Raw genomic sequence first — 72,089 nt, forward strand, 5'->3', positions numbered from 1 at the left:
CTTCTAGCAACCCACTAATCTACTTTCTGTCTCAGCAGATTTGCTGTTCTAGATATTTCACATAAATGAAATCACACAGTATGGATTTTTATGACTAGCTTCTTTGACTTAACATGTTTTCAGGGTTCATTCCTGTTGTAGCATACATCAACACTCCATTTCTTTTCATGGCTGAATAATATTTTATTGTATGGATATGTCATTTCATTTATCTGTCTGTCTGTTGATAGATGTTTGGGTTGCTTCTGCCTTTTGGCTATTATGAATAATGCTGCTGTAGACATTTGTATACAAGTTTCTGTGAGGACATATGTTCTCATTTGTGATTAGTATAAACCTTGACGTGGAATGGCTGGGTCATATGGTAACATTTAACCTTATGAAGAACCACTGAACTGTTTCCCAAAGCAGTTGCACCACTTTACATTCCCATCAGCAATGGATGGGGGTTCCAGTTTCTTCAAGTCCTCACCAACACTTATTATTTTAGCCATCCTAGTGGTTGTGAAGTGGTATCTTATTGTGGTTTTTATTTTCATGTTCCCAATAACTAAAGATGTTAAGTATCTTTTCATACGCTTATTTTGCATTTTTATAACTTCTTTGGAGAAGTGCCTCTTCAAATCCCTTGCCCATCTTTAAATTGGGCTATCTTGTTATTGAATTGTAAGAGTTCTTTATATATTCTGGATACTGGGCCTTTCTCAGATCTATGATTGCAAATATTTCCCCCCAAGAATGGGAATTCTTAAAACCACTTTGGAAAAACTTTGGCTTTATCTGCTAAGGTTGAAAACATATATAACCTGTGGACCCAATAATCCACTCCTGCATAAACACCCAACAGAAATGAAAACACATTTTCCATCAGACATATTCAACAGTGTTTACAACAGCATCATTCATAATAACAATTGAAAGACTGAAAATCACCCAGACATCCTGTGGTTAGGCTGAGTAACAGTGCCCCCAAAAATGTCCACATTCAAATCCCTGGAACCTGCAAATTTTACCTGACTTGGCAAAGAGACTTTGCAGATATGACTGAGGATCTTGAGGGGGGTAAATAAGATTTCCAGTTCAGCATGTAAGGAGTTTTGAGGTCATCACTTTGTCCTAAGTAGAGCTGTCAGGGTGCGGTGGCTCACACCTGTAATCCCAGCACTTTGGGAGGCCGAGGCGGGTGGATCACCTGAGGTCAGGAATTCAAGATCAGCCTGGTCAACATGGTGAAACCCCATCTCTACTAAATATACAAATATTAGCTGGGCATGTTGGCCGGTACCTGTAGTCCCAGCTGCTCGGGAGGCTGAGGCAGGAGAATCGCTTGAACCCGGGAGGCGGAGGTTGCAGTGAGCTAAGATCATGCCATTGCGCTCCAGCCTGGGCAACAAGAGCAAAATTTCGTCTGAAAAAAAAAAAAAAAGAAAAAGAAGTAGAGCTGTGGGAGAAATGGTCACAGGGCAAACGACTGCCTCCCAAATTGGAGACAGACAGGTGACACAGAATCACAACTTACCGGAGCAGAAATCACTGGGCATACGCCTCCATGGGAACCAGTACTGGGACAGAGGAATCTGAATTGTAATTGATGAATTGCCCAGAGGTTCAGTTTGGGTAAGTGTGTGAGTTAATAATTCTACAAAGACCCAGTCATTAGAGGGTCCCCACACTTTGTGAGTTTTACCTCTAGGAGCTCTCCCAGGTTTTCACTGTGAAGATTAGAGTGAAGATTTCACCATGAAGATCTCTCGTGCTTCTGGCAAGGGAGGGGGAAAGTAACCATTTTGAAATATGCCAGAGCATTCTGTTCTTAACAAGGCCTGTCCTCAAGAAAAATGATTCTGCCACAGCCTTACCTGTTGAGGTTTTATCAGAGCCAAATCAACCTGGTGGAAGGGAAACACCTAACTCCAGCCCCTTCTAGACATCCTGTCCCACTTAAAGGGGGTGGGGGTACTGAAAAGCACTTGTGAAGTTTACATCCCAGGGGCACAGGCTTGCTAAAACTGAGACCTTATCATACAAATATAGAAAGCTTCCTCTCCCCCCTATACCGCTAAAGGACTACTTACCAGAGTTCCTTTTACTGTACATCATATCCAGCTGTTAATAAAAAAGTGTGAAGCATACAAAAAACAGTTTGAAGACAGAGCAAGCATCAGAACCAGACTGGGATATAGCAGCGATGCTGGAATTATCAGACCATGAATTTAAAACAACTATGACTAATACGCTAAGGACTCTAGTGGAAAAAGTAGACAACATGCAAGAACAGATGGGTAATGTTAAGCAGAGAGGTGAAGTCTAAGAGCGTATCAAAAAGAAATGCTAGAGATTAAGAAAAAGCTAACAAAGAATGCCTTTGATGGGCTCACTAGCAGACTGGATTGAAGGAGAGAATCGCTAAGCTGAGGAAAGAATTGCTGAGCTGGAGGACACGTCAATAGCAACTTCCAAAACTGAAAAGCAAAGAGAAAACAGACACACACGCACACAAAGGAACAAAATGTGCAAGAACTGTGGGGCAACTCCAAACGATGTAACATGTAGATAATAGGCATACCAAGAGAAGAAAGGAACAAAATAAATATTTGAAGCAATGACTGAGAATTTCCCCAGATTAATGTTACACCAAACTACAGATCCATGAAGTTCAGGAAGCATTAAGAAAGATAAATGGGCTGGGTGCGGTGGCTCACACCTGTAATCCCAACACTTTGGGAGGTCGAGGCAAGAGGATTGCTTGAGCCCAGGAGTCTGAGACCAGCCTGAACAACACGGTGAAACCCTGTCTCCACGAACAATATAAAAATTAGCTGGGTGTGGTGGCGCATGCCTGTAGCCCCAGCTACTACGGAGGCTGAGCTGGGAGGATTGCTTGAGCCTGGGAGGCAGAGGTTGTAGTGAGCCCTGATTGAGTCACTGCACTCCAGCCTGAGCAACAGAGTGAGACCTTGTCTCAAAAAATAAAATAAAATTAATAAAATAATAAAATAAAATGAAAAATAAATGAAAAAAAAAACCCTACACCTAGGCATATCATATACAAATTACAGAAAATTAAAGAAAAAGTCTTGAAAGAAGCCAGAGGAAAAAAGATCCTCTAGAGGAGCAAACATAAGAAATTCATCTGATACCTTTTCAGAAACAATGCAAGCAAGAGAGTGCAGTGAAATATTTAAAGTGTGGAGGGAGAGTATACGGAATTATTCAGGGGGGGCCAATTTAATCACTTCAGTCCTTACAAGAGGGAGGCAGGGAGGTCAGAATGAAAGTGATGTGATGGATGCAGAGTTGAAGATACTAGGCTGCTGGCTTTGGAGAAGGGGCCAAGAGCCAAAGAATGCAGGCAGCTTCTAGATGCCAGAAAGACAACAGATACTTGGCCGGGCGCGGTGGCTCACGCCTGTAATCCCAGCACTTTTGGAGGCGGAGGAGGGCGGATCATGAGGTCAGGAGATCAAGACCATCCTGGCTAACATGGTGAAACCCTGTATCTACTAAAAATACAAAAAATTAGCCGGGCGTGCTGGCGGGCGCCTGTAGTCCCAGCTACTCGGGAGGCTGAGGCAGGAGAATGGCGTGAGCCTGGGAGGCGGAGCTTGCAGTAAGCCGAGATCGCGCCACTGCACTCGAGACTGGGCGACAGGACAAGACTCCGTCTCAAAAACAAAAAAAAAGACAACAGATACTCTTCTAGAGCCTCAAAAAAAAAGCCAGCTCTGCTGACACTTCACTTTAACCAGGTGAGGCTTATTTTGGAATTTTAACCTCCAGCATGGTAAAATAATAAATTTGTAAGGTTTTAAGCAACCAAATTTGTGGTAATTTCCTGCAGTAACAGGAAATTAATACATACCCATCTATAGCATAATAGATACTATATTTGCACAACGGAATAATATACTGCAGTAACTATTGATAAATGCAACAAAATGGATGAACCACAAACCTGATATTGAAAGATACCTGGCACTAAAATAACTCTGTAAGATTCAATTTTTATAAAGCTTAAAAATAAGCCAAACTTATCTGCATATTTGTAAGTTACGCAGTGGTTACTTGGTGGGTGGGGATACTGATTGAGGGGGCACACTCGAAGCTTCTGTAAGTGCTGGGTAATGTTCTGTTGCTTATTTTGGTGCTGGTTATATGTGGTCACTTTGTGATACTTCAAACCATACACTTGTACATTTTTTCTGTATTGTATACTTCAATAAAGTTTGCTTAAAAACAAAGTTTTAAAACAAATTTCCTTGCAAAAAATTGTACAAAAATAGGTTTCAGGTTTTGTTTTTTTTTTTTGAGATAGAGTCTCACTGTCACTGGGGCTGAAGTGCAGTGGTGGGATCTCGGCTCACTGCAACCTCGGCCTCCCAGCTTCAAGCGATTCTCCTGCCTCAGCCTCCCAAGCAGCTGGTATTACAGGCGCCCACCACTACACCCAGCTAATTTTTTGTATTTTTAGTAGAGACGGGGTTTCACCATGTTGGCCAGGCTGGTCTTGAACTGACCTCGTGATTCACCTGCCTCGGTCTCCCAAAGTGCTGGGATTACAGGCGTGAAGCTTTCAGATTTAAACATGATCTATGCAAGGTCTTAAGATTAAACTAAATCCCAGAGTGAACAATTACAGTAAACTGAAGTAACAACTCAATTAATTTCAAGGATTTTCTAGTACATATTCAATGTCTCACACACACAGAATGAGTTGGTTTATGCATGCAAACAAGGTAGCAGATATATCCAAGTACACCAAATACTGTCAGCAGTTTTCCTTTTTTCATCAGTTCCACTTACTTCATCGAGTACTGATTTAGAGAGAATCTACACCACCCTTTTTGCAGAACCCTTTCTGGACTAAAGATTTTATCACTGGCATTGTTTATCTCAAACATTTTATCAGATAAAATGTTTTCATAAATTTTTGTATGCCCATGAACACCATTTTATCCTCATATACATACACGTGTGTATTCATTTATCTCTTAGGTCAGAAAGCTTAATAATTATATTATTAATTAGGTCGAACATTTTAAATTAGTCAGCCCTCTGTATCCGTGGGTTCCATATCCATGGATTGAACCAATCACAGAAGGAAAATATTTGAAAAAAAAATTGCATCTAAACAGGCACTTTTTTTGTTATTTTCCTCTGAACAATACAGTATAAGTATATACATAGCATTTACAGTGAATTAGGTATTATCATCTAGAGATGATTTAAAGTAAACAGGAGGATGTGAATGTTATATGCAAATACTACACCATTTTATATCTGGGACTTGGGCATCTGTAGATTTTGGTACCTGAGGCAGGTCCTGGAACCAATCCCTCATGGATACCAAGGGATGACTGTACTAATGAATCTCATTTATTAGCTGACACATGTAAATTTAAACATAAGAGAATGCAACAAGTTATTTGAACCTGAATGCAGAGAATAAATACTTTATTAACTGATTACAGTTGAAAGTCACAAACAAAAAAGGGGGTATATTAAGGCAAAGCCATATATATATATATATATGTATAGACAAATCCAAAGAATGTTACTTCTTTACATTTTAATAACCTCTGCATTTTTCTTTTACACATTTAGGCAGTGTGCTTTCTTTTCTCCTCAGTTAAAGAAACACCTTGGCCAATATTTCTAAATCATATTTTGATGACAACTTACAGGATCAGTGATTGAGACAATGACTAGTGTATCAAACGCTATCTGATAGTTTTCTTAGCATATTCCGTGTGTGGTGGTACATTTATTGTGGTGTGCAAAATCTGACAACTGACGATTTTTCTCTGTCAGCAAAACAAATCTTTAAAAATGATTTTAATAGTTATAACTAAAATAAGCTTAGACTTCCAAGTCAGTCAAATGCCCAAACTGCATGTTTTCTGCCCTTCCCCAAATCCTTTTACATGTTTTAAATAGCCTTTAGAATATGATCGATCACATGGTTGTATTTCAGATCTAAAAGTTTTGAGATTTTCAAAATCAAAAATTACTTTCTTATGCAAAATGGCAATGCAAACAGCAATCCTACATAATGTAGAATAATTTTTCTTCTGTACGGCTCCTTCTAAAAAATGGGTAACCACACACACACACACACACACACATGACATAAATTTAGTCCATCTGAAGAAGCACTCCAGCTTTCTAATTCCACTTTTGAAGGAAAAGGCAGAGGCATGTTTACATTATCCCAGAAAACAGAATAAATGGCTTTATTTGGTATCTTCAAGAAGCTTCTCCTTCCGTAGGAGATGTAGGTGTTGTGGGAGAAACTGTAACTGGTTTTCGTGTAATTCTGTCTAGTTCCGCATGAACATCTAAGACAGGCTTCTGGCCTACATTGAAGAAAAAGAAAAAAAACAAGATTTAGATATAAGTGAAAGTATCATTTTCACCAATATCTCTTCATTTAAAAAGTCCTAACACTTTCATTAACTTTATTTAGCACACTAAGTTATATAAACAACGCTTAATTTAAAAATTTCAAGCTGGGTGTGGTGGCTCACGCCTGTAATCTCAGCACTTTGGGAGGCCAAGGTGGGAGGATCACTTCAAGTCAGGAGTTCGAGACCAGCCCGGCCAACATGGTGAAACCCTGCTGTAATCCCAGCTACTTGGGAGGCTGAGGCAGGAGAACTGCTTGAACCCGGCAGGTGGAGGTTGCAGTGAGCTGAGATCACACCACTGCACTCCAACCTAGACAACAGAGTGAGACTCTGTCTAAAAAATAAAAATAATATAAATTTCAAGAAAAAACAAATTCCCTCATTTTAAATTGTGGATCTGTTACCAAATGGAGGTATAACTGGCACCTATCATTTAATCTCATAAAGGTTTTTTTTTTTAAGGCATAGGACAATAAGAGCGGTAAAACAGAAAATAGCAACAAAAATTTAGCATCTAGAGAAGATGAATGAGTGGTAACAACAGATGACAATAAAAATGTGGCAAGGATATGGAGAAACGAACTTTCCTAACCTGCTGATGACAATTTAAAATGATACAGCATTTTGGAAAACATTTTGGCAGTTCTTCAAAACCTTTGTTTAAACCGAGTTACTACACAACCCAATAATTCCACTTAGGTATTTACCCAAGAGAATTACAAACAAATATCCACACAAAAATGGATGTTCAAAGCAGCATCATATTAATAATAGTCAAAAAGTAGATGAAACTCAGATGTCCATCACCCAGTAAACAGATAAATGAAATGTGGTATAGCCATATAATGAAATATTATTCAGCAATTAAAAAGGAATGAAGGCCAGGCATGGTGGCTCATGCCTGTAATCCCAGCACTTTGGGAGGCTGAGGTGGGCGGATCACTTGAGGCCAGGAATTCGAGACCAGCCTGGCCAACACAGTGAAACGCCGTCTCTACTAAAAATACAAAAATTAGCCAGGCACGGTGGCAGGTGCCTGTGATCCCAGCTACTCAGGAGGCTGGGGCAGGAGACTCACTTGAACCCTGGAGGCGGAGGCTGCAGTATCGTGCCACTGCACTCCAGCCTGGGCAACAGAACAAGACTCCGTCTCAAAAAAAAAAAAAAAAAAAAAAAAGACATGAAATATTGATACATATTACAACATGTATGACCTTCAAAAACATTTGTTAAAGCCATACATTGTATGACTCCATTTACATGAAATGTCCAGATAGACAAATCCACAGAGGAAAGAGAAAAGGTTCAAGGTTTCTTTTGGGGAGATAAAAATGTTCTAAAATCAGATTATGGTGATGGCCTGCCCAACTTAGCAAAGATACCAAAACCACAGAATTAGACACTTTACATGAGTGAACTTCATTATATCTCAACAAAGCTGTTATTTTAAACAAGTGACTTGCTCCCCATAAGCATACCTGACTTTTTGGTGGATGGTGGTAAACCACTGCTTCCACCTCCAGCCCCACCTGCAGGGCTACCACCACTCACACCAGGGCCTCCTGGAGAGCCAGTCTTTTTACTCAACAAACTGTTGAAGAAATTTGCCAGAACACCTTCACTTGTAGCTCCAGCTATAAAAAAATAAAAAAACAAAAAGCTTTAGCCAAAACATAAGATTCTTCCTTAAATTATTATTATAGTAATCACACATAGAAAATGAATAAACTTAAATTTTAAGAGTTTTATATTCCAAATTCAAGTCTAGTTTGATCTTCTGATGCTGAGTAATTTCTCTAATGAGTAAACTTTAAGTGTAAAATAATTATTTTAAAATTAGAATGTTATTTTTAAAAGGCCAAAGGTATTTTAAACAAAAAGATGTTATATACTAATATATATCTCCCTTTTGAAAAGGATTCTTTAAAAATAGAACTGTTGAGAAACTGCCTCAAGTATTAGGAAAAGTTACAGAATCCTATATGAAAACTGGTAGAAGTTCCCAGAGATAAATGGGCAAATGATAGCAATAAACAATTCACAGAAGAGAAACACAAATAGAAGGAAAACACTAGGGGAAAAACTCTTATTAGGTAGTATTTAAAGCATGTTAATTAGGTTGTGGTAAAATTGCAACACTCAATGTTGATGATAAGCAAAGTTGAATAATCATTTGAAAAAATATTATCCAAAGGCATAAAAACATAAACTCTTTGACCTACTAATCCCACTTATGGCAATTATTCCTACAGAAATAACTATTATGCATATAGTTTTTTTTTATGTTAATTGCAGATTACTTATTATAGTGTAAATGTGAATTTCTTCAATGATCTACCAGGAAATTGATTAAATATAACAAAACTTTTATCATGGAAATGATGATACATCACAAATACACTGTAAAATGGTTTACAATCTGGTTAACTATGAGATTATATATCCATAGAGACAAAGCCTAAAAGGTATTACACAAGAATGAAAATAGTTATGGCAAAAGGTGGAATTTTAGATAGATTTATTTCTCTTGTAAAATGTATTATCTTGTTATCTTCTAGAAAGAGATGTACCTTTCATGTTTGGATCAATTTTTTTTGACCCAGCAGGAATGGGTGACACGCTGGCAACATTAGATGATACAGATCTATTTGGTGTTCGTGGGGAGCCTCCTGGGACTCTTGGTGAGGCATCCTATGTAAAAATAGGAAAATACAATTATAAAAACCTGAAACTTTCATTTTCACAAAAGTTATTATTGTAAAAAGAAATTACTTTGCAACTATCCCCTGTTCTACTGGTACTTTTACACTGCAAGCCATTGACAAAATTGTTAGCAATCCTGTCCTCATTATTAGAGAATGCCAGACAGAGGCCCATCACATTTTAACATACAAATTTTTCCTCTCATAGAAAATAAAGAACATATTGAGTGATGATGTATGGTTAGAAGCTTGGGAGTCAGACTTGGTTTCCAATCTGGACTTGTATTCTACTAGCTTTATAATCTCAGGCAAGCCACAACGTCCTCCCTAAGGTTCCCATTTCCTCATCTGCAAAATGGGGCTAATAACAGTCCTGCCTCATAAGGCGGTTGTGAGAATTTGTAAAATGACATATAAATGGCTGAGTATTAACACACAACAAACGTTACAAATAGATCTTTACACTTTTAAAATCTCACAAATTACAGAATTCTGAATTCAAGTTTATATCAAAGCACACCCATATGAAATATGTACATAATTAATAAAAAAGAACTAAAATAATATGTACTGCATTTTAATCATTTTGTCAAAATTTGTAATACTGACCACAGGCCTTCCAGCTGCAGTTGGTGGTTGCTTTGCTAAAAGGGACTGAAAAAAAAAAAAAAAACCAAAAAAATCCTAGTTTAGACATTCATAGCATATACTGGTGTATTTTTAAAGAAAATACACACAAGAACAGTTTACTCATTAACCATACTAAGTCTGCTTCTGATATAATTTCATACCTGTAGCTTCATAAGAAACACCTGATCATCTTCTGCCATAATTTCCTTCTCATGTACAAACTGAAATGAGCAATGCACAAATGAGCAAATTTAATATATTACGCTAACACAATTAATAATTTATTCTCTAGATTGGACTAATTAAAAAACAGTTCAAGAATTTGAACATTACCTATACTATATTTATATTCACATGCGTGAACTGCCCTACCCAAGGCCTTCAGCAGAGGTGTCTAGTAACTAGCTACAGTTTTGGAAATATTCTATATCTGTGCTGTTCAATATGGCAGTCACTAGCCACCAGTGGCTATTGAGCACTTGAAATGTGGCTAGTGTGACTAAGGAACTGATTTTTAATTTTATCTAATTTTACATTTAAAAGGCATACGAGGCAAGTGGCTACCGTATTGAACAGCACAACCCTAGAGTCACAAGCATATTAATCATGCTTATAAAATTTGCTAAACAGCAGTTAGGGTGTTTTAAAAGGGCCAGTAATATCCTAGTTAAGTGAAATGCAACTTCTCCCTTGTTTCTCTGAAATAAAAATATAATGGCTCTTCTATGAGCTGAATAATTAGGAAAAGGAATTGCAAAAGTCTCCTGCTTCTATTCTTGCTGTATAACACATACCCAATCTATTTTCTTCCCAGGAGCCAGTGATTCTTCTAAAAGGTTAAGTCAGATTACATCACTCCTCTGCTCAACCTCTCAATCTCTTTCCATCTAACTCAGAATGAAACCTAAAGTCCTTACTGTAGCCTAATGATAAAGACCCACAGTAACTTAATTCTGCCTCTCATCAACTAGCTTAACCTTCCCCACAGCTCTTTCCTGCCTCTGTCTTCCTCATATATTTCTGCCTCAGGGCATGTACACTTTTAGTTCCCCCTGCCTTCAGCATTCTCCCCGCTTTATCAAAGACCTTCCCCCATCATTCATATACAGCATCCCTCACAGCCCAGTCCCCTTGCTCACTCTCCCTACATCCTGCTTTATTTCTGTAGCACTTATCACTACTTGACAGATGTCTATGTATTGGTGTACTATAGGTATCACTCTCCTTCCCATTTAGCACTTAGAACCTAAACAGGGCCTGAGGTGATGCTCAATAAAAGAATGTGAAATATTTTTGCTATTTTATTTTTATGCGTGCATTTCTTTTAATAGACATCCAAACCAAATACCACACCAACTGATTTTTCATTTGACCTTTTCTTATTACTAATAATAACCCACAAACAGAAGATGGATGCTTTATATTATGAGTGTTTGGATTCTGAAGACTCTTATATGCTAAATAAAAATTATTTTTTCTTGATATATATGTCAAGATTAAAGTCAGTCAGTGAGAACTACTACAAGTTGAGTATCCTTCATCCGAAATGCTTGCGACCAGAAGTGGAAGTGTTTCAGATTGCTGAATATTTGCATTAATACTTATCAGTTCAGCATCCGTAATCTGAAAATCCAAAATGTTTCAATAAGCATTTCCTTTTGAGAGTCATGTTGGAGCTCAAAGTGTTTCAGATTTTTGAGCATTTTGGATTTTCAGATTAGGGATAGTCAATTTATTTATGCAAATACTCATTTTTATAGAGCTTTCAGAAACATCTCTATCTATAGAACATTATACACTGCATGAAGTCAAGATATAGGAAAGCAGTGTATCTTCTGGGATCTGATTGGATAGATTGATATGTTAGAGTCGAGACTAAAACTGGGCCGGGTGCAGTGGCTCACACCTGTAATCCCAGCACTTTGGGAGGCCGAGGTGAGCGGATCATTTGAGGTCAGGAGTTCAAGACCAGCCTGGCCAACATGGTGAAACCCATCTCTACAAAAATACAAAAAAATTAGCTGGGCACGATGGTGGGTGCCTGTAATCCCAGCTACTCGGGAGGCTGAGGTGACAGAATCGCTTGAACCTGGGAGGCAGAGGTTGCAGTGAGCTGAGATCATGCCATTTTACTCCAGGCTGGGTAACACAGTGAGACTCCATCTCAAAAAAAAAAAAAAAAAAAAAAAAAAATATATATATATATATATATATATATATATATATATATATATATATTTATTTGAAAGTTCTTGGATAGCTGTGAGCTAATGTGGGTAACTAACTGGAGAGAAGATCCAAGACCTGCCTCAATAGATAGAACCAACAGAATTATTCTAGCAATGTTTTCTTGGCTCTTGGCCAAGCTCTAGGTTGGAAAGTTCACAGCTTCTACCTATTCAAACTCTGTAAGATCCACATATTCACTCATGCCAATCTGATTTCCAAAGCACTATATTAGAATGTGGATTCTGCACTAACAATTGCTAATATAAATATGCCAAGGGCGAAGATTTAATTAGCTGAATAGCTGATTTCTATTTTGCTAAAACAAATCCTTATGTAAACTGTACATTAGAAACACACCAAAATTATACTTAGAAACCCTCCAGATGGAAAAGAACATTTTTGCCTTTCTACATTCAATTTTAAAGTATGGACTTCCCCTCAGGTTAGTCTAAAGTCTAAATATTGAGATTATTTACTAAAATGGTTACCTTTCGAACAGGTGGTTTAGTTATGATGTCTTCAAAATTATCTTCTGCTTTTAATGTTTGAAAATTTTCATGTAATATTCCTATTTTCTTATCATTATCCCACCCTGCTGGACTGGAAAGAAATACATATGATAAATTCTCAAGCATTTATATAGTCATTCTTTCATTCAGTCCAAGATCATGTAAAAGGAATACTTTCATGAAGTCAATTTGAACAATTATGGAAAACGAATTAGCTTTTCATTATGATGTCCACGTTTTACTAATTTCTACTTAAAATGAAAGCCTGGGCAACATGCCAAAACACCATCTCTACAAAAAATAAAAAAGGAAAAAAATTAGCTGGGCATGCATGGTGGCATGCACCTGTAGTCCCAGCTACTTAGGAGGTTGAGACAGGAGAATCGCTTGAGCCTGGGAGGCAGGAGCTGAAGTGAGCCGAGATCGCACCATTGCATTCCAGGATGGGCAACAGGAGTGAGACCCTGTCTCAAAGAAGATTACCAATATTAAAAATGTCATTAGTGTTAACTTGGGGGAAGGGGGCAGTAATTATTACCTCCCAATTTTATACGGTTACCTTTTTTTTTTTTTTTTGAGACAGAGTCTTGCTTTGTTGCCCAGGTTGGAGTACAGTGGCTCAACCATGGCTCACTGCAGCCTCCGTCTCCCAGGCTCAAGTGATCCTCCCACCTCAGCCTCCCAAGTAGCTGAACCACAGGTGTGTACCACATCTGGCTGATTTTTAAATTACTGGTAGAGATGGGGTCTCACGATGTTGCTCAGGCTAGTCTTGGGCTCTTGGGCTCAAATAATCCTTCCACCTCAGTCTCCCAAAGTGCTGGGATTTTAGGCATGAGCCACTGCACCTGGACTATTCAGGTAACTTTCTTTTCTTTTTTTTTTTGAAATGGAGTCTCGATCTGTCACCTAAGCTGGAGTGAAGTGGTGCGATTTCGGTTCACTGCAACTTCTGCCTCCCAGGTTCAAGTAATTCTCGTGCCTCAGCCTCCCAAGTAGCTGGGACTACAGGTGTGCACCACCACACCCGGGCTAATTTTTGTATTTTTCATTAGAGAGGGGGTTTCGCCATGTTGGCCAGGCTTGTCTCGAACTCCTGACATCAGGTGATCTGCTCTTGGCCTCCCAAAGTGCTGGGATTAGAAGCGTGAGCCACCGTGCTCAGCCAGGTAACTTTTAAAAGCATGTCTAGATCTCATATTTGGTCATTTATGTATCATAATCAATTAAAGAATAAGCAGATACAATACACTAATATAGGCACCCAGTAGACAGTTTAGCTCAAAAACCTTTGAAAAAGGGCTCAGGCCAGCAGTAAATCTAAAAGGCAATAATAGATAAATCAAGACAGGTTATAAACAAAAAACAATCTAGGAACAGATAGAGTCTCACTTTCTCATCATGGAAGGTCTATTGGTCCCATCTCAAAACTGAAATAATGATTCACCATCAAATAGTAGCAATAATACATGATAAAATTATATATTTAAGAGTACACTTACATAAATACTGCATCCTTTTCCACAACAACAGCAGGAATCTTATAGGGAAATCCATATAGTTTCTGAACGATGTATTTATATACTAAGTCTATATTTTTGTTTTCTTTTACTGAAGTGTAAATAAGTGCTGCACCATCTGAATAATATGGTTAAAGAAAAATTCTGGACAAATGTCATGAGCAAATACCATAAAATTCTGTATTTTCAGCTTAACTTTTATTTCTATGCATTTTAGTTTCAGAAATAACTCCAAAGGTATATTATATGGTAATCAAGAACTTCAAAAGTAAAAAATACTACCTTCATATGGGCTACAATTAATAAAAGAATTTTTACATAATCAATTTAACTTAGGAAGGCAGAAGTCTCATTAAGACAAGAAGTAAAGGTAAATCTAGAAATACTGACACCATGACTACTTCTATATTTAAAGCACATGAAAGGACAATTTTTATGTTTTAACTTTCCTAAACTTCATAGAGGGGATATTATTTATCAACAGCTGTTTTGTTTGCCTTTTCAACAAAAATGGTGTGTTAACAGTGTCTCTTTGTAGTTTTTACAAAACCCAGGAATTAAAGACTTCAGGGATAAGGCTCAGGAGACTCACTGGAGAGAGCAAAAGAAACCCAATGTTGAAGGGTGAGCCAGCAGGTACCAATTAGGAAGCTTTCAGGAATAACCCAAGGCAAAAGCACATTTCATGACAAAACTTGAAATAACACAACCTCACATCAAGATGTATTAAAGCAGAGCCTAACTTTGACCTTTTATCCAAAAGACACAGTGGATGTAAATATTAAGACATCCATGGACAATGTGACCACTGACAGATGATGGATTCAGAGTGGCTATCAGAAATTCTATGACCACCCACATTCTAGCACTGGCCCTTGTTTCTCCAAGGGAGATGGTAACCTAGGCCAAGGGGGAAATGCTGGGAGTACAGTCTAACTTCTTAACTGGGATACTCATATTTTCTGGGACATGACCTGAGGCTTATAAACCTAAAAGCAGTATTGCTAAATACAACTTACTAAACTTACTTTGATACGAAACTTTAACATGGTAGAGACAAACATAATCTTAGGCAAAAGTTTAACTGTATTAACTTTGCATTAATGCTCTTCCCCAAAATGAAAACCAAATTATGATAATTTGGAAGATTTCTGTAACTGAAAAACTTACATTGCAATTAAAAATTTAATAAAATAAAGGTGATTTTGAACTGTCACTGTCACTGATAAATACATACCTCATTATCTTGAGATGACTTCTCACATTTTGTATTCTTTTAAAATCAACTGGCTCTAATTGTCTCTATTTTGGTAGAAAGCTTCCTTTCTGATTACATTTCTGTATTTACATTTTTAAGTATAGCATTAAATAAATGATTAAAGAGACTGTTTACTCTCAAATTTTCTAATCCCCAAAGATAACATAAAAAAGAGGCTACAGATACCTACACTACAATTACCCTCACTTTTTATTTTATTTTTGAAGACATTATGGTAGACTAGTACCCTTTAACTCAACCAACTCAGCCATTTGGTGACATGAGAAGAGAAAGGCCCATAAAGAGAAAGAACTGAAGAGAAAAGGGGAAAGGGAAACTATCAGTGTCAAGTGATCTTATTCAGCCTTTCTTTAAGTGGTCCTTAAATTAAATGCCCACTAATGAAAATGATTTATAATTTGTAGACACCATAAACGTGTGTATTACTCATTACTATCTATTCCTAATAATCATTTCATTATGTTTCAGACTCAAAAACTTTGGCTGGGGAATGCAACTGCAAAATATCTGATCCAAGAGGGTTGGTGAGTTTACTCTTCAGTGCATTCAAGGTGTAACTAAGTTTTCAACAGTAAAGTCTCTAAAAAGTACTCACTTTTAACCTTCATTTTCTCCCTATTTTAGCTGTAATTATTACTCACTGGCTCACCTAATCCTTGCAATCTAGATTAACAAGACTTTCTATGATAGATTTTCCAGGAAGGTTTCTAAAGTTTAGATGATTCTCCAGCCTCACTTTGGAATACTCCAATCCAATATGTCTAGATAGGCAGAGCCAGATTTTGAAACCACTGTTAGGCTATATGTGGAGAAGATGACAACACACTAAACAAATTAAAAATGAAAACACAAAAAACACAATACTGACCTTGTCCTACCACCCACCAATAAATACAGTTTTTTAATCAGATATGTTCATAACTACATACAGCTTACTAGACTTTTCCACATACAATTGGTAATTATTTTTCTTAAGCATACTTTAAACACAGCAAATCAAAGTAACATACTTCAATATTTGCTTTTCTATCTCAAAATATCCAAATATAAATACTTTGGGAACTAAAATGAAATTTCCAACCAGAGACAGAAGGAGAAATGTTTACAGAATTTCTCAAGTCCATCAATTTAATTCTTTTAACTTCAAAAAACAAAAACAGGTAAAGTGGTACACTGAATCAATAAATGTATTTAAAAGGATACACTGTAAACAAAACTTCCGAATATGTGACTGAATAAAATCAAAATGTTCATCTCTGTAGTCATGTTCTTTCTCCAATACACTAATGGCATCACACTGTTAAGTTAAAATAATTAAAAATAATACATTTAAAATAATCAAAACTAAATATAGTAATTTAAACAGTTGAATTCTAGATAGGGGAACATCATAAAAGTACCACTCTGATATGGTGAATGAACAGCAGGACACAGAATATCAAGTACCCTATGAACTTTTAGTTGGAGGGACTAATGGATAATTTTATCTTTTTAAAAAGCATTAACTTCAACGTTAATGTTAAATCTGGTCAGAACACCAAAGACAAAGTTTTAGTACCTAAGGGAAGGAAGAATAACAAGCCTAGCTTGTTCTAAGAAATCATCCTTGCTAACTCAACTACTTATAACCTGGAACAAAGTTTTAAAAAATCTAACATCTATTTTAGTTTTATAAAACACTTCTGCATATCCAGGGAGTCTCTACTTCTCACCATTTCTTCTTTGTTCCTGTGTTTATCTGATAATTCTCAAGTGACCTTAATTTCTTTTCTGGTGCTTTTATTCACTCTTATTACAATCTCACTAATAACAAAATAAGGAAACTACAACTGATTTTTGAAATGCCACCTGTACAATCAATGAGACAATTCTGAATTCTGCTTGCTACAGAAAAATGCTAAGAAAAATACAAAGAAGGCATGTTCAAACATCACGACATCCAAATAATTTCACCAAAACCCTTCTGAATTGCAGGTGTAAAATATAAAAATAAACATTTAATAATGGTCATTACACCTAATATTAGTTTGGGGTTAAATCTGCTATGTAATTTTTTTGTTACATATATATATAATTTATATATATAAAAAATTTATATATATATATAATTTATATATATATATAATTTATATATATATAATTTATATATATATATAAAATAGCAAAAAAAAAAAAAAAAACCTAACAGGGTGCAGTGGTATGTGCCTGTACTACTTTGGAAGGTGAGGCGGGAGGATTGAGCCTAGGAGTTCAAGACTACCTGGGCAACATAGCAAAACTCTCCACAAAAACGAAAATAAAAACATATATACGGCACAGAACAGAGTCTCATTATATAATTATGAGGAGCATTTCATTGCCCATTTTATCAAATACTGACAGTGATTTCAAATGATTAAAAATAATTATTATACTTTGACTTATTGACACTTTTGGAAAGGCATGGTGGTTTAGTATTAAATAAAAATATTTTAAGGCCAGGCGCAGTGGCTCACGCCTGTAATCCCAGCACTTTGGGAGGTCGAGGTGGGCAGATCACGAGGTCAGGAGATCGAGACCATCCTGGCTAACACGGTGAAACCCCGTCTCTACTAAAAATACAAAAAAATTAGCCGGCCATGGTGGCGGGCGCCTGTGGTCCCAGCTACTCGGGAGGCTGAGGCAGAAGAATGGCGTGCACCTAGGAGGCGGAGCTCGCTGTGAGCCAAGATTGCGCCACCGCACTCTAGCCTGGGTGACAGAGCAAGGCTCCATATCAAAAAAAAAAAAAAATTTTTTTTAACTGAAATCAGAGGATCTGGACTTAAGACAAGAAACTTAGAGAGACTAAGTTTCTAAGACTAAGAGAAATCTCCATTTCCGGAGTCTTTAAACTGATGGCGTTGAACCACCATACTTCTCTCCCTTTGGAAACACACATTTCTCCATACCCCTATACATTTTAAAAGTTCATAAACTGAAATACATCTGATAGTGTCTTAGATTTTATGAAATACAGTAGATGATCTATTCTGGTTTGAAAATGTTATGACTCTATGACTCATTTGATACTGATTCCGGACCCTTTAAGCTTAACATTTTTCTTTTGGAAAATAAGACTGCTTTTCATAAGGCAAGTAGTGCTGACGGAACCAATGGAACCAACTTCCAATAAACCAACAGCTCTTCACCAACCAAAACAAAATAAAAAACAAAGCACACAGAAGGATTTCAGTGTGAGATTTTAAGATAGTGTTTTACAGAAAAGGTGTATGTAACAACTAACTATACCAAAACCACCATTTGAAAGCAGATGGCAGACTTTAACTTAATTATTTTAAGTGCCGTCACTCCATTCCTTTGTTATGGATAATTTTTGTAGCAAAGTAAAACCTAAGCTAGGTTTTAGATTTTTTAATCAATTTTACTCCAACAATGAATAAATTCTATACCCTCCTTTAATTTTACATGTGCAAATTTTACATAATAAAAGGCATTAATTTCAGGTCTCAAAAGGACTTATGTTCTGTCATTTTCTTAACTATTCCATGACTTACGAACAGTAAAAACACACACTTAGGACCAAGTGGGGAGAACATGAAATTGATCTATTATTATTATTATTATTATTATTTTGAGATGGAGTCTCTGTCGCCCAGGCTGGAGTGCAGTGGCGCAATCTCAGCTCACTGCAAGCTCTGCCTCCCGGGTTCACGCCATTCTCCTGCCTCAGCCTCCCGAGTAGCTGGGACTACAGGCGCCCGCCACCATGCCTGGCTAATTTTTTGTATTTTTAGTAGAGATGGGGTTTCACCATGTTAGCCAGGATGGTCTCGATCTCCTGATCTCATGATCCGCCCACCTCGACCTCCCAAAATGCTGGGATTACAGGCGTGAGCCACCACGCCCAGCTGATCTATTAATTATTTTTATTTATGTATTTATTTATTTATTTAATTTTGAGACAGAGTCTCACTCTGTAGCCCAGGTTGGGGTGCAGTGGCGCGATCTCGGCTCACTGCAAGCTCCACCTCCCGAGTACATGCCATTCTCCCGCTTCAGCCTCCTGAGTAGCTGGGACTAAAGGCACCCGCCACCACGCCTGGCTAATTTTTTTGTATTTTTTTTTTGGTAGAGGAGGGGTTTCACCGTTTTAGCCAGGATGGTCTCGATCTCCTGACCTTGTGATCCACCTGCCTCAGCCTCCCAAAGTGCTGGGATTACAGGTGTGAGCCACCACGCCTAGCCTTCTATTAATTATTTTTAAAGGAAACTTAATTTTATTACAAAATATATACAGTGAAATAACCAATAATATAATTTTGATAATAGTGGTCCTATCAGAACCTCTTTAAAAAACAGAAACCCTTGATGACTGCATGTCAACTTTATATAATGAGTGCTGCTACATGTTTAAAAGTCTACTTTAAGTATATAATCCTCTGATATTAGAGAATATATAAAAATTTAATGTTGAGGCTGGGTGCAGTGGCTCACACCTGCAATCCCAGCACTTTGGGCGGCCAAGGCGGGTGGGTCACCTGAGGTCAAGAGTTTGAGACCAGGCTGGCCAACATGGTGAAAGCCCGTCTCTACTAAAAATACAAAAAATTAGGTGGGAGTGGTGGTAGGTGCCTGTAATCCCAGCTACTAGGGAGGCTGAGGCAGGAGAATTGCTTTAACCCGGGAAGCGGAGGTTGCAGTGAGCCGAGATTGTTCCATTGTACTCCAGCCTGGGCAACAAGAGCAAAACTCCGTCTCAAAAAAAAAAAAAAAAAATTAATGTTGAAAAATAATTTTATAAAAACCAATAAACTATCATTTTACCTGTAATTATTTCTACTAAACTGATTGATCATACAACGAAGTTCAATTGGAATTATGAAAATGAAATTCAATCACAAGTATTTGAAATAACATTTTCTTTCAAAGAAACTATAATTAAGACCACAAAAGCAACATGTTAATATCATTAAATACTTTAAACTATTATTTGTTTGTTAACAAAAAATCATCTAGGAGAACTAATGTGTTAACTCCAAAAAACCTGGAAAACAAAACAGTTGTTCATCCTCAGTGAATATCAGTTGCAGAATCCCTAGGAAGCAAACTAACCTTTGTGCAAACTACTAGTACTGGAATGCCCAAGTTATGTGTAAGTGTATCCGCACCCAGAGGTAAAACTACACTGTCATCTTTGTCTTCTTGTGACGCAGTATTTCTTCTCTGGGGAGAAGCCGGGAAGTCTTCTCCTGGCTCTACATATTCTTGGAAGTCTCTAATCACTGAAAATCAAAGTAAACACAATTTAGAAATTGCTTTATTTCAGCAGGTAACTTTTCTTGCCATAATCTAAAGATAAAATTTACTCGAATTTATACTTAGTCTTGTGTAAGAGAAGAAACAAAAAGGGTTTGAGAAACCTATTTCAAAGAGAATATACAAACACTGGACCCACATTAATAATTAGGAGACAGAATACTACTACTGCATGGGATGGCTCTACAAAGTAGGGTTCTATCTAGACCTGGCTCAATTTATGCAAAATATTTTGGTCAAGTCACAATTAGTTTTGTCTCTCTACCTTCTCTAATTCACAAAGAGCACTGTATGGATAAAAGAAAAATAAATGTGGGAGAAAAAAATCCCATAACTTAAAAGATAGTCTAGATGATTTTCTAATACTAACTTCTTTCACTAAACCCTTCACTCAGGTCTCTCCTTTTTTACCTAGGCTCAATCTTGGGCCATGCTCATTCTGTAACTCTGGTACAACTTAATGAAATACTACCAGTGCTGATCAGTTTTTAGGAGTTATTTGCAAGGTTGTCAAAACTGTCACTAAAAAATATAAAGTAAATGTGAATGTATCAAGAGACTTGAAAATGTATGTTTAGACTCCGTAATTACTCCCCTAGGAATTCTCAAGGGCACAATCAGTGATGCACATACATGGGGATTTCCACGTAACTCTTTTCTTCATGTATAAAAGCAAAACAAATTTGGAAACAAACTGTCTATAGCATAGGATTAAAATAGTATATGAGAAAAAATTATACACAACCATAAGATGTCAAGTTTTCAAAGAATATTTAACGTTGTAGGAAATAGTAACATTAAAAGATACATAAATAAAAGAAGGCCAACGTATGATTCCAGCTTAGAAATAAAAATACTGGGAAAAATACACAAAAGTATTAGTTATTTATTTAGAGACAGGGTCTTGCTCTGTCACCCATGCTGGAGTGCAGCGGTGCAATCATGGCTCACTATAGCCCTGACCCAAGTGATTTTCTGGCTCAACCTCCCGAGTGAGTAGCTACAGGCATGTGCCACCACACCTGGCTAACTTTTTATTTTTGTAGAGATGGGGTCTCACTCTGTTGCCCAGGCTGGTCTCAAACTCTGGGCTCAAGCCATCCTCCCACCTCAGCATCCCAAAGTGTTGGGATAACAGAGGTGAGCCACTGTGACCGGCTATTTTCAATTTTTTTTTTTTTTTTGAGATGGAGGCTCACTGTGTCACCAGGCTGGAATGCAGTGGTGCAGTCTCACTCACTGCAACCCCCGCCTCCTGCATTCAAGTGATTCTCCTGCCTCAGCCTCCCAAGGGGCTGGGACTACAGGCGCCCACCACCACGCCTGGCTAATTTTTGTATTTTTAGAAGAGACGGGGTTTCATCATATCGGCCAGGCTAGTCTTGAATTCCTGACTTGTGATCCACCTGCCTTGGCCTCCCCAAGTGTTGGGATTACAGGCGTGAGCCACTGCGCCCAGCCCTATTTTCAATTTTCAAAAAACAAAGAATGTACATTATTACTTACTTAGAAAAAAAATGTGTGTTTTCTCTTAAAGTAATTATGAGCCAGATCTTTGGATCATGAAGACTGACTCATATGGAGGAAAACTGTTCTGAATTTACATGGGGTCAAGGAATAGGGAATCCCGAACAGCTGGGCACCGTTCCTCTAGAGACACAGGGGTCTGTATGTACCCTTAGCAGCCCTGGTGACTACCACTCTTAAGATCAGAGGCTGTAATCTAATAGTGGCTGTCAAATTTTATCATGCACCAGAATCACTTCAAAGGCTTGTTACATCACAGATTACTGTTTCCACCCTCAAGAGTTTCTAATTCAGTGGTCCAGGATGGGGAGTGAAAAATGTGTACTTTTGATATGTTCCCAGCTATACTGATACTGGTGCTGCTGGTCCAGGGAACCACAGTTCAACAACTACTACTCTAGGATAAATCTAGACTTAGGGAAGAACAATAACAACAAAAACTCCACAGGCAATAGTAAACAGAAAAAAAAAAATTAAAAGCATTTAGACATCTCTTTCAATGATTTACTACATACATTTTAAGTTTTTACTGTTTTCTTACACATAAATTCCAGCAAGCTGTCAATTTTTCTTTAAAAGTTACTGTCAGTGAATAATAACAAAGGAGTTCATCTATGTATTTCCTTTTTTTTTTTTTTTTGTTGAGACGGAGTCTTGCTCTGTCGCCCAGGCTGGAGTGCAGTGGCGCAATCTCAGCTCACTGCAATCTCAGCTCACTGCAATCTCCGCCTCCTGGGTTCAAGCAATTCCCTGCCTCAGCCTCCCAAGTAGCTGGGATTACAGGCACCCGCCACCATGCTGGGCTAATTTTTTTTTTTTTTTTTTTGTATTTTTAGTAGGGACAGGGTTTCACCATCTTGGCCAGGCTGCTTGAACTCCTAACCTCGTGATCCACCTGCTTCAGCCTCCCAAAGCGCTGGGATTACAGGCGTGAGCCACCACGCCTGGCCCACCTATGTATTTTCTTATGCAAAGCACAATATTGGCAAATGAAGAACTCTGAGTGACATTAAAAAATGTTACAGGCAGCCGGACGTGGTGGCTCATGCCTGTAATCCCAGCACTTTGGGAGTCTGAGCAAGGTGGATCGCTTGAGCTCAGGAGTTCAAGACCAGCCTGGGCAACATGGCAAAACCCTATGTCTACAAAAAATAAAAAAAATTAGCCAGGCATGGTGGTACGTGCCTGTACTACTCAGGAGGCTGAGATGGGAGGATGGCTTGAGCTGGGGGAGGCAGAGGTTGCAGTGAGCCAAGATTGTGCCACTGTACTTCAGCCTGGGCAACAGTGTGGGACCTTGACTCAAAAATAAATATAAAAAAAATAAAAAATGTTGCTGGCTTACAACCTGTTAGAAATGACTCATACAATTTTCATAATTCCCATAAAAATCTCCAATTCACATAGGCATGTACAAAATATGTACTTTATAAATCATAAAACCATTTTAATATCTTTGTATGTATACTGTCAACATCTTTCTAGGCACATTTCATTTTGACAAGGTCAGTAAGATTACGAATTAAAAAATGAAACTGCTGAAAATGAGCAGCTGAAGAAAGATTCAATCTTTTCACCCTGCAAAGCTACTTTCCAAAATGAACACACACAGCTTTTTGGCAAGGAGAAAAGGCATCTCTACTAAACAGTTTACCATTGTGTCTTATGTTTCTAATTTGAAACTATATTAAAACCTAGCACATCATCTAAAGAGAATTTTAAAAACAGTAGTTACAGGCTGGGCCGGTGGCTCACGTCTGTAATCCCAGCACTCTGGGAGGCTGAGTGGGGTGGATCATGAGGTCAGGAGTGCGAGACCAGCCTGGCCAATATGGTGAAACCCCGTCTCTACTAAAAATACAAAAATTAGCAGGGCATGGTGGCAGGCGCCCGTAATACCAGCTACTTGAACCCAGGAGGCAGAGGTTGCAGTGAGCCAAGATTGCGCCACTGCACTCCAGCCTGGGTGACAGAACAAGACTCTTGTCTCCAAAAAAAAAAAAAAAAGTACTTACAATATGCTTACTTCATTAAACCTTTTTTATAGTCAAAAATTCCTAATGATTAAAGTCAGCCAAGACATTTTGTATTTGAAACCTACATTACTGTTTCTAGACTACTTACACTTTTGTTCCATTTGTTTCATTTCTTCAGGAGGGATTTTCAGTTTGTCAACATGTTCTCTAACAACACTTGCCCATTTCTGTAAAGAATCCAAAGCAGTCCAAGGCTTTGACATGTCAACAACCAGCATAACTAGAGTATCCTTCAGAGATACGGCATCCAGTGAAAATTTAAGGAGGCCTTTGTGATATAGGTCTCCATCTAAGATCCAAACATTACATCTTGTTTGATCTATAACAGACAAAACAAAGTAACCAAGGCAACAAGATTAAGTCATTTCATCATCCAACTAACAGTACCACTTGGTATTTTAGTGCATCTCCACAGGAGATGTGCTATTGGCTTTGACAAAGTTCAACAATTTAGGCCATCTACCAATTTATTTAAAGGCCGAAAATGACTTAACTGCCAGTAAAGTTCAACTGTTTAGGCCATCTGCTAATTTATCTAAAGGCCTAAAATGACTTAACTGTAGCATCCTCTACTTCATATTTCTTAATCCAAAACCAGAGGATGCATAACTTGTTTATGTTTTTACCATCAGCACATAGAGATATGCATACTCAAGATATCATATACAAAAATGAGAAGGCAAGTGATCTACAGAAGAAAAAATAGCTGATAGATAAAAAAGCTGAGTAGATAATATTTTTATCAGAAAATTAGAAAGTGAAATGGGAGTCAACAAAACAATCACTATCTGAGGGAAGATGAACTGAAAAACTGAGATTCTTCAAGTACGGCAGGAAAGAAGTATCTGCACACCAGGATACCTTAAGATGCTTAAAAGTATCATATATGAATCCCAATCCCAAATTAATAAAAGTATGGCTAAACATAGCTATTTCTTGACCAGCATGACATCACAGAACTTCTAGTAAAAAATTACACACTAAAAAAAATCAAAGACTAATGTGAATGGCAGTGCACCTCAAAATAGACTTCAGAAATTTATGTTACAAATGACACTCACCATCCCTGTCTTCATCATGCACATTTAAGTACAAATATTCCAATCCTCTTCCTTTCTTATACTCCTCTATTCCCTGAATTTTTCTTATTAAGCTTGTTTTTCCAGCTCCATCTTCACCTAGATATGTAAAAAAAGGATAAATCTTATAAATTTTAACACCGATTATTTAAGGATGCTTTCTAGTACCAAGTGAAAAACCCAACTGGAACTAGCTTCAACCAAAAAGGCAATTTGATGAAATATAATGGAGCAGCTACAGTATCAAAGATGCAGACTTGGCTGGGCATGGTGGCTCACACCTGTAATCCCAGCACTTTGGGAGGCCGAGGCAGGCAGATCACTTGAGGTCAGGAGTTTGAGACCAGCCTGGCCAACATGGTGAAACCCCGTCTCTACTAAAAGTAGAAAAATTAGTCAGGCGTGGTGGTGCATGCCTGTAATCCCAGCTGCTCAGGAGGCTGAGGCAGAAGAATCTCTTGGACCTGGGAGGCGGAGGTTGCAGTGAGCCAAGATTGTGCCACTGTACTCCAGGCTGGGTAACAAAGCAAGACTCTGTCTGAAGAAAAAAAAAAGATAAAAAAGATGCAGACTCCATCATGACCAGGATTCTCTCTCCCAGTCTTGTTAAATCTTGTCCTATCCTATTGCAAATGACTTCCTCTATGGATAATTTTCAGGAGATGAGAAGGTAAAGTGAAACACCTTAGGTTTCAGGAATTTCCACTCTCATGTCATCCCAGTTTAATCTACAAGGAATAAAAGACTCTTACTCTTAGCTTTCAATCTGAAGAACCTCAGGTAAAGACTCTTAATTGGCCCAGTTTGAGTTATATGTCCACCTAAGGGCCAATCAAGGGGGAAGGATGGCACATCAATCAGTTCCCTGTACATCAGGACAGGGAACTGTGACCTTTAGCAGAACCATGAAGCCATAATAAATACGTAGCAGGAGAGATGGTGAGAAAATGGGGATAACAAGTTGGGCAAGAAAAAGTGTAGGGGGGATGTACAACAGACAAAAATTAAAAATAGACTTAAAAGTATTAATGACAGAAAATCACGTGATTTAAATTTGACACAAGTATTTTTTAAAAAGGTTTAAAACTAGCCTAACTAGGCCAGGCGCGGTGGCTCACGCCTGTAATCCTAGCACTTTGAGAGGCCAAGGCAGGGGGATCCCGAGGTCAGGAGTTCAGACCAGCCTGGCCAGCATGGTGAAACCCCATCTCTACTAAAAATACAAAAAATTAGCCGGGCACAGTGGCGCACATCTGTAATCCCAGCTACTCGGGAGGCTGAGGCAGGAGAACTGCTTGAATCCGGGAGGTAGAGGTTGCAGTGAGCCAAGATCGCGCCACTGCACTCCAGCCTGGGCAACAGAGTGAGGCTCTGTCTCAAAACAAAACAAAACAAAACTAGGCTAGCTGTTCAATGTTTTGGTGAGGGCTTTTTAATATTGTGAGTATTTAAATGCTACTTACATGTTACTGTTCATGGACTTACTAGAATCATAGTAATAGTATTTATAGATATAAAACTGGAGTTGCTTGAATCTAAGGACTTATTCCTGAAGATCTATGAGTTCTCTAAGAATTTAAAAATTGTCTTCATTTCCATGTTAAGCTAAAAAAAAAAATATGTCTTAAGTCTTTATATCTGAATGCTGCCACAAGATTGCAGTGCCCACCTCTGCAATGGTGTTTATAATCCTACTGGGGCCAAGGTGAAGCCAAGTGATGCAGACAGAACAGAAAAGAAAGTCAACACACAGGCACGCCAAATTCAAAGTATCCCAGAGCAGTCAATTCCATATTCAACTGCACCAGGCAGACTGGTTCTTTTTATGAAACATTTTCTAATACTTCACAGCAATAAGTGTAACCTTAAATAGGTAATAAAAAAGGTGACAGTAAGAAATCCAAAGGAAGTAAATACGTTAAAGAGATATCTGTACTCCCATGTTCATTGCGGCATTATTCACAATAGCCAAGATATGGTATCAACCTAATTGTCCATCAACTCCATCAACAAATGAATAGATAAGGAAAATCTGGTACGTGTATGTGTGTATATGTACATATGTACATAATAGTATTGCATTGTGGGTATGTGTATGTATAATATATATGTGTGTGTATATGTTACATGTATACACATACACACACATATATATTATACACACACATACTCGCAATGCAATACTATTTAGCCTCAAAGAAGGAAGGAATTTCCATCATATGCAACAATATGAATGAACCTGGAAGGTTCATCATTATGTTAAATCAGGGGTCCCCAACCCACCGGGCTGTGGACCGGTACCAGTCTATGGCCTGTCAGGAACGAGGCCACACAGCAGGAGGTGAGGCGACAGCATTACCGCTGAGCTCCACCTCCCGTCAGATCAGCAGTGCCGGCATTAGATTCTCATAGGAGCCCAAACCCTAATGTGAACTGCGCACGCCTGGGGATCAAGGCTGCATGCTCCTTAGGAGAATCTAACTAATGCCTGATGATCTGAGGTGAAAGAGTTTCATCCTGAAACGTCCCCACCCAGTCCATGGAAAAACTGTCTTCCATGAAGTTGGTTTCTGGTGCCCAAAAAGACTGGGGACTGCTGTGTTAAATAAAACAAGCCAGGCACCGAAAAGCAAACGCTCCATGATCTCACTCATACATGCAACCTTAAAAAGTTGATCTTACAGAAGTTGAGAACACAACAGTAGTTACCGGGGGACTGGGGCCATGGTAGGGAAGGCAACTGGGGAGAGAGATGTTGGTCAAAGGTTACAGAATTTCAGTTAGACAGGAGGAATACCTTCAAGAGACCTATTGTACAACTTGGTGACTACAGTTATTAACAATATGCTGTACTGAAAAATGCCAAGAGATTAAAGTGTTCTCACAACAATGACAACTATGTGAGGTAATACATATGTTAATTAGCTTGATTTAGCCATTCCATAATGCATATATATATTCTAAAACTTCATGTACTGTAAATATATACAATTTTACCTAATTTAAAAAAAGAATTTGACATTAAATTTGTATTTTTCAGTACTATTTTTACAATGTACCATTAAACTGGCCCATCAAAAAAAGACATTAGGTTTAAAAACAGTAATATCTATGATGACAATGATTCCCATAATGATCATGTTTAAAATGCTTAAAATGGAAATAACCAGTAAAAAATAAAATATAAAAATATTTCTTTTTATTACTAAACCCAACACTGGCATTTAATTTCAGCAAAACATCAGTTGTTATATTGATGTTCCTAATTTGAATTTTACCAAGTTCTATAGTTTCTATGGCATTTAATTTATAAGTACTTATAAATCAGTATAGTTTCTATGGCATTTAATTTATAAGTACATTTAATTTATAATTTTGGGGTTTGGAGTTATTTGGGAACTATAAGCCAAAAAAAATAAGTATATCTAGTTGCCTCAGCAGACACAAGCATTAGACTTTATATAATAAAAATAATTTAAGTCACCATGTGAAGAGATCTATGAATATCTTCCTTTAAAAGGAGCCTGAATCTGTTCTAGAACTAGGAAAAGAATCAAGATTTCTTAAGGTTTTTACTCTTATGACAGGCTACTTTCCTGAAAGAAATCCTCTAAGTTACAATGATATCAACTTGATTTGGATTATCCCACAAAAACAATGTTTTGCACTGTAAGTAAAAACCTAGTGCCCAGCCTTATAACAGAAGCTTACTGAACAACACAATGTTCAATAAGTATTTTGTAAAGCATACACAGATCCATAAAAATAAGCAGTAATTAGTTAAGTAAAACTACATATAATATGACCCAGGATTTATCTTATTTCTTTAATTCCCATTTTAAATGTTAGAAAATGAAAAGACACTACCTTGATTGAGCCATCCCACAATGTACACACATTTCAAAACATATTGTACACAATATACACAATTTTTGTCAGTTTTAAAAAAGTGAAAAGACACCTTCATAAGGGTAAAAACTTCAGATGAGTTTATTTCAACTTATTTCTTAAAATATTAATATTTCAACTTACTTAAATATAAAGGCTTCCAAATAAAAAATACGTAGCTGCAGAAAATCTCATGCATAAGCAAAAGAATAGAAATCATATTATCTAGAAATAATCATTGATAATTTGGTTATCTCTGATGGCGATATTATGAGTAATTTTTTCAATAACAAGCTTGTGTCTTCCTTTTAGTTTAACTAATCTCTAAAGGTTTAAGTTAGTAGATTCAGAACAGATTTTGAGCCTGAATTCATGACATCAAAAATACTATTGGCCGGGCACAGTGGCTCACGCCTGTAATCACAGCACTTTGGGAGGCCAAGGCGGGTGGATCACCTTAAGTCGGGAGTTAGAGGCCAGCCTGACCAACGTGGAGAAACCCCGTCTCTACTAAAAATACAAAATTAGCCAGGTGTGGTGGTGCATGACTATAATCCCAGTTACTCGGGAGGCTGAGGCAGGAGAATTGCTTGAACCCGGGAGGCGGAAGTTGCAGTGAGCTGAGATTGCGCCATTGCACTCCAGCCTAGGCAGCAAGAGCGAAACTCCGTCTCAAAACAAACAAACAAACAAACAAAACTGTCAATCTAACTATATAGGCTCCGATTTTAATTTCTTGCAGCCATCACTACAGCATGGTTGTTTCCTTTTTCTAAAGACTGAACAGGGTTCTCCTCCACTTATCATAACATCAGAGTTTATTCCTCTCTGTGAATGTTGTCAATCATTCGTTTCACTGGACGAATTAATAATTTTCTAACTATTAGAACTATCAGAATCACCTGCAGGATTTGTTATAAGGTATCAGAATCACCTGAGAAGTTTGTTAAAACACAGATTACTGGGACCCACCCCCTTAGTTTCTAATCCAGTAAATATTGAGTGGGGCCTAAGAATCTGCATTTCTAACAAGTTTCCAGAGATGCTGATACTGCTGGTACAGAAGCCACATTGAAAACCACTCCATGGCTGGATGTGGTGGCTCATGCCTGCAAACCCAGAACTTTGGGAGCCGAGGCAGGAGGATCACTTGAGCCCAGGAGTTCAAGAGCCTGGGTGATCAAGTGAGATCCCATCTCTATTTATAGTTTTTAAATTTGTAAAAAAAATTTTAACAGCAAATTAAAAAAAAAAAAAAAAGAAAACCACTGCATTAAACATTTATTAAACGAAGCCAAACACTAAGAATATGAAGATCCTTATATCAAAATTGTTGTCCTCTAAGAGCTCATAAATTGGAAGGGGATAACAAATACGAAACAGTTTCAAGATATTGTCATTACAACTACACCAGAGATATGCAACAAATCAGGAAGTCAGCCCAGAGGGAAGAGCCTGGTTTTACTTGGAAGTCAGAAGTCTTTGCAGAAAAGGTAACACTTTAGTCAAATCTTGTACAGTTAATGAACCATGGAGAGTCTGTCATTCCAGGAAGTAAGAACACATGAAAAAAGCACATACAGAGACCCAGAAGCAAAGAAGCGTCCTTCTAGGAAGGACAAATAATTTGAATGCATGCAATTTAGGATGTGAAGGGGAAAGGAAGCAAAAGGTGAAAACAAACAGTGGAGGCCAGATCATGAAAGGCATCTTATGCCAAGCTGAGAAGGTCAGACTATTCTGAAGATGAGGAACCACTGGCACAGTTTAGGTACTTTAGAAAGAGTGCTATGGAAAAGTGTGGAAGAATGACTGACAAGAGTAAGTTTAGGAGTAAAGAGACAAGACAATAGACTATTAATGGAGTCCTAGCAAAAAATGAGGTAGTTCTGAACTAAAGTATGGAGGCAGAGACAACTATACTCAAAGGCTGATTTGGTTGGGAGTTGGCAGAGAGAAGAGGCAGACAGAGAAGTCAGAGAAGACTGCCTGGCTATAACTTCAGAAACACCATCCTCTTTACCAGCTGCCTCTGAAGTGTTTGGTCCTAAGTCTTTTTTGCAGACTGCTCTTCTATCCCTACCCAACATTTGTTACCTAGGGTTCCTTCCTCAGTCCTCTGCTCTTCTCACTCTATATGTAATTCCCAGAGACTGCAAATCCACGACTTCAATTCCACCTAAAATCTGGTGACCCATAGACTTCCTTCAAGGCTCAGCTTCTCCCAAACTACTTACTAGTCATTACTACTGGATGTCCCATGAATACCTCACATTTCAATATGCACAAAGCATTATCATCATCTTGCCACTTCCCCCAAAACACTGACTTACATAATTAATATAAGATTCCAACCTCAAGGCCTTTATATCCACTATTCCCTCTACCTAGAACAAAGTTCCTTCAGATATCTGCATGTTGCCTAACCTCCTTTTTGCCTTCCCTTAAATATTACCTCCTCAGGTAGGCCTCCCTGACCACCTCATTCATTCATTCCTTCTTACAAACAAGTATTTACTATTCATTCATTCATTCATTTTAAAGACAGGTCTCACTCTGTTATCTTTCTTCATTCATTCACTCATTTTTAAAACAGGGTCTTCCTATGTTGTCCAGGATGGTCTCGAACTCCTGGCCTCAAGCATTCCTTCCGCTTAGTCTCCCAAGCACTGGGATTACAAGCATGAGTCACTGAGACCCCCACCTTTTCTTCCCCCATCTCATTTAGAATTACAACCTCCCAACATTCTTTATTTTTTTTTCCACTGAACATACTAAGATACTATGTATTTTACTTAGTCTCCTCCAAACTCAAAAGCAAACTCCAGAAAAATAGGCATTTCTATTTTGTTCACTGCTGCATCCCTAGTACCTAAAAAGCACATGTGACAAACGTGCCTATTATGTCTGCTCCTTTCACAGCAAAATGTATACTTTTGCTGTTGTTGTTGTTGTTGAGACGGAGTCTCCCTCTTTAGCCAGGCTGGAGTGCAGGGGTGCGATCTTGGCTCACTGCAACCTCCACCTCCCAGGTTCAAGTAATTCTCCTGCCTCAGCCTCCCGAGTAGCTGGGACTACAGGCACACGCCACCACGCCCAGCTAATTTTTTTATTTTTAGTAGAGAAGGAGTTTCACCATGTTGGCCAGGATCTCTTGACCTCGTGATCTGCCTGCCTCGGCCTCCCAAAGTGCTGGGATTACAGGCGTGAGCCACCACACCCGGCCTAAAATGTATACTTCTAAGCCTCCTACAGAGCAGCCACTGACACATCTTGTCTCAAACAACAAAAAGCTATCGGCGGGGCATGGACCTCAGCATTTTGGAAGGCCAAGGCAAGAGGATCACTTGAACCCAGGAGTTGAAGGCCAGTCTGGTCAAGATAGGGAGATCCTCTATCTACAAAAAAATAGAAAAATTGGCCAGGTGTGGTGGTGCACACCTGTGGTCCCAGCTACTCAGGAGGCTGAGGTGGGAGGACAGCTCAGGCATGGGAGAATCAAGGCTGCAGTAAGCTGTGATCATGCCACTGCACTCCAGCCCGGGAAGCAGAGTGAGACACTATCCCAAAAACAAAAACAAAAAACCCAAACCAAACCATAAAAAAGTGCTATCAATTCAGTTGCAGCCAAAAATTGATCCATGTTTCACAAATCCCTAAATGCAGGATACAAATTTCGTCCCCTTACCTACTTTGAGAGTATTTTAAAACTATATTGTATATTAATGAGTTTGAAATGCAAAGGCCTAAAAAACTAGGACACAAAAAGGATGAAGTCAACATGTTTCCATACAATAAATATTAAAGACTAGAATTATGTCCCTTCGCCCATACCTTAGTCAAATGGAGCCACTAGTGGTTCCCACTTCCCTCTCTACAGAAGCAGCAAGCAGCATACAGCAGTGAACACTTACAGAGTGCCTACCTGCAAGAGTATCCTGCCAACTGTAACTAACACAACAACTCTGAGGGGCGTGATTATCTCCCATTTGGCAGGTAGGATGCTGAGGCTCAGTTAAGTACCTTATCCAAGTTCACACAGGTAGGAAATGACAGAGCCAGGTCTGGATTCATAGGAATTTAATGCCAAGGCACATTATTCCTAATACTCAACAGTGCTGGTGTCTTTAGAGACCATTAAAGCAAGACTGTTTGAGAGCCATGGTGGCTCAGGGCTGCTGTCCTGGTGCACAAGGAGGCGAGGCTAGGCATTTGAGGCCAGCCTGGGCAACACAGAAACCTCTAATCTATGTAACAACAACAACAACAAAAAGACTGTTTATTATTTTTTGTATTATGACTCTCTGAAGAAAAAAGTTATCTCCACTTCCAAGAATCTCTACTATTTTCAGAAGAGAAAGAAAATGAATGCACTCTTCTTTGTGGACTTCCTCTGAGTGACAGGTGGATATGTTCCTAGTCTTGTGAATCTAACTTGAAGTACCAGAAATTTGTTTTACTATGCTGGTAATTTTTTCTCTGCTAGAATTTTAAATGATGACAGCTATTCCTCTTAACATTCAGTACTTTGTAGATGTGTTTTAAGTAAACTTTACAACATAAAATTTGAAAAAGGAAAGAGCATATGGTCAAATAAATGTAGTATGTTAAACATAGTAGTTTCAGATTATTTCCCCACCCTGTGATTTCAAAATTTCTCACTTCTTGTAACAAGTTAGAAATGGTCACACTGAGAATAAATAACATTTCATAAACACAGCATTTTGGGGCTACAAGGAACTGTAATAAATCCCCTCTTCTTACAAATGGGGAAACTGAGGCCAAGGCTACAGTCACAAAGATTGGTGGTAGCATAGAATAATCCATGCCTCCCAAGAGAATCCAAGTCAACCTCTGCAAGGGTACAACTCCCTTTAGCTCTTAAGGTAAACAGAATAAGGAAAAAACAAAAACTTATTCCCAAGAATATTCTGACCACCTCACACAGTGCTTTGGCAGGAAGAAGGTTCTTAAAATGTTTCAGGAAGCATTTTATTTATTGAAACAAAATCTTTCTGGGAGCAAAATTTCTATCAACCACTCTTCCTCCTCTCTCATTTATCAACTTTAATAACATCTGGTAATTTAAATTTTTGAATTTTTTTTTTTTTTTTGAGACAGACTCTCACTTTGTCACCCAGGATGGAGTGCAATGGCGCAATCTTGGCTCACTGCAACCTCCGCATCCCGGGTTAAAGCGATTCTCCTGCCTCAGACTCTCGAGTAGCTGGGACTACAGGCGCATGCCACCATGCCCGGCTAGTTTTTGTGTTTTAGTAGAGATGGGGTTTCACCATGTTGCCCAGGCTAGTCTCGAACTCCTGGCCTCAAGTGATCTGCCCGCCTCAGCCTCCCAAAGTGCTGCAATTATGGCATGAGCCACCTCATCAGACCCTGGTAATTGAAAATTGAACATTCATATTTTATAAACATTTTAAGCCCATTTCTTCTTTTCATACATCTTAAGCTTCAATTCAAAATCCTCTTAAGACCCCTCAGGGGATTATGCAGCTTTCACTTTCTTTACACCTAAATGCAGTCTGACATGATGTGTCTTGATGGCAAATGCAACATCTGAAAACAGATCTGTTTCATAAAAGGTCTGAAAAGCTAATGAAAACAAAGGTTCTGTAAACAAAATCCCACTTTTTATCTCCTATTTTCCAGGAATCTGATCTGAGGTATCTGCAAAGATGCAGTCTTGTTCTAGGGTTATACACATCTTCCAATCATATTGTTTGTTAAACTGTTTTTCTCTTTTCATGTCTTTAGGCACAAAACTTAACATTTGGCCTCCTCCCAGTTCTCTTCTCCTCACTCTATTAACACACCACTTATAAGTGAGCATTCACTAAGTATATACCACCCCCCAATCCATTCCCATCCTGCAGCTGAGTGATCTTCCTGAACCGATCTCATTATGCTACTCTCTCTCTTAAGACCCTTCATCAGGGCATTCTAGTTAATGATACACTTGCTTAAGTATTTAGAGGAAAAGTGTACTGATATCTGCAACTTACACTGAAATGCATTTTTTAAAAATGGGTAAGAGAGCAGGACACATGTGATAAAGCAAATGTAATTAAATGTTAATGGTAGAATCTAGGTTGAGATATATGCGTATTAACTGTAAAATCCCTTCAACTTTTCTGTATGTTTGGAATTTTCGTAAGATGTGAGAAAAAAAACCCGTCAGGGTCTTCCTGCTGTTCTTACAGGTAAAGGGCAAAATGTAAAGGTCAACATTCTTACAAAAGCTCCCTTACCTTTCCTGCCCATCTCTCACCATGTCCCCCACCAACATACTAGGCTCTAGACACACAATTTCTTTCAGGAACTTCTAGTCAGAGGCCTCGTTCTCTCCCAACTCTACACCTTCACATATGCCATCACTTCTCTCTGGAACACTCTTCCCTTCCCCTCACCTGGGAGAACGCTATCTTCTTCTGGTCTCTAGGAAGCTTTCTTTGACTCCACATGTTTGGTTAAGTGCCCTCTTTGTGCTCTCAATAGCACACTGCAGACTGAATAGCACACTGTACTGCAGAGGGTCATCTTAGACGTGTGTTTCTTCCAGCAGTCTATAAGTGTGTCAGGTATGTCCCCCGCATTCAACGAATACTCTTCAGGCAGGTTCTCCTAACAGTCAGCAAGACATAAAGTCTTTGCTTTTAAGGAGACTGCTTGCTTACCAAATAGAGAAACCATGTCCTATGTACAGATCTTTCACCAACCTTCATATTCTTTTTGTTGCTTTGTGGGTTTCCTTCTTGTTTCTCTGTTTTGTTTTGAGACAAGGTCTCATTCTGTCACCCAAGCTGGGGTACAGTGCACAATTATGGCTCACTGCAGCCTCAACCTCCTGGGCTCAAGCAATCCCCCCACCTCAGCTTAAGTAATCGGGACTACAGGGGTGTGCCACCATGCCTGGCTAATTTTTTAATTTTTTGTAGAGATGGGGTCTCCCTATGTTAACCAGGCTGGTCTTGAACTCAAGCAATCCTCCCACTTCAGTCTCCTAAAATGTTATGATAACAGTCATGAGCCAGGACATCTGGCCCAAACTTCGCTATTTCTTGATTCCAACCACAATCTCTATTTTCATAATATACTTCATCTGTAACTGCTTGTCCTGGCCATTTACCACAATCTATTAAAATCCTTCATTACTCATATATATAAAACTCAAATGTCCACCTCTCATCAATAACAGATCAATTAATAGTGTAAGCTCATAATACATTCCTCCTTCACTAAACTTAGGAAAACTTTTTCTAGCCATTGGACCAAGGGTTGGTCCTTAGTTGCCTTGCCACAACCAAGCTGGACAGTGTTTGAAGATACTAAAAACTCCATCATGAACCCTCTTCTCTTTATTCACCTATACAATTAGAAGGATAAAAAATGTTAAAGTTTAGGATGCCTGTCCTTTGACACTGATACGTTTAAAAATCATGGTTTGCTGGGCACAGTGGCTTAGGCCTGTAATCCCAACACTCTGGGAGGCTGAGGTGGGTGGATCACCTGAGGTCAGGAGTTTGAGACCAGCCTGGCCAACATGGCGAAACCCTATCTCTACTAAAAATACAAAAAAAAAATTAGCCAGGCATGGTGGCGGGCACTTTGTAATCCCAGCTACTCGGGAGGCTGAGGCAGGAGAAACACTTGAATCTAGGAGGCGGAGCCTGCAGTGAGTCGAGATCACACCACTGCACTCCAGCCTGGGCAACGAGAGCAAGACTCCGTCTCAAAAAAAGTAAATAAATAAAAATAAAATAAAAAAATAAATAAATAGAAGTAAAAATAAAAATAATGCTTAATGGCAAACAATTTTAAAAATTAAGTCACTAAATTATAAGTTATTGTTTGGAAAACACAACACACCTAATAGTTCCAGTAAAATAAAATAATTTACTTTATTCTACACAATTAATATACCTTTAAAGTGGCAAGTACAGAAAAGGGGTTTCAAACGATACTTGAAATAATCCAGCTACCTATCTTCAGTTCCTTGGCCTTCAGCTGGCAGTGAAACAGACACATCAGCTTTAAGACTGGCAGCCAAATAGTTAACGATCTGTAAACATACAATTAGGCAAGTAGAGAGTTCCTGTTCAAACAGACTGGATGAAAGCCCTTCCATAAAGAACCCTTTAGGTGATGATGCTAAAATTATTTTCTGAATATTTTATCTAAATTTGCATGTTTATATACTAAGTTTTCTTAAAGAGGGCATATTTAAAAAAACAAATCATTTCATTACAGCCTGAGCAACATGGCAAAACCCCATCTCTACAAAAAAATACAAAAATTAGGCGGGCATGGTGGCACACACCTGTAGCCCCAGCTACTCAGGAGGCTGAGGTGGGAGATCACCTGAGCCCAGGAGGCTGAGGCTGTAGTGAGCTGTGATTGCACCACTGCTCTCCAGCCTGGGCAACAGAGCAAGACCCTGTCTCAAACAGCAACAACAATTTCATAAAAGCAATACTATTAATTTTCATGTCTACATGCAGGTGCTAGAAAACTTCTTCTGTAAAGGACTAGACAGCAAATATTTTAAGCTTCTCAGGCCACATAGGTCTCTGTCACACATTTTTTGTTTTATTCCCCCAACTCTTTAAAAATGAAAAAAAAAAAAAAAAAGAAAATCTCAAATTCCACACACGGTCACCAAAACAGTACAGGGTGATACTGCTTTATCTCCCTGATAGATCTCTAACTCAACAATAGAATGTAATCTCCATCAACTTCATAATAACAATTAACAGGGGGCCGGGAGTGGTGGCTCACGCCTGTAATCCCAGCACTTTGGGAGGCCGAGGCGGGCCGATCATCTGAGGTTGGGAGTTCGAGACCAGCCTGACCAACATGGAGAAATCCCGTCTCTACTAAAAATACAAAATTAGCCGGGTGTGGTGGTGCATGCCTGTAATCCCAGCTACTCAGGAAGGCTGAGGCAGGAGAATCCCTTGAACCCAGGAGGCAGAGGCTGTGGTAAGCCAAGATCGCACCATTGCACTCTAGCCTGGGCAACAAGAGCAAAACTCCATCTCAAAAAAAAAATAATAATAATAACAATTAACAGATTAGAACTGTGAAGACTTAGAAATGTGATTTCTAACTGCAACACTGTCATTATTGATTGTGTAAACCTGTCAAATAATTCCATTTGTTCCCCAACTTCTAAATTGAGGAGAGTAAGATCAGACCATCTCTATAGTGATGGATTTAAAATGCTTTACTATTATCATCCATTACTACTACTTTTTTTTTTTTTTTTTTTAAAGACAGGGTCTATGGTGCCCAGGCTAGTCTTGAACTTCTGGGCTCCAGCAATCCTCCCACCTGAATTTCCCGAGTAACTTGCACTACAGGTGTGTGCCACTGTGCCCAGCTTCATCCATTACTTCTTGATCAGTAATACACTAGAAATAAAACTCATATATATATAGTTTTTTTGTGTGTGTGTGAGACAGGGCAACTCTGTTGCCCAGGCTGGAGTGCAGTGGCAAGATCTCAGCTCACTGCAGCCTCGATCTCCTAGGCTCAAGTGATCCTCCCACTTCAGCCTCCTGAGTAGCTGACACTACAGGTGCATCCACCATGCCTGGTTGATTTTTGTATTTTTTGTAGACCAAGATTTCACCATGCTGCCCAGGATGGTCTCAAAGTCCTGAGTTAAAGCGATCTGCCCACCCTGGCCTCCCAAAATGCTGAGATTATAGGCGTGTGCCACCATGCCCAGCCCAACTCCTTTGTAACTTATACAGCAGTTTAAAAAATATAACAATAAAAACAGGAATTGTGAAAAATGAGTAGTCAAAGCAAAACAATTAAGAACACATAATACTTTAATGATAATAGCTATCTTGAACACTTCCCAAGTACGCATGCCACTGTTTGACACGGTCCCCAGCATCAGGAACATCAGGAGACAGGGAATTCTAATGTGCTATATCCCTTCCTTATCCAATTGAGATATCAACATTGTAAAGCTGACATTTTTGATTTGGACTTATGTAACATAAATTATCCTATTTTATCTGAAAGCTCTGGTGACAAGAGCCATGAGGGGTCTTCACTGAACTACCTGTGGCGTACATCTTCTGCATGGCCTTCCACAGGTTATCTGGAGGACCCATGTAGGGTGAGGGACTTTAGGTGTGCTCCCCATCTCCTAGAGGGCATCTTCCTCCCTCACATTGGTAGGTAAGAGTAGGGAGAGACTATTAACAAAATGCAGGACACAAAGTGACTGTAAGTAAAAATTTATGCATGCCTATTCATGACTACATCCCTCCAACATGTCAAGGGGTGCCTGTAGAGCGAAAAGACAAACCCAATTTTGAATTCCAGCTGAAGGCCAGGCGTGGTGGCTCACAGCTGTAATCCCAAAACTTATGGAGGCTGAGGCAGGCGGATCAACTGAGGTCAGGAGTTCAAGACCAGCCTGCCCAACAATGTGAAACCCCATCTCTACTAAAAATACAAAAATTAGCCAAGCCTGGTGGCACGCCTGTAGTCCCAGCTGCTCCGGAGGCTGAGGCAGGAGAATCACTTGAACCAGGGAGACGGAGGTTGCAGTGAGCCGAGATCGTGCCACTGCACTCCAGCCTGGGCAACAGAGTAAGACTCCGTCTCAAAAAATAAATAAATAAAATGAATTCCAGCTCAGTTGTGTAACCTAGGGCTTAAAACCCTTTCCTGTAAAATAGTAAACATGCTACATAATACGGCACCTAGCAGAACACCCAACACAAGTAACAGACACAATACATGATAGTTCCCAGCCCTGCAGCTGGCCAAAGCCCTACCTTTGGACTGATCACTCAGCAATTCACATTACATTAAAAAAAAACAGAACTTATCCTTAATCATTTTCCTTACTCCCACGGGCTGTCTAGATATGAATTAAAAATAACATTTAGTTGGCCGGGCACAGTGGCTCATGCCTGTAATCCCAGCACTTTGGGAGGATGAGGCGGGCAGATCACCTAAGGTCGGGAGTTCAAGACCAGCCTGACCAACATGGAGAAACCCCCGTCTACTAAAAATACAAAATTAGCCAGGCGTGGTGGCTCATGCCTGTAATCCCAGCTACTCAGGAGGCTGAGGCAGGATAATCGCTTGAACAAGGGAGGTGGAGGTTGCAGTGAGCCAAGATTGCACCACTGCACTCCAGCCTGGGCAACAAGAGCAAAACTCCGTCTCAAAAAAAAAAAAAAAAAAAAAAAAAAAAAAAAAAAACACCAAAGAAAACATTTAGTTTAATCCAATAAATATCTACCAAGATCAGTAAATGCTAAGCACAGTGGTTGATTACAATGGCTATTAATAGTTCCCATGCCCTAGGAGGTCGAAGTCACACTAAAGCAATGGTTCTTAATCAAATATGGTATGTATTCTACAATTAAATCACCTTTACATTAAGATGCAAATTTTTAACCTACTAGATAGCCGAAGATTAAAATGAATAATACTTAGTATTGGCAATGGTGCTAAACAAACAAGTATTCTCACATACTGATGGTAAAAATGTGGCCAGGCGTGGTGGCTCACACCTGTAATCCCAGCACTTTGGGAGGCTGAGGTAGGCAGATCATGAGGTCAGGAGATCGAGACCATCCTGGCTAACACAGCGAAACCCCGTCTCTACTAAAAAATACGAAAAATTAGCCAGGCATGGTGGCACACACCGGTAGTCCCAGCTACTCAGGAGGCTGAGGCAGGAGAATTGCTTGAACCCGGGAGGTGGAGGTTGTAGTGAGGCAAGATGGCACCACTGCACTCCAGCCTGGGTGACAGAGCGAGACTTCATCTCAAAAAAAAAAAAAAAAAAAAAAAGTAAAATAGTATAACTTTCCTAGAAGACTGACAATACTTATGTAGAAAGATTTAAAAGACCTAACAATTCCACTTCTGGGAACTTATCCCAAAGAAAATACTGGGCAAGTGGAAAATGAGGTATAACAATAACAATCTGTCTACCAATCCATTATAATTATGGTATAGCTATATATACTATTCAGTCAATAAACAAAGCCGTATCTATTAACATGAAAAAAAAAAAACCCGTGTTACACGAAGTGAACCATGGTACATGACATTAAAAAAAAATCTGATTGCAAACAAATAATATAAATCATGATTTATTTTTAAGAAAAAAATATTCACATAGAGAAAATGAACATGACCTGGTGTGTTAATAGACGCTCATACCTATAACCCTAGCACTTTGAGGCCAAGACCAGAGGATCATTTGAGCACAGGAGTTTGAGACCAGGCTAGGCAACATAGTGAGACTCCCATCTCTCCAAAAAATAATTAGCCAGGTATGGTGTCCTGTAGTCCCAGTTACTCAGGAGGCTGAGGCAGGAAAATCACTTGAGCCCAGGAATTGGAGGCTGCAGTAAGCTATGATTACACTACCGCACTCCAGCCTGGGGAACAGAGCAAGACTTTCTCTCTAAAAAATAAAAAATAAATAAATAAGAAAAAATGAACACTTACCTCTAGGTGGTAGGATCATGCATTATTTTCATGTTCTTTCTTTCCTTCTTTTGGGACAAGGTCCCGCTCTGTCACCCAGGCTGGAGTGCAGTGGTGTGATTACAGCTCACTACAACCTTGGACTCCCAGGCTCATATGAACCTTCTGCCTCAGCCTCCCAAGTAGCTGGGACAAAAGACATGTGCCACCACACCAGCTATTTAAAAAATTTTTTTTGTAGAGGCAGAGTCTTGCTGTATTACCCAGGCTGGTCTCAAGCCATGCCCCCACCCTGGCCTCCCAAAGTGCTAAGATTGCAGGCGGGAGCCACTGAGCATGGCTATTTTCACTTTATCTTCTTACCTTTTTTTAAATTTCTCTGGCAAGAAACATGCATCACTTTCATAATTTAAAATAGTGATTTCCAATTTTGAGAGGAAAGTGTTTTAGACATAATTTCTTTTGGTTCTTTTAATCCCATGATGCATGAAATAATCTCAGTTTACAGGTCAGGAGGTTCTAATTTGTCCACAACTCCACCGCTTCAAAAGGATAGGGAGGCTGACTCTAAGATCTTGTGGCTTTCGTCAGGACTCCTTCCGCCATACCTAAACTGCCTCGGCCCTTTTCTCTGCGTTTTAGGCCCTTTTCACAGGTTGTTCTCCTCCCCACCCTTCTTAGCAAAATTGTACTCAGATACCACCTTTTCCGCAAAATATTCCGTGACCTATTTAGCAATTATTTCATACCGACATACTTGGTCTTTACTACTTTGAGTCTCTTCCCCACAGGAGTTTATAAGCTCCTGGAGGGCAGGAGCTGAGTCTTAGTCATCCTGTTTACCCCAGATGATTCAGCAAAGCATTTTATACATGACATGTCTCTAATAAATGTTTGGTGAAAAAAAGAATAAAATGGTAATCTGTGGGGTCTTTCTAATAGCCACTGTCCTGATTTTACAAATAAAGCAAATAAGGCCCAAAAAGTTAGTCCATGGTCACTTACTTTTTTTTTTTTTTGAGATGGAGTCTTGCTCGGTCACCCAGGCTGGAGTGCGGTGGCACGATCTCGGCTCACTGCAACCTCCATCTCCTGAGTTCAAGCAATTCTCCCTGCCTCCACCTCTCGAGTGGCTGGGATTACAGGCACCCATCACCACACCTGGCTAATTTTTCTGTTTTTAGTAGAAATGGGGTTTCATCATGTTGGCCAGGCTGGTCTCGAACTCATGACTTGAACTTTGCCTGTCTTGGCCTCCCAAAGTGCTGGAATTACAGGCCTGAGCCACCACGCCTGGCCACTTAGACTTGTTAGTGACAGAGTCCCACGCTAAATTTTAGACTTTTCTTTTCCTATTTCAAGACTCCTGTTTTATATTTTCTAAGTGCTTTTACTGACATTCTCTCTCACATGGATTTCACACCAGCTGAATTACTGTTCTACCAGCCTGTATCTGTGATTTGCCAGTTCTGTTTTCTGCTTTTGACAGTAGCACTGTGGGAAATATTATATGAAGTCCTCTTAACAATTCTTAAACCTGTGCTCAAACTATACCTAACTGGAATAACAATGATACTTTAAGTAAAGACTGTTCATCATTTGTTCAACAGATATTCACTAGGCACCTATTATGTGCCACACACCATATCCCATTAACTAGAAATCTCTATTAACTGGCATTTGTGCTTACTGATAAAACTGACGCCAATAATCACCTAACACAGCCATGCGCTGTGGGTCATACCTATAACCCCAGTGATTCAGGAGACTGAGGTGGGAGGATCACTTTAGCCCAGGAGTTGGGGACCAGCCTGGGCAACATAGTAAATCCCTGTCTCTAGAAAAATATAACAAATTTTTAAAATTAGCCATCGTGGTGGGAATACAGTCCTGTATTCCCAGTTACTTGAGAGGCTGAGGCAGGAAGATCTCTTGAGCCCAGGAGTTTGAGACTGCAATAAGTTATGATCGTGCCAGTGTACTACAGCCTAGGCGACAGGGCAAGACCCCATCTCTAAACAAACAAACAAACAAACAAACAACAAACACAGAGGTTCACAAACTTCAGGCCACAGGCCAAAACTGGCTTGCTGCCTGTTTTTATAAACAAAGTTTTATTGAAACAAGGCTGTACCCATTCATTTACATATTATCCATGGCTGTTTTGGAACTACAACAGCAGAACTGAGTTGTTGCAACAGAGACCATATGACTTACAAAGCCTAAACTATTTACAATCTGGCCCTTAACAAAAGAGTTTGCTGATTCTATTATAAGATGCCACTATGCCATCTTACTCTCAAAACACTTTATATTTGGTGTATTTTTAGTAGTAGTAACATATAATAAACATGTAATAAATAATTTCATGCTAATTCTTTGAAAAAATTCAATATCATAAATATGGTAACAGTCTATTCCTTGCATCATATTCCCATAACCAGTCATGCCAGAAAACAGTATAACTCATGGAACCTTGATGATCTTTAATCCCAGCTCCTCACCAAATCAATAGTTTTAGACTGAACACTCTCATTATTTTTATAATCAGTCCTCACATAGAAAACCATACACTCCCTTGCCAGTTACAAGTTACTTCTCTTAACAGATCTCTGAATTCCACTGTGCATATCTTAAGGTTTCCTACAATAGCTCAAGCATAATAGTTTTATTCCTGAAGGGGGGAAAAAAGACTTTCACATATACTTATTGATGATGTTCAGCATTTTGTGGGACTTTTGGCTGCATATTACCGTGGACTAATACCTTCAGAGAACAATATAGCGACTTTACATTTCTTTCCTGGGTGGAATTAAATGGCCCACATCTATATTAATTAATTAAAACCCAATTTCAATATGCCTTAAAACATTTCTTTAAAAATATTCAATAACTCACAAGATTAAAATAAGAAAATTTATAAAATGTCAGATCAAATAAGGCTTTGGAGATCATTAAATTCAAATAGCCGGATTTACAGATGAGAAAGATGAGGCTTATATGACTTGACAAAGGACCAGCTAGTTTTCATTAATTCACACTGACAGCAAATCAAAAAGTTACACTGAAGTCCTATCTAAAAACCAGTCACTGTGCTTGGGACCAGGATTACATATGTACCTTTGTTGACAATGAATTCAATTAATCTAAATAAGTGATATTGCTTGCACTAAAAGATATACACTGAGAAGAATCAGATAAAATTCCTTAATAACTGCTAAGCATCCTCTTACTTACAAGGAAAGCTCTTTTCCTTTAGGGAGATTCTATAGATTAAGAGTACTAGCTCGGGGAGCTAGGCTGCACAATTTTTCTTTCTTTTTTTTTTTTTTTTTTTTTTTTTTTGAGACAGAGTTTCACTCGTCACCCAGGCTGGAGTGCAATGGCGCCATCTTGGCTCACTGCAACCTCTGCCTCCCTGGTTCAAGTGAGTCTCCTGCCTCAGCCTCCTGAGTAGCTGGGACTACAGGAGCCACCACTATGTCTGGCTAATTTTTGTATTTTTAGTAGAGACTGGGTTTCACCATATTGGCCAGGCTGGTCTCGAACTCTTGACCTCAGGTGATCCACCCCCTCAGCCTCCTAAAGTGCTAGGATTATAGGCAGGAGCCATGGGGCCGGCCTCAGGCTGCAAAATTTTGAATACTGATTTTACCTCCTGGCTATGTAACCCTAAGACAATTTACTTAACATTTCTGTTTCTGGCCGGGTGTGGTAGCTCACCCCTGTAATCCCAATACTTTGGGAGACTGAGGTGAGAGAAGGACTGCTTGAGCCCAGGAGTTCAAGACCAGCTTGGGCAACACGGTGAGACCTCATCTCTCCAAAAAGTACAAAAACTGGCTAGGAGTGGTGACACGCACCTGTCGTCCCAGCTACTTAGGAGGCTGAGGCAGGAGGATGGTTTGAGCCCAGGAGGCAGAGGTTGCAGTGAGCCGAGATTATGCCACTACGCTCCAGCCTGGGTGACAGAGTAAGACCCTGCCTCAAAAATAAAAATTCTGTGTCTGTTTCCTGATCTTTAAGGGGATAGAGTACATAAACAATCCTTACATGACTAGTACCTGTAAGTGCTCTATGTTAGGTATTATTATTATTATTTTCCTTAGGGAGTTTTCTTATCAAAACATGGGAAAGTAATCAATATGGAGAAACTGCCTTTAAAGGCAGCTATTAAAATACAAATATGCCCAGCGCGGTGGCTCACGCCTGTAATCCCGGCACTTTGGGAGGCCAAGGCAGGCAGATCACCTGAGGTCAGGAGTTCGAGACCAGCCTGACCAACACGGAGAAACTGTCTCTACTAAAAATACAAAATTAGCCAGGTGTGGTGGCATATGCCTGTAATCCCAGCTACGCAGGAGGCTGAGGCAGGAGAATCGCTTGAACCTAGGAGGCGGAGGTTGCAGTGAGCCGAAATCTTGCCATTACACTCTAGCCTGGGCAACAAGAGTGAAACTCCATCTCAAAAACAAACAAACAAACAAACAAAAAAACAAATATAATCAATTGTATTAAAAGTAATTAAATATAAAAGGTAAAAATGAAAATGCAGTTCTTAAAAAAACAATTTAGAGGTTAGAACCTACTTAAAATACATGTGCAAGAAGTCCTACCTTTATTAAAAACAAATCTTAATGAAATCCATTCTCAAAACCTTTCAAGAAAGAAGAGTTAATATCATAGACTTTTTGGATTTCATTAGAAGTCAGGCCTAGGCAGATTAAATGATTACTTAAACACAAGTGCCACTGCAACAGCTGCATCCCAGAATCCAATAAATATTTGGATTTTCCTTTAAAATAATTACCAGTACTTTTGTTCAAAGACAGGCTTTGAGTAGAAAGAGTTTTGTACCTGGCACTCTCTCCCTTGCAGGAACTTCTATCAAGTTAGAAATCCATGCCAGAGTCACAGAACAGGGCCCTTATGTTGTGTGACCTTGGAAAATCCACTTAACAGGTCTCTACAATTCATTACCCCATCTATAAATTGGTGCCCTGATCAGGGAGGAGAGAGGAGGTGAAATGAGATTTGTATGAAAATCCTTTGAGAATGGCTCTTACACATACACACGTTACTAGTCACGACCCTTTACTCCCATCAGGTAGTAGTAGGAGAGAGCATGTGGCAAGCTAAACTGCAATTTGTGTGTGTTGTGAGGGGAGTACTTAGGTCTATATCATTGTTCCTATTCTAGGTTGTTTCTGAAATGTAAAGCCTTGTCATAGGCTCAGATTTGGTTTTTTATTTTATTTATTATTATTATTATTATTTTGAGACAGGGTCTCACTCTGTTGCCCAGGCTGGAGTGCAACGGCGCAATCTCAGCTCACTGCAACTTCTGTCTCCAGGGCTCAAGTTGTCCCTCCACCTTAGCCTCCTGAGTAGCTGAGACTACAGGCATGCACCATCATACCCAGCTTTTTTTTTTTTTTTTTTGAGACAGAGTCTCGCTCGAGTGCAGTGGCATGATCTTGGCTCCCTGCAACCTCCGCCTCCCGGGCTCAAGCAATTCTCCTGCCTCAGCCTCCCGAGTAACTGGGATTACAGGTGTGTGCCACCATGCCCAGCTAATTTTTGTATTTGTAGTAGAGATGGGGTTTCACCATATTGGCCAGGCTGGTCTCTAACTCCTAACTTCAGGTGATCCGCTCACCTAGGCCTCCTAAAGTCTGGGATTACAGGCAGGAGCTGCCGTGCCAGGCCAATTTTTTTATTTTTTGTAGACATGGGGTTTCACCATACTACCCAGGCTGGTCTCCAACTCCTGAGCTCAAACGATCCACCCCTCGGCCTCCCAAAATGCTGGGATTACAGGCGTGGGCCACTGTGCCTGGCCTTAGATTTGTTTTTTTAAATAAGAGACTCCAGAGACCACTTGCATTCATGAAAGATGTATTAGGGCCGAGCATCCTCCTGCCTAGCACCTTCAAACTCATAACCAAGAAAACCACAATCCCTATTTGGTATTTCTTTCCTCCACCAGCACAGAGTGAATGCTGCCATATGTGACGGTGAAATGTCTGTAAGAAATCTTCAGGGGTATTTTAGAAAGTTAACTCTATTTTTGTAACCAGTATACAAATCAGTTATTAGCTCCTTCCAAAGCTGAAAAGGACTCTCTGATGAAAACCCCAATAGTACTGAAAGAAAAATATTAAATTTCAAGCTCATATTACCTGATATTAGATGGAACTTTATGAACTATTAAGTTCATAAAAAAGGAAATTTAATCTATTCTTGTATGGTGGAGTGAAGGAGGCTGGGACCTCTAAGAACACTCAGTCCCATGCACAGACCCAGTGTCAAAGGGGGGGTTAAAAAAAAAAATGGCACAACCTCAGTGCAAATTAGGTATACCAAAAAATGAACAAAACTGCCATTTTTGTTTTACCATAAACAGAATCATCTACACAATATCTAATGTGCAGAAATAACTAGAGAAAATGTATAAAATAAGAACAAAACTACTGAATCTTACCTTTACCATGGCAGTGTTTCCAAATATTTAATTAAAATAGAATCAATTTCAATGAGGTCATATGAGCTTAAATCCATTTTAGCTTAGAAATGAGTAGTAATTTGTTTAAATTAGTAAACTAAAAATATATTATACAATTTTTTTTTGCTTTTGGATCCTAATTTATTTTTGCCCTATTAATATCACTTATGTAGGCACTAATTCAATTTTTTAAAAAGTTCTGATCACAAATATTTTCTAATTCAGTTTAAGATAAATCCATGACAAAGTATCACTTGCAAATATTACCACGATACAAACATTAACTCATTTGATTCCCCCCACAACCCTAGAGGCAAGTATTATTATTTCTATAACAACCATTTTAAAGATGAAGAAACTGAGGTTTATAGATGTCAAGCAACTTGCTTAAGATCCTAGGGCTTATATGTGATAGGGCAGTGACTCAATCCAGGCTAATCTGCAGTAGGTGCTTTCAACCACATTAAAAACAAGGGTAAAAACTAATTTTTCAACTAGCTCCATGTAGCTTTAAAGAATATCAATGATCATATATTCTTGCTTGGCAGCAGTCTATTAAAAAAGTAATTTTTTCTATGTAAACATTCATATTTAACCACGCAGCCTATCAAGTAGTATTTGACTTCTTGTTTCCTGTTTTTAGATGGATATAACCAAAACAACAACAACAACAACAACAAAAAACTCTGGTATTGAGCCGACACCAAATACCAAAGTTTTTAAATTTAATCATCGTATAAGCCAAACTTCAGTTATCTCGCATGTAAAGAACTATATAGAGAAATTTCTCCTATAAATGATTCAGGAGCTAAGCCTAGAAAAATGCGAATCTGCGAACTATTCTCCCTCAGTCCTCTATCCCCACCCCCAGAGTCACTAAAGAAACAGAATACACAACTTCCAGAGAGCCGAGGAGATACAGAACAATCAGGAGAACTGACACTGGACCGTTTCTCCTTATTACATCCATTTGGCTGAAAAGACTTAACTAGAAAGTTGTGTTCTACTGCCCTTTACAAATTTCAGAATTATATGTGACAGTTAAGGTAGCTGCAACACGAGCACATTGTACCAGAGAACGCTGAATCAAGAACATTTATCGCCAGGTTTTAGTTCTCGCTTCTGTCAATTATACAAAGAGTCAGCTATTAAATATTAATGGCATGCCATTTGCGCTGCAGCTCTCGCAAAGAGCCTCCTGCTACCAATTTTTGTGATGAAAGAAAACCTGTCATTTTCTAGATAAACCCCAGGCCACGAGAATCCCTCAGATGAGCGATCGAATTCTGTCCTTCCCAGGGGAAGCTGTCAGGGCCACCCCCATATCCCGGGGAGGAGGAGGAGGAACCTGAGGGAGGGCGGGTCCCCGCAGGTCCCGGGTCAAGGGTCTCGTGTTCCCCTTCTCTCCCAGCCATCCGCGACAGGTCGGGAGGCGAGGCGGGGCGGGGCTGGGTCGGCTGTCCGCACAAAGAGAGCCAGCGAGCTAGCCCGCGGACCAGGTACCCCGGGCCGCTGGGGGCCGGGCGGGGCGGGGCGAGGCAGGGAACACTTACCCAGCAGTAGCACGTTCTTCCCCGCAGGGAGCTTGGAGCGCGAGCGGGTGGAGACCTCGCTGAGGATGCAGGACCTAACGGGAAGCAAGGCGTACGGTGAGGCCGGAGGCCGGAGCCGCAGCGCGGGAGGGACGGACCCGGCCTCGGCGCGCCGGGGATGGGGCTGCCGGGAACGCAGTGGCCGGGCCCGGCGCCGAGCTCCAGCGGGCACGGGATCCCGAGGCGTCCGCGCAAGGCCGGGGGAGCCAGCGGGGGCTGAGGGAGGGGTGGAGTCGTTACCAGAGGTTCTGCCCGTCCTCGTCGTCGCCTGCCGCGGCGCCACCGTTGCCCGACGCTATCTCGTTGCCCAAGGGGCCGCCAGTGTAAGTCGAGGATAATCCCGGCGGAGAAGAACCGAAGGAGCCGACTCGCCCGACGGCCGCCATCTTGGTCGGGAATCACACCACTCCCGGCAAGACTAAATGTGCGAGGCGGCTGAGGCGGTGGCGGTGGAGGCGGCGGGAACCCGGATATGGGCGTTCAGCGCACGGGAGCGGGGCGGGGCCTGCGGGGGCGGGGCCCCGGGCCGGGCCAGGACTGATGGAGCGAGCGAGAACGGACTGCGCGTGCGTGGCTGCCTGGCCGGCGCGGAGGGGCTGAGCGTCCGCGGGCGGGGGGGTGGGCCGCTATGCTGCAGCTGAAGCCCAGTGATCTGACAGTATCGAAGCGCTTTCCTTCCGCTCATCCGCGGCCCTGGGCTGCGGCAGGGGTTGGGTGTGTCAGGTGAAAAGTGCTCCCTCCCACCCTTCAGACAGGTCCCCAAACCCTGCGGCCTGCGCGGAATTCCTGCATTGTCATTGCCGGCCCACCCACTGTTCAGGCTGAGAGCGGTCCCCCGCCCAAACCGGCGCTTCGCCGGCGCCAAGATAGAAATGGGTCGCCCGGCTGGTAAAGAGACTGCCCTGCAACCCTGGGCTGGAGTATTGCTGTGGTCCTGGATTTCTGGACTTTATTTGCGTTCTCAAGTGGCGAAGTGTTCCTCAACCTGGACCCACATCAGAAGCAGGTTCTCCGAGCCCTTAAGCAGCGGCGTGACAAAGTAATTGTTTACCCTGGAAATAGACTGTTATTTTTTAAAAATTATTGTCAGGGCTTGCTTTAATGTTCTTGATGTTTTTGTATGAGATCCTCCATGTGAGATTTGAAAAGATCCACTATGCGGGTCATCTAACCGGTCACTAGACATTGATTCCACACTTACTACGTCGAGCACAGTTGACACTGGGAATACATGGATGGACTTATACTAGCCCTAAAATAACTCCTTTTCTATTAGAACTTTACTAGGTAAAGGTATTTGAATGTCTGAACTCCATGTTTAGAAGGAGTCATTGGTTTTAAGGCTCTGTCCTAGTACACCTGTAAGAGCATTTGCTTAAAATTGCCTGGCCTTTGTATATTATCTCTGTCACTTCATATTTGAAAATCACTTGCTAGAATATGGCCTGATCAATGCTGTTATGCTAGTGAGAAAATCCACAACTAAAGACTATTTGCTATATATTAGCATTACGGTTAGAAGTCTGGAAGCCTTTGGAGGCTGGCAAATCTGAGTTCAGGTCTAGCTCTTCGAGTTTACTGGCTGTGTAACCTTAGGCAATTTACTTAACCTCCGTGAGTCTCAGTTTCCTTATCTGTCAAATGAGGATAAAAGGACCTAGAGTTGTTATTAAGGTTAAACGGGATGATTCATGTAAAATGGCTTAGAATAACGACTGGCAAATCTTAAGCGCTTACCACATGTTAATTGTTATCAATGACTTTCTTTACCTTTCACACCATTAATACCTGACCAACCTCTAGAAGTGATGGGCCTAAAGAACTCTTGGAGCTAAAATTCTTTGTCACCTGTAATGCCAGCGCTTTGGGAGGCCAAGGCAGGCAGATTGCTTAAGCCCAGGAGTTCTTGATCAGCCTGGGCAACATGGCGAAACCCCGGCTCTAAAAAAATTAGCCAAGCGTGGTGGTGTGTGCCTATAGTCCCAGCTATTTAGGAGGCTGAGGTGGGAGGATCACCTGAGTCCAGGAGGTCGAGGCTGCAGTGAACTGCGATCATGCCACTGCAATCCAGCCTGGATGACAGAGCAAGACCCTGTCACTAAATAAATAAAGAAATAAATAAAATAAAACTTTTGATTTTGTTGTTTATATACTTAAGAAAGGAACCAGAACCCTCCCCAGTAGTCCTACACTTTCTGTGGCACAAAGCAGGATGGAGATCCCCAGGAGAAGCTGAGTCTTTATGTTACTGTTCTAAAGGAGAGCTGTATACTGCTCTTGGCCCCTCTGAAAGCCATTTTACTCTGTACTTTATTCTTTCAGTCATCTTCCTCAGAGCATTTTCCCCTCAATTTTGTTGTCAGTTCCATATCATATTTGCTTAGTCTGAGGAGTGTTTACTTTTATAATAGTGTCAGGCTTCAACACCTCATGACTTCCAGATGCTCAACTACCCACCTAAATTGAGGTCAAAGTTGTATTCCTTGTGGTTTTATAATATCCCTATCCAGCATTCTTCCATTAAGGTGGCTGACAAAAGTGGTCATTTATGAATGCCTCCTATGTGCCAGGCACTCTGTGTGTTGTATTTGCAATCCTCATACTTTGTAAGGGTCAGCAAAATTAAGTAACCTACCCCAGGTCACACAGATCCGGAGTTTATAGATAAGCTGAGATTTTTTACTGTCTAGTCTGTAAAATGACCTAGGCCAAACCATGTTAAAATAAATGTCCTCGTAATTTTAGATGCTATTCTGGTAAATACCTTCTGTGAAAACCTCTACGTTACAAAAATGGGGAAGCTATATATTATGAGGAAGTCTATAAAAGGAAATAATTCATCAGTCCCTTGGAATTTTTGTTGCATAAATGCTGTTTTATAATTGACCTGTTTTCTATACTATGATTGCTTTTTCTTTATTGCCCAATGTTTTCTTACATCTAAAATTAATAACCATCTTGTTTTTCTTTTTTCTTTCTTTTTTTTTTTTTTTTTTTGAGACGGAGTCTTGCTCCGTCGCCTAGGCTGGAGTGCATTGGTGCGATCTCGGCTCACTGCAACCTCCGCCTTCTGGGTTCAAGCAATTCTCCTGTCTCAGCCTCCCGAGTAGCTGGGACTACAGGTGCCTGCCAACACACCTGGCTAATTTTTGTATTTTTAGTAGAAACGGAGTTTCACCTTGTTGGTCAGGCTAGTCTCGAACTCCTGACCTCAGGTGATCCACCCGCCTTGGCCTCCCAAAGTGCTGGGATTACAGGCGTGAGCCACTGCGCCCGGCCAACCATCTTCTTTTTCATTTGCTTAGATTTCCATGTCTTTAATTCAGTTTCAAATTCCCGTCCCAGCTGTGTAAAACTCCTTGTTAGGTATTTTAACAATTTTACCTTCTTAAAGACACCTTTAAGAACCTTCTGGCCTGCTCCATTCTGAGTTGGTTGTTCTGAAACTGAATACACAGCTGTCATCCTGTGATCTTTCACCATTGTTCAGGAGATTCCCTTTGCCTCAATCTTGTGTCTTCTTGTTTTAGTGGAGAACTTCCCCCAATAGTTTTCTGATAAAAAGGCTCACTGGTAAGTCTTTGGACACCAGTGTATCCAGTCAAGGTCAACCAGAGGAAAAATGGCATTCTTAAGGGGGTGCTAGAGGAAAGCTTAATGAAGGGACTGTTTACAAAGGTGTGAACAGTGTGAAGAGATACGACTAGCAACAGCAGGAAGCCTTAGGCTTGAAAGGGATAGAGGAAGGAATGTTTACTAGAATCCAGAGAGAGATGCAGCTTATAGGAAAGGGTTGCCCACCAAGATTTATAGTCTTCAGTAAAGGAACACAGTATCCATCTCTTTCTTTCTGCCCCCTGGTCTCCCACCAGTGTCGCCCTTTGACCAAACCCAACCAGGAGCCAGAGGACAAGAGACCCAAGTGAAGCAATCCATGCAGGTCTACCTCCCTGAGCACAAAGTGGGAATAGAGAAGGATCTCAAGGGGCAAACAAGATATCTAGCACACCTCCTGTGTTTGAAAATGCATTTAATCTACCCTCACTTAATAATAGTTTGGTTAAGTATAGAATTCTTGAGTTACAAGCTATCTTCCCTTAGGTTTTTAAAGCCTTGGCCCCCTTATCTGTTAGATTCTAGTGTTACCATTGAGAAATCCAAAGCCATTCTGATTTCTAAATCTTTGTTATGTGTTCTTTTTTCTCCTTATTGGAATCCTTTGCAACTTCTACAAATTCCCACTAACACATCTATCCCCCTTCCATTATTTGCACTTTCATACTCTTCCCTCCTGCTAAGTATCGAAAGAATAATCCATACTCTTATACTAAAGCATTCTCTATGCACTAGAACCCATCTCCTATCCTCAACTCAATGACATTGTTCCAACAATTATTCCCTTTCTCTATATAATCATTTTTTATTTCCACTAGATTATTGCCATTAACATACAAACATACTATTGATTCTCTAATTTTAAAAAAAAGAAAGAAACATTTCCCTGAACCCCATTCCTTCACCAGCTACTACTACATATCGTTCCTTTTATTTGAGGGTCTCCCTCTGTCTCCCAGGCTGGAGTGCAGTGGTGCAATCTCGGCTCACTGCAACCACCGCCTCCCGGATTCAAGCTATTCTCCTGCCTCAGCCTTCTGGGTAGCTTGGATTACAGGTGCACACCACCACACCTGGCTAATTTTTGTATTAGAGACAGGGTTTCACCTGTTGGCCAGGCAGGTCTTGAACTCCTGATCACAAGAGATCTGCCCTCCTCAGCCTCCCAAAGTGCTGGGATTACAAGTGTGAGCTACCACGCCGGGCCTCTTTCCTTTCTTTGCCATCAAAACTCTTTAAAAGAATTGTCTCTCTATGCTATCTTAAATTCCTCTTCCCCCTTGCCCTTATGGCTCACTTCAATCAGGCTTTTACCCCTATGACTCTACAGAAACTGTTCTTACCCTTGTCAATGACCCCCTTATTGCTTAATACAATGGTACACTCTTTATCCTTGTCTTTGTTGACCTATCAACAACACAGGATACAGTTGCTCATTCCTTCTGGATATCCTTCATGTCGCTGCCAGGTCACCATGTTCTCTTTGTGTTTTTCCTCCCTTGGTAGCTGTTCCTTCCCAGTCTCCTTTTCTTTACTCATTTTTCTGACTGCTATGTGTTCAAGGACCCCAGGACTCAGTCTTTGTTCCTCTTCTCTCTCTACACTCACTCCCTTGGTGATGTCATCCAGTCTAACTACTTTAAATTCCATCTATATGATAAAGACTTCTAAATTTATTGCTCCAACCCAGAGCTCCATCTGGAACTCCAAGTTAATATAGCCAACTGCCTATTCCATATCTCCACTTCAATATCTAATAGATATCTCAAACTCAACATGCCCCAAACTGAACTTCTGTCCTATGGGAACAAAGTATCTTCTACCTATGGCTTTCCCCATTGGGTAGCAACTCCTTGTTTCTTTGTTGCTTAGGCCCAAAACCTGAGTCATGCTTGACTTCTCTATTTGTCTCACACCACACATTGAATCCATGAGGAATCCTGTTGTCTCTACCTTCAAAATTTACCCACAATCGAACTTCTTACCGCACTTCCCCTGATACCCTTTGACCTGAGCTATCATTTCTTGCCTAAATTCTGTAAAAGGCTCTTCAACATAACATCTAGAGTGATCCTTTAAGAATGTAAGTGAGACCACGTCACTTCTATGCTCAAAACCCAACAGTGGCTCCTCATTTCAGTCGGAGGAAAAGACAAAGATGTTACAATGACCCATAACGCCATGCAGGATCTAGCCCCACCGCCTCTCTGACTTTATCCGTTCCACTCTTCCCTTCAATTTCCCCCTTTCAGCCACATCAGCCCCACTGCTGTTTCTTGAATCTGTTGTGTGTCTCTTTGCTTTGAGGCCTTCGTTCTAGCTGTTCCTTCTGTTTTGAAGGAGGTGAGGAGCTGTCCATCCCAGTATCTTCCCCCAGGTAGCCAGTTGGCCAGCTCCCTCTTCTCCTGCAGTGAGTGTGCTCCATTCTCAACTTCTCAGTGAGGTCTATCCTGACCTCTCCATTTAACATTGCACTCTGGCCCTTCACCTCTGAAATTCCAGATTCTCCTTACCTTGCTGTCCTTTTTGTTCTCCATAGCACTTATTATCATCTAACATGGTATAGGATTTACTTGTTTAGTAGAACTCAAGCTCTGTGAGGGCAAGGATCTTTATCTTCTTCAGTAATGTATCCCAAGCACTTAGTACCTGGAACATAGCAGGCCTTCTGTAAAGATTTGCTGAAGATATGAATAAATGAATGAACCTACTTGTTACCAGTGTTCCAAAATTTCAGAATTGGGGGTGTGTGTGTGGGCACGTGTGCACATGCTTGTGTGTGTGTGTTTAAGAGAAGAAGATAAAAATTCTTCATTCCAACACCTGAAAGCAGGAGCTCTCTTTTATGATATTTTAACCATTAAATTAATTTATTTAGAGACAGGGTCTTTCTCTGTTGCTCAGGCTGGAGTACTGTGGGACAATCATGGCTCACTGTAATTTTGAGCCCTGGGGCTTAAGTGAACCTCCTGCCTCAATCTCCTGAGTAGCTAGGACTATACCTGTGTGCCACCATGTTCCAGCTCATTTTTTTTTTAGACAAGGTCACACTATCATCCAGGCTGGAATGCAGTGACCTGATCTCAGCTTACCGCAACCTCGACCTCCTGGACTCAAGTGATCCTCCCACCTCAGCCTCCTGAGTAACTGGGACTACAGGTGCAAGCCACCACGCCCAGCTAATTTTCAAAGTTTTTATAGAGACAGGGTTTTGCTTTGTTACCCAGGCTGATTTTTGTTTGTTTGTTTGTTTGTTTTGTTTTGTTTTGTTTTGGTAGAGAGAAGTTCTCACTATGTTACCCAGGCTTGTCTCAAACTCCTGGACTCAAGCCATCTTCCTGTCTTAGCCTCTCAAAGCACTGGGATTACAAACATGAGCCATCACACCCAGCCTTAACCATTTTAAAAATATAAATCACTTAAAAGTATATTACACACCCCACTCCTTTCCTATTTTCACAAGTTATATAAATATAGATTTATGTTTTCCTGAAGGCCCTTGGCTTCCTTAGGCTCATCAATAATACTACCGTGTTAAATCTGGGAAGTGCTTAGGTCCTACTGGGATTCCCCGGGTGTATCCCAGATGGCTCTGCCTTTTAGTTTGGTTTCTAATTCAGCTGAGACTCAGGGCTTGTAAGTGGGAAATGGAACACTAGCCAAAAGTGAGACAGCTCCTCCTCTCTCCAGCTTCCTGTCTCCCAAGAGCTACACGTCTCTCCTCTCTGCTTGCTTCTCTTCTCTCCTCTCTGTCGACCAGCGTCCTCTGCAAACTCATCGGCTTTCTCAAGGTCACATTGGGTATTTCTCTATCTCAAGAAAAGTGATCACTGGACAGACACAAGAGCTCTGCAGAAAACTAGTTTGACTGGGAGGGGAACTTTCCGTAGGTCTGGAGGCGGGTACTGCAGAACCACTTCCTCTTTCTTTTGGGGATGCCTCCTTCTCTGTTTGGGAACCAAAACAAGGCAGCTACCACTTGGGCTGCTTCCTATTATATCAGTTCCACAGGCTGCCACAAGCAGATTTTCAAATAAAACCTGCTTCGCCCATGGTGCCAAATGCTGGCAGTCACAGTTGATATAAATGCTGGCTGAAAAGCCAAAATCAAAAGAAAAAGGAAGTAAGCAAGATGAGTGGACCCTTAAAGTTTCACTCTGAGCAATTCAAATGATAGCGTTGAAAAGGACTTCAGAGTTTAAATAGTCCCATCCTCTACACAATATGTGAATCTTTTTTTTTGGTAACATTCCTGACATTTGAGACAAACTGATAATGCTAGAATTTGCAGAGTCCTTGCTAGCCGTCTCTCCCAGCAGACCCAACCAGGGATCCCATTAAAGACGAGCAAACACCCACGGTTGCTTATATTTGCTTTCCTTTGAGTCATGTTTTTCTCATTCTAAGTACCTCCTTAGAATGAATGAAATGATGGGTATCTAATTCATTTCACAGTCACCAGCCCCTCTAATTACAGACCTATCCTTCCTCTTGCTTCTCACCTAGGGATTTTTATCAAGTGGACCCTCACAGAACATCATATCTTAGTGAGAGGTGACAGCGTGCTGGCAGCCCTCGCTCGCTCTCGGCACCTCCTCTGCCTGGACTCCCACTTTGTCGGCACTTGAGGAGCCCTTCAGCCCACCGCTGCACTGTAGGAGCCCCCTTCTGGGCTGGCCAAGGCCGGAGCTGGCTCCCTCAGCTTGCAGGGAGGTATGGAGGGAGAGGCGCGAGCGGGAACCGGGGCTGCGCGCAGCGCTTGCAGGCCAGCTGGAGTTCCGGGTGGGCGTGGGCTTGGCGGGCCCCGCACTCGGAGCAGCCGGCCGGCCCTGCTGGCTGGGCAATGAGGGGCTTAGCACCTGGGCCAGCGGCTGCGGAGGGTGTGCTGGGTCCCCCAGCAGTGCCGGCCCACCGGCGCTGTGCTCGATTTCTCGCCGGGCCTTAGCTGCCTTCTCTCAGGGCAGGCCTCGGGACCTGCCGCCCACCATGCCTGAGCCTCCCCGACGAGCGCTGCCCCCTGCTCCCCGACGCCCAGTCCCATCGACCACCCAAGGGCTGAGGAGTGAAGGCGCAGGCGCAGGACTGGCAGGCAGCTCCACCTGCGGCCCCAGTGGGGGATCCACTGGGTGAAGCCAGCTGGGCTCCTGAGTCTGGTGGGGATTTGGAGAACCTTTATGTCTAGCTAAGGGATTGTAAATACACCAATTGGCACTCTGTATCTAGCTCAAAGTTTGTAAACACACCAATCAGCACCCTGTGTCTAGCTCAGGGTTTGTGAATGCACCAGTGGACACTCTGTATCTAGCTAATCTAGTGGGGGCCTGGAGAACTTTTGTATCTAGCTCGGGGATTGTAAATGCACCAATCAGCAGCCTGTCAAAACAGACCAATCAGCTCTCTGTAAAACAGACCAATCGGCTCTCTGTAAAATGGACCAATCAGCAGGATGTGGGTGGGGCCAGATAAGAGAATAAAAGCAGGCTGCCCAAGCCTGTAGTGGTAACCCACTCAGGTTTGCTTCCATACTGTGGAAGCTTTGTTTTTTCACTATTTGCAATAAATGTTGCTGTTGCTCACTCTTTGGGTGAATGCTGTGTTTATGAACTGTAACACTTACTGTGGAGGTCTACAGCTTCCTTTCTGAAGTCAGCGAGACCATGAACCCAGCAGGAGGAGGAAACTGTCTCAGCATCCGAATATCAGAATGAGCAAATCCACGTGTGCCGCCTTTAAGAACCGTAACACTCACTGTGAGGGTCCACGGCTTCTTTCTTGAAGTCAGTGAGACGAAGAACCTGTCAATTCCAGACACATCAGCACAGAGAGATGGAGAAATACCTAAGAGAAAGTAGAAATAGACTCTCTTAATGTGTTTGTTTTTTCATAGAAACCCCCGGAAAGTGCCCGGCGCAGTGGATGTCACCTGTAATTCCAGCAGTTTGGGAAGCAGAAGAGGGCAGATCACTTGTGGCCAGGAGTTCAAGGACAACTTAGCCAACACTGCGAAACCCCATTTCTACCAACAATACAAAAATTAGCCAGACATACTGGGGCATGCCTGTAATCTCAGCTACTCAGGAAGCTGAGGCAGGAGAATCGCTTGAGCCTGGCAGGTGGAGGCTGCAGTGAGTCAAGATCAAACCAGTGCACTCCAGCCTGGGCAACAAAGCGAGACTGCACCTTAAAAAAAAAAAAAAAAATGCTTTTATTTTTACGTCTAATGTGAAATCCCACCTTTCTTAAAAAAAAGTACTGGTAGGTGTATGTGTGCATGCAAGTATACTTTAGGACAAAATTTTACAAAGAAATATTTTTTTGTTTGGTTGTGGTTTGTGTTTTTGAGATGGAGTTTCACTCTTGTCATCCAGGCTGGAGTGCAACGGCTCGCTCTCGGCTAACTGCAAACTCCACCTCCCGAATTTAAGCAATTCTCCTGCTTCAACCTCCCAAATACGTGGGATTACAGGAGTGCATCACTGTGCCACCTAATTTTTTTGTATTTTTAGTAGAGACAGGGTTTCACCATGTTGGCCAGGTTGGTCTCGAACTTCTGACCTCAGGTGATATGCCCACCTCATCCTCCCAAAGTGCTGGGATTACAGGCGTGAGCCACCGTGCCTGTCGAAGAAATTGTTTTTCATTGGCTTAGAAATGTATCATTGAGAAATAACCGTCTCTGAATATATATTTTTTAATTCCAGGATAAGGTAATAGTAGAATTGCCTTTCATTTCAGACTGAACTTCTCACCACAATATCCATATTCATTCTTGGAAAATGGATGATGAATGGAAGGATAGTAACCTCTAAAATCAACTCATACAGCAGCTTGAGTGGGCAAATTATGTTAATGTTAAGTGAGATGCACAGGGAAAACAAAGACACTTGTCTTTTAGGCTGGAAGCATTCTTTAAGTGTTTTAATTATCTACTTACACATTTTTCAATACTAAACAGATAGGAATTTTAGGGTGCTTAGTTATCATTGTTTTAATCTATTCTTTGCCACTGAAAAGAGGAAAGAAAAAGGTCCACTGACTAATGTATTGTTAATTGCATATTTATTATACATATTTTTGGAGGATCTAATTTTCTCGTAATCAAATACTCCGAAGTTCAAGTCCATTACCTTTATTTAGTGATTTTAATACCACTTAGTTTTTAGATTTCCAGTGTTACACTCTACTGCCGTCTTTGCTTCCTAAAGGAAAAGATATTTAATAACTAATTTTATAGATTGAGATCTGCCAACACTAGGTCACAAAGGTAATTAAGTTTTTCTTCTTTGGAGGCTCTGCGTTAGGCAAAAAAGGGAAAAAATATAATTCTCTGGTATTTTTAGAAATGTGCTATCTTTTGTAGCTGTAGGTGATTTCATATTCATATCAATTTAGTCTACTTTAGTCTAGAGCTAATTATGACTTCTTGTTGCTTTTACCAAAAGTAAGCCTAGAATTATAGTCTATTATATTCTCCACCAACCAAAACATTATGTATGTTTCTTTTTTCCTCACACGGGAAAGTGAATGAAAGAGTTGCCCAGTGGGAATTTTTTATAAGCAAAATAAATCCATTCTTTTACACCATACGATGTTACAAAGTTGTTTATTTGAAGATATGTAAGGAGATTCTAAGGATCCTAAACTTTTTGCTACTGGGAACAAAAAGTTAAAGTTGCCTAGTAATGTGAAAGTGGAATCCAGAAGCACTTTGTCTTTTATGATCCTTCCTTAGTAAATCCCAGGAGTATTTTGAGGGGTCAGCTTCATCCTATATTCAGTTCACCTATTGGTAAATGAGGACTATCCAGATAAACTACTGGAATTTTCACTCTGATATATACATATATATGTAAAATTTTCATCCTGATATACATATATAAAAATATATATCAATATAATATAGATATAATATGTATGTAAAAATATATCAATATAATATATAGATATATATTAATATATTTATCTGAAATACATACAAATAGATGTAAATATCTATCTCTATATAGATATATAGAGATAGATAGATAGATTTTTTTTTGAGACAGAGTTTTGCTCTCATTGTCCAGGCTGGAGTGCAGCGGTGCAATCTTGGCTCACTGTAGCCTCCACCTCCCAGGTTCAAGTGATTCTCCTGCCTCAGCCTCCCTAGTAGCTGGGATTACAGGCTTCCACCACCACGCCCGGCTAATTTTTGTATTTTTAGTAGATACAGGGTTTCATCATGTTGGCCAGGCTGGTCTCGAACTCCTGACCTCAGGCGATCTGCCAGCCTCAGCCCCCCAAAGTGCTGGGATTACAGGCGTGAGCCACTGTGCCCGGCCCACCAAAGGTAAGTCTTGAATCAAATTATGTTAATGTTAAATTGAGGAACATGGCAGTTAATTTGCATTATTTAGATGATACAGAATGTTTGCATTTAATGTTTGTGGTAAGGGTAATGGCTTATACAGTCCATGCTCCACAATCAGATGAAGGTGAGTTCAAATTTAGACTCCTGCCACTTACTAGCTCTGTGTCATTGGAGCTGCTTAAATGCTAAAGCGTGTTTCCTCAACTCTAATACAGTTCTTCTGAGGAATAAACAACCACACAAATCTGACACATAGCGGGAACTCAATAGATGTTAGCAGAAATGTTTACTGTTATTTTTATTTGAGATAAATGTATAAGGCTATTTTTTAGTGCACAGTTTATCAATTTTAAATGGTTTAAATGTGCACACAGATACCCTGGGATCCTCATTAAAATGCAGATTCGGGCTGGGTGTGGTGGCTCATGCCTGTAATCCCAGCACTTTGGGAGGCTGAGGTGGGTGGATCACTTGAGGCCAGGAGTTGGAGACCAGCCTGGCCAACATAGCGAAATCCCATCTCTACTAAAAATACACAAATTAGCCCAGCATAGTGGCACACACCTGTAGTCCTTGCTACTCAGGAGGCTGAGGCAAGAATCGCTTGAACCTAGGATGGGGAGGTTGGTTGCAGTGAGCCAAGATCCTGCCACTGCACTCCAGTTTTTTAAGACAGCAAGACTCTGTCTTAAAAAAACAAAACAAACAAACAAAAAAAGTGCAGATTCTGATTCAGTTGGACTGGGGTGGGGTCTGAGGTTCTTCATCTCTAACAGGCCTCCAGGTGGACATTCATATCACTGAATGCAGAACACGGTTACACAATAGAAAGAACATAAGCTTTGGATTTATCCTTCTATGAACTGGAATCCCAGTGAGCTATATGACCTTGTCAAGGTCAAACTTCCTTCTCTCCAAGAGGGAGATAATAATATCTATTTCTATTTAAATCAATTTTCATCAAATAAAAAATAGTATACTAAAATAGTACCTGGCATACTGTAGGTGCTTAACAAATATAAGTTCAGGCCGGGCGCGGTGGCCCACACCTGTAATCCCAGCCCTTTGGGAGGCCAAGGCGAGTGGATCATCTGAGGTCAGGAGTTCCAGACCAGCCTGGCCAACATGGTGAAACCCCGTCTCTACTAAAAATACAGAAAAAATTAACTGGGTGTGGTGGCCGGCACCTGTAATCCCAACTACTAGGGAGACTGAGGCAGGAGAATCGCTTGAACCCAGGAGGTGGAGGTTGTAATGAGCCGAGATCGCACCACTGCACTCCAGCCTGGGTGACAGAGTGAGACTCCATCTCAAAAAATATATGTGTGTGTGTGTGTGTGTGTGTGTGTGTTCAGTTTTTCTATAAGAAATGCTTTATTGGTCTGTCCACTACGGGGTTGTGCTAGTTTCCCTTCCTAAAAGAATGGAAAATTCCAATTTCCTTTGAAAACTTCTTAGAATTCTAACTTGATGAAATCAACATCAACATTGGTTTAAAAGTTTGTCATTGCATAGCAAGCAAATCATTTCATACCAGATGGCGTGCAAACAGACTGGGAAAATGCCCCAGGCAAGCAATGGGACTCGGAGTCAGAGGGATTTCTGCAGGAATGGATAACTGAGAAAAGGGGCTAATTCTGAAGCTTTTTATTTTACTATTATTTTCTTCTACCCTTTTTATTATGGAAAATTTCAAACATAAAAGTACAGAGGGTGATATAGTGAACCCCACATACCCATCATTCAGCTTTGGTAGTTATCAGCACAGGGCCAATCTTTAGTTTGCCTTCCTCCCTCTTCCTCCATCTCTGAATTATTTTAAAGCAAATTCAAGACATAGTATTTGATCTATAAATATTGCAATGCATATCTTTAAAAAAACAAGGACTCTTGGCCGGGTGCAGTGGCTCAGGCCAGCACTTTGGGAGGCTGAGGTGGGTGGATCACGAGGTCAGGAGTTTGAGACCAGCCTGACCAACACTGTGAAACCCTGTCTCTACTAAAAATACAAAAATTAGCTGGGCATGGTGGCACATGCCTATAATCCCACCTACTCTGGAGGCTAAGGCAGGAGAATCACTTGAGCCCAGGAGGAGAGGTTGCAGTGAGCCGAGATTGCACCACTGCACTCCAGCCTGGGCGACAGAGCAAGACTCTGTCTCAAAAAAGAAGTAAAGAAGTAAATAAATAAAATTTTAAAAAAGGACTCTTCCTTTAAAAAACATAACCATAATACTGGTATAATAATTCATTCAAAAATAACATTGAATTTATAGTATATATTTTAATTATCATCCAATTTTATTAGGCAATGAGATAACTATTAAAGTAGAATTCAAAATAACCCAACACTTAAGAACAAGGTAAATACACTTGTTCCCTGAACATTGCTGTTATCAAGGAGGGCAGAACAGTCATTGTCTTATCAGCAGCAATGACATTCATGGCATCCCTCCTCTCACTGCTCCAGCTGGTTCCTAACTGGTCTGCCAACTCTAGGTCTCGATTACATCCTTAAAATTGTCCCTTGCATTCTGAGCCCTCCCAGCTTAATTATCTCTGACAGAAATAAACTGCCTTTAACTTTTGCCAGGAGCAGGGCACCCCTGGCAAGCTGATCTGAACTCTAGGCTCTCCAAAAGTGCTTAGAGTTCTAGGATCTCATAAAATACTAGAGCTGGAAGGGACTTCACAGTTCAGCTACTAGAAAAAAACCAAGGGGCAAGAGTGTTCAATAGCTTGCTTTGCCTCATAATTACCCAAAAGCTTCTCAAAATAAAGGCAAAGTATTATGTGTCTAAACTGACCTTTCTGTGTGGTAAAATTTCAAGGAATTTCTTCTATTATTTTACAATATTTGGTTATCCTTTCTTGAGTTAGCTCATTGAAATCCTTCTTGAACCCACGTAAAATTTCCATTCCAATTTTTATTTTATTGATTGATTGATTGACTGATTGAGACAGGGTTTTGCTGTATTGCTCAGGCCAGAGTGCAGTGGTGCGATCTTGGCTCACTGCAACCTCTGCCTCCTGGGCTCAAGCCATGCTCCTACCTCAGCCTCCCAAATAGCTGAGACTACAGGCACGCACCACCACGCCCGGCCAATTTATGTATTTTTAGTAGAGACAGGGTTTTACCATGTTGCCCAGGCTGGTCTCAAACTCCTGAGCTCAAGCTATCCACCCCTCAGCCTCCCAGAGTGCTGGGATTACAGTTATGACCCACTGTGTCCCGCCTCAATTTTTATTTATAAACTATTTCACATATACAACTACTAAAAATAAGGTAATATACACCTATTAATATATTAATACACACATTATACAAAATAAATATAATATCACCATAGAAAATCTTTTCGTCTTGATTTGTTTTTAATTGAGGACACTAATCTGCCAGCTCTTAAAATTTTTTAAAGAAAGCTCATTCTACTCCCATTCTTTTCTAATCCCTTCTTCCTTGGAGATAGTCTTTATCTTAAAAATAGATGAATTTCATTCTCATGCAGATGTATGTTTATACATTCAATTGTTTTGCATGTTTTTAATTTTTACATGTAGGAGACACTGTACGTGCATTTTACAAATTGCCTTTTTCGCTCTATATTATGTTTTCAAGACTGAGCCATATGGATACAGAGGTGAATCATAGATCATTCATTGTAATTGCTATGTAGAATTCTACAGCATGAATAAACCGCAGTTTATTTAATCTACTCTCCTCCAATAGGAATAATTAGGTTGTTCTATTAGACAATTCTGTTACACTTATCACTAGGTACCCTGTACTTTTTGCAACTAGGCTAAATGGCATCTTTGCAAATACCACATACTTATAATTGTTGATCGCTGGTGCAACCAACATGCTATTGATGTTTGTATATTGATCTTGTATGTTTATTTTGCTGAACTATTTTATTCATTCCAATAGCTTATCTCTCAGTAGATTTTCTTGTGGGGGAATGGTGATCAACTTACTGAGCTCACCATTTTCTTAATATCTTTTATTATAATAAAATAGAGAAATTTGGATTTATTAGAATTCTAGGAGAAGGGGTGACTTGAAAGCTAGAGTAATACGGAAGCTGATGGAACTGTTCCTCTTGAAAGAAGCAGCCAGAGCTGGGGAACTGCTCACCGAAACCTTCATGTACAGAGAACATAAGGGCTTTTGAAATGGAGTAACATGAGGAACTAGCTGGGGGCCCCATGAGATGGCAGATGGCTGCATAATCTGTAATGTGACCCCCTCCTCTGTGTCTTAACATTTTTAGTAAAAATGGAAAATGGTCACATGCTTGGTCTCAATGATCTTTTCTCAGGAACTATAAAGAGATGTGGCTCTGTATATAATGTACATGATGCAGGGACCATAGAACTGCAATAGCCTTGTGACCACCAAGGCCAGGATCCAAACAAGCCTAAGAAAGTGGATTCTGAAATCTTGGAGAGGGACTGGAACTGCTCAGGCTTGGGAAATGGGATTCAAACCAAGTTTCCTAAACTTTAAGAGCAGGAAATCTCCCAAATGATATTTGGGTTTCCATCAACAGCCATCTGATTTGTATGCTTTCCATGTGGAATATACAATGTAAAAAGACAAGGTTCCGTTTTGTTTTGTTTTTTGGAGACAGTCTTGCTAGAGACTCTGCTGGAGTGCAGTGGCACAGTCATAGCTTCCTGTAGCCTCCAAATCCTAGGCCCAAGCAATCCTCCCACCTCAGCCTCCCAAGTAGCCAGTTTTACAGGCCCATGCCACCACATCTGGCTAATTTTTTTTTTTTTTTTTTGGTAGAGACAGGATCTTGCTTTGTTGCCCAGCTGGTCTTGAACTCCTGGCTTCAAGTGCTCCTTCTGCCTCAGCCTCCCAAAGTGTTGGGATTACAGGTGTGAGCCACTGTGCCTGCCCTTCACTATTTAAAAATATATATATTATTTCAAATTTTGACTTTGTTAATTCTTTGGCCTTCCATGAAATTATAGTGTTTGTAATCAGAGAAGTATGAAAAGAAGTATCATCTTCAAATTGCCTCCTCTGTGGTTTGTCATAAAGGCAAAATATTGTTACTAGATTCATATCCTGTGGGCCCTCTACACATTTAATGAATTATAGCCATATGTTATCTAAATGAATAATAATATATGTACCGGATAATTAATAAATGATAATGTAGATTAGTTTATCCTTTTAACCCACTGCTATCAAGGAGATGATAGTGTAATCCTAGCACTTTGGGAGGCTGAGGCAGGCAGATCGCTTGAGTCCAGGAGTTCGAGATTAGCCTGGGCAATGTGATGAAACCCCATCTCTACAAAAAGTACAAAAAATAGCCAGCTGTGGTGGTGCATGCCTGTAATCCCAACTACTTAGGAGGCTGAGGTGGGAGGATGGCTTGAGCCCAGGAGGTCGAGGCTGCAGTGAGCCGAGATTGTACCACTGCACTCCTGGGCGACAGAGTGAGATACTGTCTCAAAAATGAAACAAAACAAAAAAATCCAAAGTATTTCAAAGGTAATTATGTGCTGTTTTAAGACAAGAGCTGCTGTGCAGGCTGTGGCTTCTAAGTGAACTAATTCCTGTACTAATATGCAGGTCCCAGAAAAGCCAATGATTCATTTTGGTGTTAATGACTGGAAGTCAGGGCCAGATTTAACTGGGGACCAGGATTGCATCTTGATACAACTATCAAACCAGGGATACTTTTTCATTTTGGCCAAAACATTGCTGCAATATCCATGATTTGCTCAGAATTTACTGAGAATCATGATGATGTTTTAGAAGGAACATTCATTCTCATGGAGTTAAGGGACTTGGGGTGTATAGTCTAGGACTTGTACCTAATTAAGATCTTGGATAAATCATTTCACTTCTCTAGGCTTTGGAGTCTGAAGGATGAGGGGATAATGTGGATAATCTCTTGTGCCTTCTAGCTCTTCAGAAAAGAAAAAGTAAACCAGCTTGCAGCCAGTGTGTAACCTGCAACCATAAATAGACAGTTGCATGTATAAATATGCAATGTCTACATGGTGTGATTGAAAAAGTTTCTATGTGCCATGTCCCCAATATGTCCTGTCCACATAAACTCTGGCCTCATAATGTGAGTCTCTGCATAGAAGTAGAGCAGAGTAGCATGGTAGCAAGGAGACTGAAAGAATGCTACTTCTGAGCTGTGTATCTTTGGGTACATTACTTAATCTCTCTGGCTCTTAGTTTCCTCATCTATAGATGAATGAGTTGAATAGCTACTCATGGGGCTGTTGAGGATTAAGTAAACTGAGTATTTGAAAGGGCTTCATAAGATAACATAATACAAATATTAATTATTAACACTCATCCCTGTAGTGTGGGAAGTGATTTAAGATGTCAGAATTACAGTGAAATTCTGCATGCTTAATAATAAGAATAGAACAATAGCCTTCAAAAGAGATGAATATTCTACTTAGAACATTCAAAGACATAACGTCAACAAAGACCACTTAACTTCCTAACTCAGGAAATAGTTTATAAATAACTTGATTTTTAGAGATTGAACAATGGATTATTTGGATTATTCAGTCTTAAATTCGGTAGGCCTTTTGTTCTCCCTCTATCTCTTGCTAATTGTACATATTAAGGTTAGAAGAAAATGAAAACCAAGAAGGTGTGCTGCCTGAGAGGGAAACCAGTTGGCCACCAAGTGTTCCTCCCCAAGTGGCACCCTTATTGCCTTCCCCCCAGCACTTAGTCACCAGGTCATCTCTCAGGGACAGATTCACATTAGGAGTTCAGATGTGTAAACTAGAATTCTATTTTATTGATTTATGAGGAGACACCTTGCTGAGGAGCTGAACATCTGCATTATTTTTGCCAGTAAGTTGTAGACACACAAATAACAGTTATAGAAACAGAAAAGCCAAATTATGGTGGTTTAAACAAGACAGACAATTCTCTTTCCCATAAAGGAAGTCTGGGCATATGCAAGTCCAAACCGATATAGTAATTTCAATGTGTCATTGAAATATAAGCTTTTATTCTTCTGCTCTGTCATCTTCAATCTGTAACTTCCTTTCTCAAGGTCACTCCATGGTCCAAGATGACTGCTAGAAGCCACTCATGATGTCCATGTCCCAGGCAGCAATAAGGAGTAAAGAAGAAAGAAGGATATATCCCCTGAGTTTCAAGAGACTTTCCATTAGTCCCATAAATATTTCCACTTACACTTCATTGATGAAGAGCTAGTCTCATAGCCCCATCTAGCTACAAGGGCAGTTGGGAAGTGTAGTCTTTTAGCCAGGCACATTGTTACCCCAAATAAAGTGGAGGTTCTATTATTAAGAAGGGAATGAAAAGGATGTTGAGGTAGGCATTTCTGCTGCAGCTACCAAATTACAATCATAAGGTGGCTGAATGAGCAAAGAGTTAGATATGTGATTTAAAGACCACATTGTTAGGCTGAGCTTCTCAAACTTCAAACACAGTTTGGCTCAAACACAGCTAAGGCTGAACTTCTCAAACTTCAGTGTGCACACGAATCACCAGGGATCTTGCTAAAATGCAGATACTGGTTCAGAATATCAGAGGTTGGGACTGAGATTCTGCATTTCTAACAAGCTCCCAGATAATGCTGGTCTGTGGATCACATTTGGAGTAGAAGGACCTAAGGCATCATTCCCAACATTATTGGTATTTTCTCTAACAGTCAGAGGGAAGCAGGTAATGCAGCCAGAGTACTGCATGGGGAACCATGGGCTAGGGGTGCTTTGGGTGCCTGGAATTGGGGTAAGTGGACACTAGCTAAAGTTCAATGCTGCAACTTGCTCTAACTGAACCTACTATAGCACCTTTCCCTTTCACAGCATCTGCCCTACATGCATACTGACTGAAATTCCTTCAAGGAGTGAGTTAAGAAAGAGGGAGGAATGAGAAACAGGGGAAGGTAGCCACTCTGGGCATCATGATCTTTACTCAGAATTCAGTCTACTGTTTAAGAGAACAGACTTTGGTTACACTGAGGCAGGAATTTTACTTTTGCCCTGCCTTGAGAAGTGCCTTGGGTAGGATGTAAGGCCATCGAGATGGCTCCCAGACCCAAGATATCCACCTTCTACAACCCATGGAAAAAGCCAAAACTACAACACCAAATGTCTCTTGCTTTGCTTTGCTCCTACTTAGCCCAATAGACTTCTCCAGATCACAGAGGATAATTCTTTTTGATTATATGTGGGACTCCATCAACTGCCCATTCTTACTAGTTATGCCATTGCAAAAGGGCCACATAAGAGAGACATAGGTTACTACTATATTGTAAACTCCTGGAAGGTTTTTGTTTTTTTTGTTTGTTTGTTTTGTAAAGAAAAGCCAAAGAAGCTGGGCACAGTGTCTCACACCTGTAATCCCAGCACTTTGAGAGGCCAAGGTGGGCAGATCAATGTGAGCTCAGGAGTTTGAGACCAGCCTGGCCAAAATGGCGAAACTCCATCTCTACTAAAAATACAAAACTTAGTTGGGTGTGGTGGTGCATGCCTGTAGTCTCAGCTACTCTGGAGGACAATTGCTTGAACGCAGGAGGCAGAGGTTGTAGTGAGCCGAGATGACACCTGTAATCCCAGCACTTTGGGAGGCTGAGGCGGGTGGATCACCTGAGGTCAGGAGTTCAAGACCAGCCTGGCCAACATGGTGAAACCCCATCTCTACTAAAAATACAAAAATTAGCCGGGTGTGGTGGCAGGCACCTGTAATCCCAGCTACTCTGGAGACCAAGGCAGGAGAATCGCTTGAACCCGGGAAGCAGAAGTTGCAGTGAGCTGAGATTGCGCCATTGCACTCCAGCCTGAGGGACAAGAGCGAGACTTCGTCTCAAAAAAAAAAGCCAAAAGAATTATTTTAAATGCACTGTGTATTATAAGTATTTACTTTAAATACATTTATAATTTTAATGTATATACAAAATGCAGTGATTGAATATATATGAAGCCAAAAGACTAAATTTGAGGCCCTTTGTGACTGCAAGGCCAAGGCCAATGGCCCTCTTTACTCCTTATGATAAATTCGGGGCCAGACATTTCCTTGCTCCCTCCCCATTCCCAGTGTACTTGGGTGGGCTCTATGGCATGAGCTACTAATTGTCTGTCTAATATCCACCACTCTTATCTTCCTCTCTAAGCCAACTGCAACTTTATTTCAGGGGCAATGGGCCACTTAAAATACATAGTCTCCCAGTCTCCCTTATAGCTTGGTGTGGGCTGTGTGACCCATTCCTGGACAATAGGATTTGGACAAAAGTCCACTGGATGGGGCTTCAGCAAAATCATTATTTTAATAATAGAAAGGGACTGCTCATGTGACATGGATTTTTCTCTTCTGCCTTTCTGCTTTGAATAAAGGCATGATACCTGGAGGTACAATAGTTATTTTGTAATCATGAGGATGCAAGCCAAAGGCTAAGGATGAAAAAGCAGAAAAATGAAAACAATATGGATTCCTAATGGCATTGTGGATTTAGCATATTAGTCTTGAACTACTACCTCTGGATTTGTTATATGAGAAAAATAATTCCCTGTTTGGAACTTACTGTATGAGCTCCTCTTTTTCTTCTCCACTCTTGGCTCTTTTCCCCTCTCCCTTCCCCAGCATTGTTACACTGTAAAGTCAGGGCCAGTGAAAATGAATAGGGGTGTGAGAGAAAGAGATGCAAATTTATCGGGGGAACGCACCCCCAATATTTCAACCTAGGTTCTTTCTATTTTCCCTGTGTCAGCCAGTCTGAGAAATAAAGAGAAAGAGTACAAAGAGAGGAATTTTACAGCTGGGCCGCCAGGGGTGACATCACATATCAGTAGGTCCGTGATGTCCCTTGAGCCACAAAACCAGCAAGTTTTTATTAGGCATTTTAAAAGGGGAGGGGGTGCACAAACAGGGAGTAGGTCACAAAGACCACATGCTTCAAAGGGCAATAAAGATCACAAAGCAAAGGGCAAAATTAGAATATCTGATGAGGGTTTATGTCCCGCTGTGCACATACTGTCTTGATAAACATCTTTTTTTTTTTTTTTTTTTGAGATGGAGTCTTGCTCCGTCGCTCAGGCTGGAGTGCAGTGGCATGATCTTGGCTCACTGCAACCTCCGCCTCCTGGGTTCATGCCATTCTCCTGCCTCAGCCTCCTGAGTAGCTGGGACTACAGATGCCTGCCACCACACCTGGCCGAAGTGGGCAGATCACCTGAGGTTGGGAGTTCGAGACCAGCCTGACCAACATGGAGAAACCCCATCTCTACTAAAAATACAAAATTAGCTAGGCATGGTGGCATGTGCCTGTAATCCCAGCTACTTGTGAGGCTGAGGCAGGAGAATTGCTTGAACCTGGGAGGCAGAGGTTTCAGTGAGCTGAGATCGCACCATGGCACTGCAGCCTGGGCAACAAGAACGAAACTCTGTCTCAAAAAAAAAAAAAA

At 40.4% G+C, this 72,089-nt stretch overlaps 1 protein-coding gene across 2 annotated transcripts; it reads right to left on the reverse strand.

The window, feature by feature from the left end:
• Window positions 1-5,425: 5,425 nt before the first annotated feature.
• Window positions 5,426-50,200, reverse strand: DYNC1LI1 (dynein cytoplasmic 1 light intermediate chain 1). 2 transcript variants are annotated; one of them, NM_001280462.1, is given in 13 exon segments: window positions 6,201-6,356; window positions 7,886-8,041; window positions 8,978-9,098; window positions 9,719-9,763; window positions 9,901-9,960; window positions 12,457-12,568; window positions 13,980-14,115; window positions 16,480-16,573; window positions 20,371-20,540; window positions 24,226-24,456; window positions 25,199-25,315; window positions 49,655-49,728; window positions 49,934-50,166. In NM_001280462.1, coding segments are annotated over 13 exon segments (1,572 nt in total). In that variant the 5' UTR covers window positions 50,080-50,166; the 3' UTR covers window positions 6,201-6,246.
• Between the last annotated feature and the right edge of the window lie 21,889 nt (window positions 50,201-72,089).

This window comes from Pan troglodytes, chromosome 2 (assembly GCF_028858775.2).
Source record: "Pan troglodytes isolate AG18354 chromosome 2, NHGRI_mPanTro3-v2.0_pri, whole genome shotgun sequence".
Lineage (NCBI taxonomy): Eukaryota > Metazoa > Chordata > Mammalia > Primates > Hominidae > Pan > Pan troglodytes.

What these genes read in the sequence shown, in the direction of transcription:
- DYNC1LI1 (XM_009444827.4), bottom strand. Translation starts at nt 50,079, where the DNA reads ATGGCGGCCGTCGGGCGAGTCGGCTCCTTCGGTTCTTCTCCGCCGGGA. An exon ending in GCATGATGAAGACAGGGATG is followed by an intron (nt 24,457 to 25,198) that starts GTGAGTGTCATT and finishes TGTCTGTTATAG; the next exon opens with ATCAAACAAGATGTAATGTT. An exon ending in AATTGATCCAAACATGAAAG is followed by an intron (nt 8,042 to 8,977) that starts GTACATCTCTTT and finishes ATTTTTTTATAG; the next exon opens with CTGGAGCTACAAGTGAAGGT.